This window comes from Myotis myotis, unplaced genomic scaffold (genome assembly GCF_014108235.1).
Source record: "Myotis myotis isolate mMyoMyo1 unplaced genomic scaffold, mMyoMyo1.p scaffold_m19_p_18, whole genome shotgun sequence".
NCBI classification, from domain to species: Eukaryota; Metazoa; Chordata; class Mammalia; order Chiroptera; family Vespertilionidae; genus Myotis; species Myotis myotis.
In genome coordinates this window covers 2,639,921-2,710,122 of record NW_023416322.1, presented here as the reverse complement: position 1 = coordinate 2,710,122, position 70,202 = coordinate 2,639,921, and the positions used below count along the sequence as shown (strand labels likewise).

At 56.2% G+C, this 70,202-nt stretch overlaps 1 protein-coding gene across 2 annotated transcripts; it reads left to right on the top strand.

The window, feature by feature from the left end:
• The first annotated feature begins 16,501 nt into the window (after positions 1–16,501).
• On the top strand, positions 16,502–66,729 carry FAM78B (family with sequence similarity 78 member B). Of its 2 annotated transcripts, XR_004973462.1 has the most exons (3): positions 16,502–16,937; positions 55,567–56,501; positions 65,135–66,729. XR_004973462.1 is itself a non-coding variant. In XM_036344933.1 (2 exons), the coding sequence occupies exons 1-2, from the start codon at positions 16,675–16,677 to the stop codon at positions 56,087–56,089; spliced, it is 786 nt and encodes a 261-aa protein (XP_036200826.1). In that variant the 5' UTR covers positions 16,502–16,674; the 3' UTR covers positions 56,090–56,526. The 2 variants fall into 2 exon arrangements, 1 of the variants encoding a protein (XP_036200826.1); XM_036344933.1 differs by lacking the exon at positions 65,135–66,729 and having other exon boundaries at positions 55,567–56,526.
• Positions 66,730–70,202: the final 3,473 nt, after the last annotated feature.

The window sequence follows — 70,202 nt, the reverse complement described above, 5'->3', positions numbered from 1 at the left end:
CCTGCTTCCGCATAGAGGCACGACCACATGGGACTATTTGACCAGCACAGAAATCTAAGGACTTGCCCAAGTGCTGAGTTGCTGAGTTGCTGCATGGGACAGACTGCTGGGACTCACTAATGTCTGTCTTCTCTCCGTCCGTGGCACACGGGTGGGCCATGTTCCCAGGCCCCTTGCATCTCGGTGGGACCAGGGACTGGTTCTGGCCAATGGAACGAGGGAGGAAATGCTTGTTGCCACGTCCAGGCCTGGCCCTAAGCCCAAGCAGATGCTCCACGCCCCTCTCTCCCTGTCTCCTGGCTGGATGCAGGGGCCCCTGGAGGGCTCGGAGGAGACGCTGGATGGAAAGAGCCTGGGCCCGGCGTCTCCATGGATACATACAAACTCGATCAAGAGCAAGCGTGGCTGCCGGAGGACGGCTGCCACGGAACAGACACGTCGTCCGCTGGGCCACTGTGGAGCATCCAGGCCAGCCCTGCAGGTGAGCACAGGTGGATGAGCCCCAAGTCTGTAAGGTGTAGATGGGCTGTGGCCTGGAAGAGAGGTGCCCTCTGTGTACAGTGCGAAGCCACTGAGACTGGGGTGTGTGCAGTGTGAAGCCACCGAGACTGGGTGTGTGCAGTGTGAAGCCACTGAGACTGGGGTGTGTGCAGTGCGAAGCCACTGAGACTGGGGTGTGTGCAGTGCGAAGCCACTGAGACTGGGGTGTGTGCAGTGCGAAGCCACTGAGACTGGGGTGTGTGCAGTGTGAAGCCACTGAGACTGGGGTGTGTGCAGTGTGAAGCCACTGAGACTGGGGTGTGTGCAGTGTGAAGCCACTGAGACTGGGGTGCTCTTACAGCGCTTGCTCCGCACGGGCACAGTGTCAAGGTGGAAGCCGAGGTCAGCTCGACCACAAAGCCTGTGCTCCCAGAAAATACAGCGCATGATTGGTAAGAGATCCCAGTTCCTGGCCCAGGTAACCCAATGACACCGGCCAGACAGACAACTGTCCCTAGAACCAACACCCATGATCTCACTGATGGTTCTAGACTCGAGGAGAACCCTCGAGGAAACAGCTGCGTTAGCTTTTGCAAACCACTTCAGCACCAAATGGCTTACAGCAGAAAAGGAGGAAGGGAGGGAGAGAGAGAGAGAGAGAGAGAGAGAGAGAGAGAGAGAGAGATGATTTTAGCTCACAAGTTTGAGTGTCTGCCATCTGGGACTCCTGCCGCTGGAAGGCTCCTGCAGCCTGGGCCAGACGGGCACACACAGGCCTGGGGTCAGCAGAGCCGGCTGGCAGCTGGCTCGTCGAAGAGGGCTCAGCTGGGTGGCTGGGCCCTGCTCCCTGTGGTGTCTCCTCCTCCAGGAGGCTCGCCCGAGCTGGATCATTTGGTGACAGCAGCAGAGATTTCAAGGACAAGCCTGATGGACAGACACTTCCAGCTGCTCCCTTTGGCCAAATCAAGACACGTGGCTGTGCTGAAAGTCAGCACGGGGCAGACACAGGAGGTAGGACCTCCTATAGTCATTACTACAATCTCCCCCTGTGTGGGCATCGCAGCCCAGAGCAAGGGGTCCCAGACTTGAAGGCTCCTGAAGTCATTTCTTCCAGCCTCTGACCACGCCTCCAACCCTCCCATCCACGGGGCGACGGCAGAGTTGGCTTGTGGGAGTTTATCGGAAACCACGCTTGGGAGGAAATGGCTGACACATTCCCGTGCTGGCGAGGCAGAGCTGTGGAGGCAGAGAACTGTCTCCATGACAGAAGGGTGGCTCTGCTGGGTGTGAGAAATCTTCCCGCACGAGGTGAGTCATGGTAGGAGCAGAGCGCCAGGCCTCCCTCGTACTCCTCCGGGTGGCGGGTGGCGAGTGCGACCCAGTGCCCGGGAAGGCAGTCCCCTCCCTGAGAGGGGAGGCACGCAAGAGGCAGGAAGAAACCGCCCCTGGGTGCTGCCCAGCCCGCTCTCTGCTCTGGTCCCCTCGGTCTGGATCTCTGTGTCCCAGGTAGTCTCTCTGTGACGTGCTCGTGTTTCTATAAAAACGCCTCCCCCTTGGCAACATCTCAGCCAAGGAAAGCAGAACAGCTAATGAGGAAAAGCACGGCTTGTCTGTCCTTCCGGCGATGGAAGGCCAGGGCAATAGTGAGTTGTTATGAGTGGAATCATGTGCCCTCAAAATTCTGATGTTGAAGTTCTAGCCCTAGGCCCTCAGCATGTGAGCTTGTTGGGGAATAGAGGGTGTTTGCAGCTGTGATTAGTGAAGATGGGGTCATACTGGACACGCACACAGAAAGAGGGCCTCAGGACGGCCAAGGAGAGATGGGCTGTGCCGCAGAAGTGGGGGAACACCAAGCCTTGCATCAAAGCGCCAGAGCCGGGAGGGAGGCAGGAGCTAGCCCCGCACCTGGGCCTCGGACTCCTGGCCTCCAGAGCCGCGAGACAGTGCTTTTCGGTGGTTTAAGCTGCTCCGATTGTGGCCCTTATTGTTACAGCAGCCACAGGAAGCTCATACCTATGTCATGGGCCACCTCACACTCCTTTGCTTTTTCACTCCTGGCCCCTAAGACTGTTGGCCCCCATTCCAGGTAAGGAGACTGAGGCTGAGCCAGCATGGACCCAACCCAGATGAAAGCCAGGCCGCTGCCCCACCCACGCGTTTTCCTTTCCACAGTGCTCCTGGCAGGGCGGCTGCCAGGGTCAGGGCAAGGCTGGAGCAGCAGCTCAATAGGTAGCTGCACCCTCACTGTACAATAGATCCGTTTCTGAGAGAATTAGTTCTTCATTGATTCCTCATCAACCCAATGACATTTCAGCTGCCGCCAATGAGTTTCCTTATTTAAAGGAGCCTCATGGGAGACTGGGTGTAGCAGAGGGTCTTGTGGATTGTGAAAGATCGCCCTCAAAATCTATCTGCTTTCAAGCTTCATTTGTTTTCCCACCAGCGGTTTCTGCAAGGGCAGCGCCTGCCATCCCGCCCGGTGGAGCTCAGGTCCCGTTGTGGTAATGACAGCAATGAGGGACACCCACCGCAGCACTGACCATTAAATACACATGTCTGGGATGGCTTCCCCCATTTCAAGCCATTGAACATCTTAACTTAAAACCATTGCTTGGCCCTAGCTGGTTTGGCTCAGTGGATAGAGCATCGGCCTGCGGACTGAAGGGTCCCAGGTTCGATTCCCAGTCAGGGCATGTGCCTGAGTTGTGGGCTTGATCCTCAGTGGGGGGGGGGGGGAGCATGCCGGAGGCAGCTGATCAATGATTCTCTCTCATCATTGATGTTTTTATCTCTTTCTCCCTCTCCCTTCCTCTCTGGAATCAATAAAAAAAATTTAATAAAAAAAAACATCATTACTTGGATAGAAAAAAAAGAAAAACACCATTTTGTTAAACTCCAATATTTAGCTATGAATTATTCCCTCACTCTTAGTGAGCTTTGTGTTAATTACCACTCCAGACACCTCCTGTGAGTGAATTAGCAGGTGCTTCATTTGCTGTTGAGGGGCTGCCTTTAGGCTGCCCCTTGGGGCATGCAGATGGCCCCCTCAGAGGGAGGGCTGTGGCCGCAGTGGCTGCAATCTTACTACTTTAACAACAGCCTCTATTTGGGAATGCAAGCTGCCAATGTTTTAGGTTAGTTTCAAGGTTCTCTCCCGCATTGCTTTTATTATAACTAGAGGCCGGGTGCATGAAATTCGTGCATGGGGGGTGGGGGGGAGGGGTCCTTCAGCCTGGCCTGCACCCTCTCACAATCCGGGACCCCTTGGGGGGTGTCCAACTGCCAGTTTAGGCCCAACATTCCTCTCACAATCAGGGCCCACTGGCTCCTAACTGCTCACCTGACTGCCTGCCTGATTGCCTCTAACCACTCTGCCTGCCTGCCTCATTGCCCCTAACCACTCTACATGCCTGCCTGATCACCCCTAACTGCCTCTGCCTCAGCCCCGCTGCCACGGCTTCACCTAGAACAGCGGTTCTCAACCTGTGGGTCGCGGCCCCTTTGGGGGTCGAACAATCCTTTCACAGGGGTTGCCTAAGACCATCCTGCATATCAAATATTTACATTATGATTCATAACAGTAGCAACATTACAGTTATGAAGTAGCAACAAAAATAATTTTATGGTTGGGTCACAACATGAGGAACTGTATTTAAAGGGCCAGAAGGTTGAGAACCACTGGTCTAGAAGGACGTCCAAAAGGTTGTTCAGCTGCCAGGTCTAATTAGCATATTATGATTTTATTATTATAGATTAACCAGTTAATTTCACAAGCATCAGCTGAGCATCTACTTGCCCCCCCCCCCGACACTGTCCTTGGTCCTGAAGATGCCGAGCTGAAGAGGATTTTGGTCCTACCCCTCATCCTGGGTCTGGTGGGGAGGCACACGTGGGAGTCAGGGATGACGACACTGTGATAAGTGCTGTGTTAGAACGACAGACAAAGGAACTTTGGAAGCGCAGAATAAGAAGTGTGACAATTTGCTGGAAGTGGCAGAAACCATTTCCCAAAGTTGGTGGCATTCTCACTAAACCTTGAAGGATGAGTAGGAGTGTGCCAAATGCATAATGTGACAAAGGACCTTTCGAGAAGAGAGAGAAGTGAGCACTTAAGATACAGTGATGAGAGCCTGGTGTTTGGAGACTCGTGGGTGGCTAGACACAGGAGATGAGGGAATCGCAGGAAGTGAGCTTCAAACAGATTTCTGGGGCTAGATCAAAGGCAGCTTGGGCATTCGTGTACAAGTACTAGGAAGCACTGAGGGCTTACCCTGGAAGGCAGAGGGCTGATTAAATTTGGTGGCCTGGGCAATGGATGAAGGTTTAAGTGAGGGACGCAGCAGTGTGGTTGGAGAGCAGGCAATGATATGAGTAACAATAACAAGGTTCTAAATGTGTAACTGGGAGCTGAGAGAGAGGCCGAGGATGACTGCACAGCCCTGGCTTATGCATCCAGGTAAACTAACCAAATCTGGTGATGCCGGCAGAAGAGCATTCATTTAGGGTGCAGACATTGCAAGGAAGCCTCCAGAAGTGAGATGAGTGCTCACTCCTTCAAGGGTGGTCTGGGGCCTGCTCACCCATCCGGGTCCAGGACGTCGCCCTCAGTCACAGAGCCAATGGTTTCCCTTTGCAGCCACACGGACGGGAAGCGTTGGCCCTTACCCGCGACAGTGGCCAGGTTTTTCGTCAGGTTTCAGTTACACATAGCGAACCACCTCTGTCTACATTAAGCAGAAAAAGAATTTATTAAAAAACATTGGATAACTCAGAAAATCTCCAGCTAGGCCAAAAGACAGGCAGGGAGGCAACATGACCAGGGACAAACTTGGACCACACTGTGGGTGGCCTCTGCGGAGACCCCACTGCATGGGGTGACAGCTCACACCCCTGAAGCCACAAACTCCACCTTCTCTGCCCCCAGTAGCCAAGTGCCCTGTGGCCTCCCTCATCAGAAAGAGGGGTGTGGCCCCTGCTTCCGACTCTGCCGATTTCCTAATGAAAGTCTCCCAGCAGCATATCCGATAGTCAGACCAGGTCTGTGGATACACCCACCCTTGAGGAAGGCTGGGAATGGGGGTGCCCGGCTCTCCCTTTGGGGAGGGGAGGCTTGTAGTGAAGAAAATGCCTCAAACATGGAAAGGTTTTAGAACATGTGATGAGAAAACAGACAGACATTAGCTTCGGAGGGTTGCTGATGACGGAAGAAGCTAGAGTTATGTGACCGCCCCCTCCTGAGGTTGGTGAACCACTGTTTTGTAGATGTTACAATATCTTACTTTGCACAATGGTTCTTTCCCCCAGACTGGAGAACGCCTGTGGCAGGTGAGGGGAGGTCTCCAGTTTTGTGCCATATAGTTGGTGCCATGGTCCTGGGAGAAGCTGGATGAATGTGTCTGTCTGCAAGCCCACAGCAGCCACAGCCCTCTCTCTCCGTCTATTCACTCAGCGAGCACTGAGTGTGCCTGCTGGGTCCGACCTGCACTGGACATTGCAGCTGATTCAGGAGACGTGCTGGACGCACATGTCTCACACCCTGCAGTCAGCGGGGCCTCCTATGCCAAGTGCCCAGGGACGACGCCTGGGGTTTGTCATCACTGTGATCACCCACTGTCCCTATAGGACTGACCACGCTTTGCCCTGCTCACCATCTGCCCAGGGAGGCGAGAGCTTCCCTTGGTCAGGCCCCCTGGCTGCACCTCTGCAGTGGTGGTGTCCACAGGCTCTGCCTCAATAAAAAGAAACCAGACGGGAAAGGGTGCCTCGTTCCATGGAGATCAGGAAGGGATCTTGTAGGCCATTTTGGCAGACTCTTTGAAGTGAGGATTCTAGGCCTGAGGGGGAGGCTTAACCTCTCTTTCCATCTGTCTCCCCAGAGGGCGGTCATCCAGGATGCATCATTCCCCCGCAGCTCAGGGAGCTGCCTGCTCGTTCCTCATCCCAGCAGAGATCCTGAGACTGCAGGAAAGAAAGTCATTTATCAGCACTGAGCCAAGTCACTCGTCTTGACCCCAGGGGGCAGGCATGAGACCCTAGGTGATGCCTTCAGTTCTCAGGCTGAGTTCCTGTGTTGAGAGGTTAGGAGGCCCCAGGGGCTCAGGCCTGTTTCCCTGGAAACACAGGCAGAAATCATCTTCAAGGAGGCCAGGCAAATCCACTGTGAGTGGGGCCAGCCCAGCCCTGCTGCTGACATCAGTGCCTCTCAGAGGATGGGCCGAGGCTTCCGGAAAGGGAGGGGGAGGCCACTGCCCAGCACCCACGGCCCATGGGCCCATGACTCACTCTGGCAGAGCTTTCGGGAAGGTCTGGGGTGGACGGACGTCTGCTCTGTGGCAGGGTGGAGCGGATCACACAGACTTGGGGCTCATTGAGTCTCTTGTTCCTACCCTGTCCAGGTGTCCTCCCTCGAGGGTTCGGGACCATGGACCACACCATTCTTTTGGATTTGAAGTCTCTTCAAAAGCCAGGTCTTTAAGCAACCTCACCTGAAGTCCTTTTACGTCTATATCCACTTCCAACCAAGATGGGGTAACAGTGGCTGAAGTTTCTCAAAACAGCTGAAAATTGGACAGTGTGTGGGACAGCAGGTTTCAGACCTTGGACAGCAGACAGTAAAGGGAAGAGACAAATGTCATGGGTTACCTTACATGACAAAAGGCACTTTATAGATGTGATTAAACTAAGGATCCTGAGATGCAGCGATTATCTGCCATGAGCCCCTCTCAGTGAGGGAGGGAGGCAGGAGCGTGGGAATGAGAGAGATTGGGGAACCGCACTGGGGGCTGAACATGGAAGGAGGGGCCGTGAGCCAAGGAGCGCAGGCAGCTTCTAGAAGCCGGGAAAGATGGGCAGTCAGCCCTGACGCCACCTGGATGTTAGCTCCGTAAGATTCATTTTGGACTTTTGACCTCAGAGCTGTAAGATAATAAATGTGAGGTATTTTAAGCCACTACATTGGTGTTCACTTTCCAGCAGCAATAGGGAACACGTCCAACTCGCTCTGTGAGGCCCACGCTATCTTGATACCAAAAGCAGACCATGAATATAAACCCTAGAAGATAAAGATCTACAAAGAAGCTAATTCATCATGACAAACGGGGCTTCACTGGAAAACATTACTGTGGTTTAACACGCCATGATTTTCCAGCCTGCCCCCGATTTCTTTAACGGACCTGGGCTCCAGCCACCGATCCTGAGTCATCTTCCATTGTCCCGTTCTGCCTGGACCTCAGGATTTACCTGCACCGGCCTTCTCCCCACTCCCTGCGTGTATGAAGGGCCTCCATGCTCACGCGATTCCTCTGGGAGCCCTCTCACTGGGACCACTCATTCATTCTTCACGTCTCATCTTCTGCCCCAAGCAGTTTACCAAGGTGTTTCCCAAAACTAACCAGGAAGAAATACGGAGATAGCTATGAAGGTAATCTTGTCGAATTACAAGCACAGACAAGGAAACTGAGGCTCAAAGGCTTGTGTGACCTGCCCAAGACTAGGGAGTTGATATCACTTCCCCTCCTGTTAACTAAAGGACAGGAAGTCTTAGAGACATAACTTTCCAGTAAAGCCCCCGGGGCAGGTGTGGGCCTGTTTTAAGATACAATCAATTGTGCTTCGAGCATTTTGGAGATGCAGCCTGGCCTCCCCGACCCAGCTCCGTGGGGGCTTGTGAAATGAAACCGAGACGTGTGGCCTGCCCGATGCTGTCTCGTGGATGCAGGACTGTGGGTGTTGTCTCCTTGCCTCAGGAAGTGTAAACACTAATGCTTCCACTGTGTGTGAGGCTTACTGAGCAATACCCATAAAAGTAGCTGCTCTTCCAGTAAACACAGCAGCCGATCTAAAGCGTCTCCGGCCTTCTCCTTCCCTCTACCATGGGTTTCTTCCGATACCACTCACTCCTGTTATGCAATGTGACTTGGCCTTACATTCTATTCATAAATACTAGTGTCCAGTAGTAATAGAAATCAGTACTTATTCCCATGGTCAGTGATCACGAAGACTTCTGCCCCCGTGCGGTGTTTGCTCAGCCTGGACTGAGGCCCGGGTGGGATTTGGTGCGTGAACACAGCACACATATAGTCCCTCGGACCCCCACAGCTCCTCCAGGCACAGCGTGGACAGCAGCCAGGAGGCGTGGGAGCCGGAGCTCACGTGCAGACCCCAATGCTGGTGCTGAGAGATGCATCTAGTCCAACCGTGGGCAAACTACGGCCCGCGGGCCGGATCCGGCCCGTTTGAAATGAATAAAACTAAAAAAAAAAAAGACCGTACCCTTTTATGTAATGATGCTTACTTTGAATTTATATTAGTTCACACAAACACTCCATCCATGCTTTTGTTCCGGCCTCCGGTCCAGTTTAAGAACCCATTGTGGCCCTCGAGTCAAAAAGTTTGCCCACCCCTGATCTAGTCCCATGGGCACAGCACCGTGTGGGGAAGGCCTGGCCTGGGTGTCAGAGCCTCGGGTGGTGACAATGTGTCCTGGCAGGGGGCAGAGCGGGAGGGCCCAGGAGCAGAGAAAGGCAGGCAGCATCAGGGAAGCCTGTGAGCAGGCAGCAGGGACAGCCACCGCAGCGTCCGGGATCTCTCTCCCACCCAGGGTGCAATAGGGCGTCAGCTCTACGAGGACCGAGACCCTGAGCAGGTTACCAAGACGAGGTCCCCAACTCATCCCACAAGTATTTTGTGAATGACCACCGTGAACGAGGCATTATTGATGGCCGGAGAAACAGCAATGAAAAAGACAAACTAGCTCCTACCCCATGGAGCTTATCATCTAGCGAGGAAGAGGGAGCTCGCACTAATCACAGAAATGAAATGACTGGTTAGTTACTACAATGATGAGTGCTGTGAGGAGGAGGCACCAGGGGCTCGCAGAGCGCCTGCTAGTGAGCCCGCTGGGTCTGGGGTCACAAGCATTGCTGACCGCACAGGCTGAGTTGGCTGATGGAAGACATCGGTGCCTTCAATAGCTGACGACGTGATCGCGTGCCTAGTCTATTCCCGGAATTGAGCTGAGCATCTGGGACATGCAAATGGACAAAAAAGGTTTGTCGACATGAACGTGAAGAGCACACGTGGTAAACACCGGGCAATGCTAAGCACCTCTCCCACACGTGAGTGGGAGGGCCTGGGCGCCAGGCACAGGGTAGGCAGGGTCTAGAGCACAGTGTCTTTTTCATCACACGGAGCACGAGATGACAGGAGCCCATTTTCCTGGATTTGGGAAAGGCAAGGGCAGCATGTTACCTCCTGTTTCCACATGGCAGTGCTCTGCCTGTGAACGAATGAGTGGATGACTGGCTCTTGGCCCGCCTCTGAACAATAAGTGTGTTTGAGGAAGTTGGTTCTCAGCTTGTTTATAAGGAAGAATTGAGACAAGGACACGGAATCGCAGCATCTAGATCAGCGGTGGCCATGGAGGTTTGCGTGTTCCATTATTTACAAATTAGATACGAGGGCCCCACAATGCTGATCTGTTCATTAATAAAACACTCAGACAGAGGGGACCTTTACCAGGAAGAGCTGAAAGTGGAAATTCAATTATTTCCTTCCTCTGCCCCACTGGAGATCATTTTGGTAAGCAGTGCTCTGCCTCGATGTGTTGGATGGGAGTGTGAAGATGGAGGAGACTTCGGCCAAAAACAGGTGGCCAAGAAGAGACACTGGCCTGCAGGAAGGAGGACACTGGCCTGCAGGAAGGAGGGACACTGGCCTGCAGGAAGGAGGGACACTGGCCTGCAGGAAGGAGGGACACTGGCCTGCAGGAAGGAGGGGCACTGGCCTGCAGGAAGGAGGAGGACACTGGCCTGCAGGAAGGAGGAGGACACTGGCCTGCAGGAAGGAGGAGGACACTGGCCTGCAGGAAGGAGGACACTGGCCTGCAGCAAGGAGGAGGACACTGGCCTGCAGGAAGGAGGAGACACTGGCCTGCAGGAAGGAGGAGACACTGGCCTGCAGGAAGGAGGAGACACTGGCCTGCAGGAAGGAGGGACACTGGCCTGCAGGAAGGAGGACACTGGCCTGCAGGAAGGAGGACACTGGCCTGCAGGAAGGAGGACACTGGCCTGCAAGAAGGAGGACACTGGCCTGCAGGAAGGAGGACACTGGCTTGCAGGAAGGAGGGACACTGGCTTGCAGGAAGGAGGGACACTGGCCTGCAGGAAGGAGGGACACTGGCCTGCAGGAAGGAGGACACTGGCCTGCAGGAAGGAGGAGGACACTGGCCTGCAGGAAGGAGGGACACTGGCCTGCAGGAAGGAGGACACTGACCTGCAGGAAGGAGGACACTGGCCTGCAGGAAGGAGGGACACTGGCCTGCAGGAAGGAGGACACTGGCCTGCAGGAAGGAGGACACTGGCTTGCAGGAAGGAGGTGTCCATGCATTGAGATGGGGAGGATGACAGGTATGCAGACGGAAACATCTAGTGGGCAGGTGGACTGCGGGCCTGGAGTTGAGGGAAAATGTTGGGGCTAAAGAGACAAACTTAGAAGCCAGGACAGAAAATAACTGTTAAAACCTCTAACCCAGGTAAATGGCCTGAGGGAGAACAGGTAGGAAGGAGAGGCCCCTGGGAACACTACCGTCGGGGTAGTGTTGCAAAGCCTGCACATAAGGACTGAGAAAAGGATTCAGTGTGTCAGGCTGTCCAGGTGACCTTCCGCCGGCCAGGTGAGGGACCAGAGCGTGCTTCCTCAGTCTGCAGCCTGACACGGCGAGGCTGGTGGGAAAAGCTCAACACAGCCTGGCTGCTGGAAGCGGCTGCCACGTCCTGGGCCGAATGCCTTCTGCAAAGCACACGTCGTTGCCGGGTGCACCACGCTGAGTCGCCTGGCCTGGCCTGGCCTGGCGGAGAAACGGGTAACTCTGACTTGCAGTGGTGGTAGGAAACATTCACAACCAGAAAAGAGTCGTTTCTTTAGCCTGTGCTCTTGGGCCAGAAAGACTCAGTTCACCTCCTGCCTGTCTTCAGACCATCTGAGCCAGATGGAAATCTGTCTCCGTTCTTTACAGCTCTGGAGGCAACGTCTCAACAGCTCTTGTCTGCCCTGCAGTTTCCGAAAACCCTTGCCAAGGTCAACTGGAAAACAGGCCCTTGTGACCCAGAGTTTGTGAATAGCTCACTTGATGAGTAATGAGCTGATCAACAGGAGAAATAAAGTCGGAGATGGCCTGCTTCTGGAAAGACCAAGCGTGGGGTCATGGGAGGCCGAGTGAGGGGCCTGTGAGGGGCGCGCCCAGCCTCCGGGGTGCTCCCGGGCGCTGGCTCGGGAACTGAGGGGCTCTGTCCTGCCGGAGACATCAAACGCAGGAAGCACAAAGGAGCGCCTGTGCTGTGCCCCGAGAATAAACTCGGGCGAAGTTACTCACAAGGAAGGATTGTCATCAAGATCTTGTCATTGAAGCGTTTCCATTTCTCGGTGCCCAGAGCAGATAACCCTTGAGATGGCGCAGCGGACTCCAAGACAAAGGGCATCACTTACCCGCAAGAGGCGCGTTAGGGAGAGAGAGGACGAGGGGGTACTGTGCCGAAAGCACTGGGGTGGAAACAGAGGCTTGCTGTAGGTAAAGAGACGGAGCTCAGAGTGAAGTTGTGGGAAATACCATTTTCTCATATTTTCAAAAAGTAACTGGAGTCATTCAATCATTTTTTTTTTTTTTAATTTTCACCTGAGGATATTTTCCCATTGATTTTTAGAGAGAGCCAAAGGGAGGAGGAGAGACAGAGAGAAACATCGATGTGAGAGAAACACATTGATTGGTTGCCTCCTGCATGTGCCCCAACCAGGGGCTGGGCCGGGGAAGGGCCTGCAACCGAGGTACGTGCCCTTGACCGGAATCAAACCCAGGACCCTTCAATCCTCAGGCCGGCACTCTATCCACTGAGCCAAACTGGCTAGGGCCAAACATTTATTGATCCATTCCCAGGCACCAGGCACTAGGCTGGACAATAGGACCTCAGGACATATATCCTTGGAGAGTGAACTGCCTACGGAGGGGGTCAAGTATGACCCCACCACCGTGGGACAGCATGGAAGGTGCTACAGAGGCAGGTACAGGATGCTACGAGGGGGTGAGGAGACGTCCAGCCAAGAGAGGAAGACAAGCTACAGGGGCGGCACCGAGACATGGCTGCACCTGGGAGTCCTCTCATCTGAGCTGCAGGCGGAGGCCCGCTGGCATTTGCAGATGAAATATTCATGGGTGAAAACAGTCCCCATCGAGTAACCAGAAAGGTCTCTGCCTCGGTTTAATTTGCTAAGACACAAGTCTGAATGGACTGCCAGGAGGCCAGAGTGCACGGCCACGCCCTCCGCCGGGCAGCCCTGTCCCAGCACGGCTCAGCTCTTCCCAGCGACATCCACGGAGTCATTCTCAGGCTGGTTTAACGGTTTTTCTCTGCAGAGTCAGGGAACTACGGAGTTAATAAGGCACAGATGTCATAAGGTGAGGAGTTTATTTTAATAGCAACATTTATTTAAGTAGTTTTAGAAATTTCCTTGGCCCCATAGGCTATAAAACCATTAAAGAGTCCCTTACATTTTTTTCAGTTACACTTTACTGCTTTTTATAGTGGAAATTTTATGTCATAGTGACTTTCATGGTTTTGGAGACTCGTGAAGGTCAGGGGTGAAGCCTTTGAGAATGTCAAGAGTTCAAGTGCATGAATAATGAGTTACATTTCATTGGCGCTCTACTGTCAGAGCCTGGTCTCAATTTAAGTTTGAAAAAAAAAGATTTCTTTGCCTTTACATCAGCGGTTCTCAACCTGTGGGTCGCGACCCCTTTGGAGGTCGAACGACCCTTTCACTGGGGTCGCCTAAGACCATCCTGCATATCAGATATTTACATTATGATTCATAACAGTAGCAACATTACAGTTATGAAGTAGCAATGAAAATAATTTTATGGTTGGGTCACAACATGAGGAACTGTATTTAAAGGGCCAGGAGGTCGAGAACCGCTGCTTTACATGATTTTCCTATAATGTGGGGGAGGGGACCGTGGCTGCACCCTGTTTATGAAAGCTTGGCCTGTGCTACCAGACGACAAAGGATGACACTTATGCACAAAGTTGCGCCCTGACAAGTAACTCAAATCAACAAAGATAACTAAATTCCCCCAATTGAATGCTTTTCTCTTGGGCTATTTCCTGGAATCTAATAACCTCTGAAATGCAAACTCTGGCCCCTGCACAAAACACCCTCCAAGTTCCTCTAACTTAACACAATAGCACACCTCCTCATCTGCTTCCCTCCTGTCTCCTTGTCCTGACCATCAGGATCGCATGAGTTCATCTCCTGAAGCTGGACAATTCAGAGTTGGCCAGACCCTTCCCCCAACATCTCCCATCAGTTACCAAATAAATAGATTTTACCTCTTCCATGCAGCCGGGTCTGTCCAGCCCAGGGCGCTGCCCTTGCTCAGGGCCAGGTCACCTGCCTGTCGTCACAACATCCCGACTCACTGCCTGTAGCTACCGTTGGTCTACTCTCCACATTGACAAAGTAAATGTTCTCAAAATGCAAACCTTGCATCCATTGGCTTCCACAGGTGATCAAGGTGTGGGATCTGATGCCCGTGGCCTACACATCACACCTTGACTGTGACCGTTTTCACACCTCCAGCATTTTGCATTTGCCCAACTCTTGCCCGCACCATCTGGTCACCCTTCTCTTCCTTGCGAGCCTCTATCAGTATCTTGAGGATCTGCTCTGAGGGTCACTACTTCCAGACAGCCTCGTGTGACTCCGAGGCTCCCCTGTCCGGGTCCCACGGGATTGGGCACACATGTCACAATCTGCAGGGACAGCTTGTTAACCGGGGGATCTCCAGCGATCCCTGAGCCGTGGTCACCTTTGCGCCCTGGTGCTCTGCACATGCATGGCTCCCCAGGCAGGCAATGTTTGCTGGATTCATGGACCGTGACTGAGATCTGGGCTACCTCGTAAAGGGAGAGAAGCATGTTATCAAAGAGCCAAACTACTTTTTTTTTTTGTTAATTATAAAGTGCATCAAGGTGCCAGCAAAGTTAAAACAAGGATGAAGAGTGCTTAGATCTCAACCAAGTTCTAAATTACTCACCACAACTCTTCTGGCTACAGACTAACTTTAGGCAGCCTCCTGCGGCCTGTCAGAGTATTTCACACTTGGGCACCAGCAAATGCCCCATAGTTATAGGAAATACTTACAGAAAAGCTATTAGTTTTGAAAATATAAATGTAAAAAGATGCCCAGGAACAGCATCTGCTGAATATTTTTTTTCTGCATATGTGGCCACAATATCAGACACAGGATGTGGTCATACTGAATGCGATGTCCACAGGGGGTTACAGCGAGGCCCTTCTACTTTCTCATTCATTCACACACGCAACTGTGGTCGCCACCATGTGCAGAGACAACGCAGGATCCCTGAGATTCCAGGCTTCCGAGGGGAAGATGGATACAAACCACACAGGGCATCCTGGACAGTTACTGCTAAATCCAGCCCTGTTCCAACAGGCGCTCTTCCCCTTGTCCTCAGCGGGTCACGGGTTACCTGGGGTGACCTCATCCAGCTAGCTGGTCGCGCGGGGCACAGCCTTCGCTAGGACGCAGCTACGCCCGCGTCCACAGTGCGGCGTGTGGGTATGTGCGCTGCGGCTGCTGAAAGAGATGTTCTCAGATGGAAAAGATCCGCGTGAAGGCAGGCGGAAGTAAACGCTGAGCTCCGGCTGCCCCCGAAACTGCTGGGATCTTGGTGACTGGGGCTTAGGTACCCTCCCTCCAGGCCCAGGTGGGAAGAAAACTTCCAGGCAAATGCAGGGAAGACCCCTGTCCGCTGCCCTTAGCACCTCTGCTGGAGCCTCGACCTCAGCTTCGACAAGGAGGGGTACGGGGGAGCCCCATTACAATAAAGGACCCCTCTCAGCTACAGCTGCTCCCCTAGCCCCTCTCTGCCTCCAACGTGCACTGCAGATTCCCTGAATCCTGACAGCGCTGCGCCCCTCGCCGCCCAATCCGGCCGGCCTGTCCCCCACGCCCCCTCCCACTTTGCCTGGGCCGGGTCCCACCTCCACGACCACCACCGCCCACTCCCCGCCAGGCCAAGACCCCAACCTCCCGCGCCCACCCAACCCCCTCCAGCCGGGTCCCCGAACCCCCGCGCCTACCCAACCCCCCTCCAGCTGGGTCCCCAAACCCCCGCGCCCACCCAACCCCCATCCAGCCGGGTCCCCAAACCCCCGCGCCTACCCAACCCCCCTCCAGCCGGGTCCCCAAACCCCCGCGCCCGCCTCAGCCCCCATCCAGCCGGGTCCCCAAACCCCCGCGCCCACCCCACCCCCCTCCAGCCAGGTCCCCAAACCCCCGCGCCCACCTCAGCCCCCTCCAGCCGGGTCCCCACGCCCCGCCCACCCCGGGCACCGCCCACTGCAGCCCCGCCCTGCCAGGCCCGGCCCACGTGTCGGGCCTTGCCGGGCGCCCTAGGCCCTTTAAACACCCCCACCCTACACAGCACCCCCCCACCCGGACGGCAGCCGGAGAGGGACAAAACTAGTGGCGCACAGCCAGTTTCCTCCGCGATCACGTCCCGGCTGCCCGGCCCACCGGCCCTCCGCCCGGGTCACCGCCCCCTGGCGTCCCCAGCCCTGCGGGGAGAGCTGACGCGGCCGCTGCGGGCGGGGCCGGGAGGAGCGCGAGTCCTCCGCCTCCTCCGCCGCCGCCGGCCGCCCGCCGCTGGGTGCGCTGCTCGCGGGGGGCGGCCGCGGTGCAGAGGTTCATGCAGCGGTGGCGGCGGCGGTGGCGGCAGAGGGACCGGGCTCCATGCGGCCGCCGCCGCCTCTCCGGCGAGGGGCGGCGGGCTCCGGCCCAAGGTGGGCGCCCCTCCTCGCAGCACCGCTCCCTTCCCTGCCCTCCGCGCGGGCGCTGGAGCCGGTGGGGGCGCCCATCCCCGCCTAGGAGCGCACGCTCCGCGCGCCCTGCCGGCGAAAGGGGCGGGCGTGGCGGGGGCGGGGGCGGGCCGCCGGGACCCCGCGCGGCGGCTGGAGGAGGGGGCTTCCCCGGAGGATGGCCGGCCGCGGCGCCCTGCTCCTAGGCGCGAGCTGAGCCGCCCTGGGCGCGGGAGGCGCGTCGCCAAGCCGGCGTAACGGGCGCCCCCGGCTGCCCGCGCGGCCCCCGTGCCCCGCGCCGCGCCGCGCAGGCCGGGCGGCAGGATGGGCTGCATCCAGAGCATCACCTGCAAGGCGCGGATCAGGCGCGAGAACATCGTGGTGTACGATGTGTGCGCCACCATCGACCAGTGCCCCACGCGCATCGAGGAGACCTCGCCCATCGTCCTGCGCTACAAGACCCCCTACTTCAAAGCCTCGGCCCGCGTGGTCATGCCCCCCATCCCCCGCCACGAGACCTGGGTGGTGGGCTGGATCCAGGCGTGCAACCAGATGGAGTTCTTCAACACCTACAGCGACCTGGGCATGTAAGCGACCGGCCGCGCGGGACGGGAGCGGGTCTCCCTCCGGCCCCGTCTCTGCTCCCACCCCGACCTCCTCCCAGCTCCTTCTCTCTGCTCTCCCCATCCTCTGTCTAAACCTTCCTCCCGCCTCCTCTTCCACCTCCCCCCTCCCTGCGCTTTTGTTTCAGTGACTGGGCGGGCGTAGGGAGGCTCCTCGCGAAGCAGTTTCTCGTGGTTTGCGTCTGACTCCCCGCGAATGCGAGGAGACGGTGCGGGGCGGAGAGAACGCGGCAAGGAGTGTCCGAGAGATGGGTGGGGGTGGCTGGCCAGTGCCCTGGGAGTTTCGGGGCGTCGTCTGTGGTTTGGGGGGCTTCCCAGGAAGAGTTTAGGGGGACCTGTGGAGAGAGAAGAGGAGTGGAGTGCGGGGGCGCATGGGCTGTGCCGCGCGTCCTTTGGCGAAGCAGGTCCCGGGCGTCCGAGCGGGACTGGGTGGTTCTGCCCATGTTCCTTTGACTGTTGAAATCCAGCCCTTTCCCCCGGGCCAGGACGCCTGGAGGCATTTCCATCTGGAATCGCAAACCCGGCAGAACCGCCCGCCTGGCTGGGCGCCCTCTGGATGAGTTCTGGGCAGCGGGAGCAGAGGCACCCGGTGCGTCAGGCCGAGCAGGGCTGGTGGCCTGTGCGAGCGGCTCCTGCTGGTTCCGCGCGCTGTGCGTTTTGTGCTCCGTGGTCTTAACTTACTCCAGAACTTTCCTAAATGCGGCGCTGGGAGGGCTCCCACCGCCGAATCTGGGAGCTCTCCAACTCCTTTCAGCAGCGCCGCTCGGCGCGTGCCGGGTACGGCACCGGTGGAGACCCAGCCTCTGAGACTCCCTGGCCACCAGGGGCGGAACTGCAGGCTGGTGCGGTGGCGTCTAGGGTTCTCTTATTTACTAAATTTTCATAATTCCCCGCCAGCCTCCTTTCAGAAGCAGACTCTGAGCGGATGGAGCTACAGAGGCTGAAAGGGTTGGGCCTGCGTTCTACCGGCTGTTCCAGGGCAGGTCCAGGGCACCCTAATTAGCTTGCAGCCTATAGGGAACCACTTTTCTGGAAGTCAGCCTCATTTCACTTATTAATCCGAAACCCTAGAATCCCCAGGTTCATCCATGGAGTGTGGATATGGGTCAAGCCACCCTCCCGAAGCCGCTGCAGGCTCCCTGTTGCACTCCTAGCATGGCAGTTCACACTAGTCGGAGGTGCTAAAAGAAACGCTGACAGGTCTTCCGTCCTCCCGAGAGAGTTTGCACTTTTCAAGCACAAAAGCTCAGGGCTAAAGGTGTGTGAGAGCGGGCCCTTCATGCCTCCACACCCCGTGTTCTCCCCAAAGGCGGCTGGATGAGAAATGGGGGACATTATTTTGGGTGAATCACATCATTTAAAAACAGACACACCCTCAAAAGAATGATTACATTTGAATACATGTGTCTCTTAAAGCTGGTTTTTGTTTTACTTTGTTTTTTAGAAACCTGTTCTTTCCAACCAAGTCAGAGAAAGGCCCAGGCAGGGCAAGGGTGCCCTCCCTTCTGCCTCCCGGCCTGGCCCTGAGGGCAGTGTAACCTTGATGGGGGCTGGGGGGCAGTGATCGCAGCCTGGGGCCCCTGTAGAGGAGGCCAGAGGGACTGAACAGAAACAGCCTCAGGTTCCCAAGACCACACAGCCAGGACTCTTAGTCACCTTGGTCTCTTAAGCCAGTGGTCGGCAAACCCATTAGTAAACAGAGCCAAATATCAACAGTACAACGATTGAAATTTCTTTTGAGAGCCAAATTTTTTAAACTTAACCTATATAGGTAGGTACATTGTTATTAACTTAATTAGGGTACTCCTAAGGCTTAGAAAGAGCCACACTCAAGGGGCCAAAGAGCCGCATGTGGCTCGCGAGCCGCAGTTTGCCGACCACGGTCTTAAGGAAATCAAAGGCAAATACATAAAGAATTCTTCCCATAAAAGAAAGTGTATCCGACCTCAAGAGAAGTCCAGGTGAGAAGTAAACAGATGTGGGAGTTGAACTTCCTGGACCCTGTGGGAGGGTGTGTCCACGCTGGAACTGACATTAACAGGCAGGGATTGGTGCCAGCGCTGAGGCTGAGGGGCACGGATTCCCTGACCTTCCTTACGGAGTTCCAACCTTCGGATTGGGGGAAGCTTTTGCCGTTAAACTGCTACTTTCAGCATTTTAAGATTGTTGGTTTTCAAGTTGTTGATGCAGAGGACAGTCTGCAAGGACAGTCCCCAAGAAGTCATAAAGCCTGTCATTATGGATCTGTGTCCAGATTCCGCCCGCCTCTGTGTGGCTGCAGTAATTGCTCTGTTTAAGGCCACTTTGGAGCCCAGCTTTGATTGAACCAATTTCCACAAAATGCTGATGCCTGAAAACTTGGCCAGTGTCAACTTTTTAGTGGGAGCTCATATGACATGAGTCGCTGCAGTCTGCTGGGTTTGATGTCCACTTCAGCCGGCACCTTGAGTGGAAAAACCCCGGCACCTGTGTGCAATCAATGCGCTTGTTATGACACGAAGCATGATAGGATGAGAGGACTGGGTTTAGAAAGCTGCCTTTTCAATATTTGAAAAGTTGAGGAAATCCACAACTCAGAACGGCAAGAAAACCCTATTTATGGCTTAACAGAAAACGTAAACTTTTGTGGTTTAAATTTTCAACATCTCCAAGAATAGGGTCCTGAAATAGTTGCTTATCATGATGGCCGGAGCTTAACTTGAACTTGAAGTCGAGTGATGGGACTTGCGTAGATGATTCTGTAGAGGCAGGATGGGGAGTACTCGTGCGCCCCGTTGTGTCGTGAACCCTGCCGCTGCAGCCGTGGTGATGCGGGTCTCGTCGTTGGTGAGGAAGGGCCCCTGCTTTTCTCCACCCCCACCCACCCCCCCACCCCCCCTCCCCCGTCAATAAACCCGTGTTTCCGAGGGCCTCCGGCGTTCTGGAGTCTGTGGGCAGCTTCCCTGCTCCTCAGTGTGAGAGGTGGGGGGATGCCGGAGAGGCTGGGCACCGGGCAGGGTTCTCAGGAGGTGTAAGGACCAGACTGGACTGGACTGGACAAGATTCCGCTGGGCAAGGAAGACTGATTCTGAAGGGAAAACAGCAAATGCAAGGGAGGGGCGGGGCTGGAGTGGAGCTTCCAAGTGGAGACTGTGGGAGCGGGGTCCTAAGGGGGGCTGGGTGTGTTGGGGAAGTCCTTGGACATTGTGGTCTGGAAAAGACCAGGTCGAGGTGGGAGTATAGGAGGGATCCATGCCTTCAGACCTCTCGGGCACACGGGGCTTTCAGTAGGACATGGACCTTTATGTTGGGAGTTTTGGATCGTAGAGTCCAACCCAAGAGGTTTCTGAACAGAAATGGGTCGTATGTCAAGGATGGAGGAGGGGAAGCTGAGGCTGATGAGGAGCCCATGTGAATCGCCTTCTAGAACTGGAGGGGAACAAACCCTCTGGTCAGCCCAGGCTGATGGAAGGAGGATGCTGGCCTGGGGGGAGCTTTAGGAGTCAGGAGGTCCTCGCTCGCTGCCCTCCTTCAGCTCAGCCTGTCTGTCTAGTCTTCCCTCAGAGCCAGCGTCACTGAAGATCTGACTGTGCCCGCTCCCTCTGTCACCTGCTCCGTTCCACCCAGGCAGGTTTTCATTCATTCCAAACGGCTCTCACTCAGTTCGTCTGTGATGTCCGTGTCGCCAAGTCCAGCAGCCTCTTTAGAGAGACGCTCACCTTCTCAGCAGCGTTCCTGTGGCTGACGGCTTCCTCGTCCCACTCACTGCCTTCGGGAGCTGCCGCGCTGTTTGTCCAGCTTCCCCTCCCTCTCCCTCTCTCACCTGAAGAGGCAGCTCATCAGGCCTCTGCTCGCTCTACGTGCTCCCTGGGAGATTTCTTTTTTAAAATATATATATATATATATCTTTATTGATTTCAGAGAGAAAGGGAGGAGAGATAGAAACATCACTGATGAGAGAATCATTGATCAGCTGCCTCCTGCACACTGCCTACTGGGGATCAAGCCCGCAATCCGAGCATATGCCCTTGACCAGAATCAAACCCAGGACCCTTCAGTCAACAGGCTGACGCTGTATCCACTGAGCCAAACCAGCCAGGGCTACTCCCTGGGAGATTTCATCCATCCCAGTGGCCGCCAATGCTCTCCTGCAGCTTAGGGGTGTGTGTGTGTGTGTGTGTGTGTGTGTCTGTGTGTGTGTGTGTGTGTGTGTCTCTACCCAAAATTTCCCCTTGGCCGTCTGGGTGACATCTCAAGCTTTGCAAATTCAAACCTGAACCCTTGACCTCCACTGCAGCGCCCACCCCGAATCCACATCAGTGTCAGCCTAGGTATTCCCCCACACCTCGGGTCCATGCTCCAGTCCTGCTGGCATCTCCAGGGCAGCTCTGTCTGGCCACACTCCCTATGGCCACCGGGTAGCTCTGTCCGGCCACACTCCCTATGGCCACCGGGTAGCTCTGTCCGGCCACACTCCCTATGGCCACTGGGTAGCTCTGTCCGGCCACACTCCCTATGGACCCCGGGTGGCTCTGTCCGGCCACACTCCCTACAGCCACCCCTTCCATCTTAGGACACATCACCATCACTGTCCTGGCTCCGACAGCGGCTTTCTAACCAAACTCACCACCTCCAGGTCCTCCCCCACAGCAGCCTGAGTGATGTTTTAAAGTTGTAAGCGCTACCACTTTTTGCTTAAGCCCTTTAATGACTTCCATGCACTTGGGTAAGCTTTGAGGATATCTCCCCACTCTCTGAATTTCTGTCCCCAGGCCAGGCCAGCCTTTTCCCATTTCTCCAAAGGGACCAACTTGTTCCCAACCCAGAACTCTCCATGGGCTGCTCTGTCTGAAATGCTCTCCACCCACCCTCTTCTAGCAAATTCCAGCTCCCCCTCCAGGTCTCAGCGGTTAGCTCTGCGGAGAGCCCCTGCCTCCCCATGTAGGGCTGTCCTTTCCTCCACTGTGTGCGGTCCACTTAGTGAGAGAATTGTGCGCTGGTTTCCACCTGCCTCGGCTCCGGCAACATCAGCCCATTTCATTCTCGACGAACGAACAGTGCTGGGCCCGCAGCACAGGTTCAAGAAACATCTGATGAAGATAAATAAATGAGCCATTTGTCTGACCTTCTCCCCCGAACCATGTCTCTCCTTGTGTTAGCTTTTCATACGAAACCTGAGGCCAATCCCACACGCAGTGGAGCGCTGGACACTCCCGCCGCTCAGCACGCGACAGATTCCCTCGCGGTGCTTCGTGCCATTTTGTTCCGCGTTGCCTCCTCGGCGCAGGCTTCTGCCATGGCCTCTGTCCCTGTGGGCCCCTGTGTAGCAGGAGCCAGGAGTAGTGTTCAGCAAACACCGCGGCCACTCTAAGTCCCCAAGGAGACATGACATAGAAAGCCTGCCATTGTCCTGCTCCGCCCGCATAACCCACTTGGACCTGAGCCAGACTGTGGACATGAGACTATGGCCATTGCTGAGATGCCCCCCTGCCCAGCCATCAGTGCCCCAAAGCCAACCTCCCTGTGTTCCCAGCTGCCTGTGCATGCGGTGTGGCCATGGGCAGGCCCTTCGCTGCCCACCCAGATGCCTCCTGCAGGCATTTTGCTCTTGAGGCCCAGCTTGGCCTGTCTGTCCAGGGAGCCTGATGAGTGTCCAGGCCACTTGTGCCCATACCTGTCCCCCCAATCCCACTCCGCTCCCAGCCAGGGGCTCCTGATCAGGAAGTAGCCAGAGCTGCTCCTCACCAGAAACACTAGGGACCCCTGGTCTAGAGCCACAGATAGGGGCACAGGGTCCTGTCCCCAAGGAAGTCCTGAGTGCCCTTGACAACTGGCCTGACCCTGGGCCTGTAATCTCTCCATCTCCCAGGAAGGAGGAGGAGGAGGCAGATCTTATCAGCATTAGCTGGCTGCAGATAAAACACAACTCTGAGTCCCGGGGGGGGGGGGGGGGGGGCAGGGCAAGGAGACAAATGATGGAGAAAGAGTTCAGGGGGAAAACCAAGGGGGAGCTAGAAAGGACACGGATTTGGAGAGCCTGGGATGCTAAGATCGCTGCACAGCGCTGGGTGGGACGTGGGAGCGGGCAGAGGGTGAGGGCTGCAGGGTGTCTGCGACCTTCCCCATGACAGGGAGGTCAGTGCTGTCCAGGCCGATCTGCAAGTGCTTCACGAAGTTCCAGATTAAGAAAGAGGGGCTCCTGCGTGAGGACATGCAGGGCCTGGTGAGGAAGGCAGGGCCCCGCTTTCATGGCCCATCTGGCCCTCCCTGTGGCCCTGGAGCTGGATGCTATTATTCTGCCCCTGTTATCGATGGGAGACTGAGGCTCGGGGAGGTCAGAGGATTGGCCTGAGGCCACACGTCCAGCGAGTGGCTGAGCTGGGATGCCTCCGGCCCCGTGTCCTGCCGGGCCCAGCGGTGGCGGGACAGGTTAGCATTCCTTTCGTGTCAGGACACAGGCCTCCTGGTTAAGGTCCCTGCCATTGCTGGCCCAGCGTTTCCTTGGCGTTTGGGGAGACGCTCAGCTTTGTCCTCAGTACTCGAGTAGGTGATCCTGCCACTCTCGCAACCAGGCACTTAGGTCCCCTGGTGAGAAAAGTTCTAGGGACAACAGAGGGGCACTGTTTCTGCTGTGCGAACACGAACCGCAGGAAGTGGCCGTGAGGAGACCAGAGGGAACCTGAAGTTAGCAGTCACAGAGCAGTGTGGTGGCCCCTCAGAGGCAGGGCCCATGGCTGCCAGGGCCCCTGGGAGGGCTGGAGTCCCCACCCCACGACAGAGAGGCCCACAGTGCGGATGTCCCCCCCAGGGCAGAGCCATGGCTGAGTCCCCTGTCTCTCGCACCCACATCACTGCGGTGCTGGGGTTGTGATGGTTCGTAAAGAGGGGTGTGCGTGTGCGGGTGCAGGGACTGTGTTCAGAGTCTGGGAGGTCCTGCCACGGGAAGGGGAACAAAATGACATTACAGGTGATGTGCGGGGAGCTTCCACCGTGGCCGCAGGGACACCTTCAGTGCGGGGTGGCTCATGGCGAGGTGGGGTGCCTTGGCTCAGGGACCCCCTGTGGCCTCATGTCAGCCCCGAGGGGCGGCCCCGGGCCCAGCAGACAGTCGCCCCGCCCCTCAGGTGCTGCCTTGGGAGTTCATCCCTCCGCTCAGCCGGGAGGAGAAGAGGCCCCCGGGGAGGACCTGGCTCGGGATTCTCGCCCTGTCAGGCCGTGTGGCCGCGGGACCCTGCCGCTCAGGCCCTGGGAACCCAGCCAGCGGGTCGCGCTGACTGTGCCCAGTGAAGACACAGCCGCTGGCTCCCCAGCTCGGGGACGTGAGTCCCAGTGCCCTCGCTGTGACCTTTGCAGGCCCCTGAACAGCTCAGCGTCTCGCGTGCCTGCACGTGAATGGGCAGCAAGGTCTGTGCTGTTTCCTTCAAGAACCTCTGTGGGGGGCTCTCCTGAGGGAGTGCTGTGCACGTGCTGGAGGCGACGGTGCCACCAGGGGGCGACGCTGGGTCAGCCTGGGGGAACCGGAGGGTGTGGTCCGGGCACAGAAGGAGGGGACAGGGACGGCTGTCTTCTGTCTTCCGACTACTCGCGTGGGTGTGGCTCCGCGTCCCAGCAGAATCCACCCTCCAGGTCTGCTCCGAGCCGTGGTCCTGGGCGCAGTGAGAGCAGGAAGCCATGCCGTCTGTGCCAGGAAGTGTGGGGTTGGTTCCCAGCCTGGTGGACAGATGAGACCAGCACCACAAGCAATTTGTGTCCAAAATGCTTTCTGATACATTCTTTATGATGTGTTTTTAATAATACACATATTCACAATTTTGTCCCTTAATAAGGGGACCTCCCCTAATTAACCTCACAATAATCGTGAAACCTATTGAAGGCAACCGGTTTTCCCATTTTAGATGAAATAACATGCTCAAGGTTGCTGGCAGGTACTGATCAAATCAGACCTGGCGTCCAGGCCCCCTGCCTCCTGCCCGAGTGCCCTCCTGTGCCACGGTCATGGTCAGCCAACCAGGACAGGAGCCGTGTACACTGAGCCCCTCTGGGTAGGACAGGGCCCAGAGGCCTCTGAAGATGAGAGAGGGTAGATGAGGACACGTCAACGTGTTCAACAAAAGCAAAGAGAAATTTCAGGCTGTCAGGTTAAAACAGAATAAATCAGGCCTGTGCCACCTCGTGAGGTGACTGGCAGGCTGCCCCGGCTCCCTCTCCCGGGCCCTGACCTTTCCACACTGGCTCGTGGGCTGAGCTGGGCAGCCGCGCAGAGGCTGTCAGGGTCTGACTAACGGGAGGCAGTAAATCAGCCTCGTCAGCATGCTGTGCAGGCCCTGGAGGGGCAGGCAGGCAGAGGAGGGGGGGTGGCGCCTGGGCACGCATGGTGGTGGGGACATGGGGAACCACCAGAAACAGGCAGTGAGGAGTTGCTTTGCCTGGCCTCGAGGGTGCGGAGGTGTCAGGATCCAGGATGTGGGGGGCATGAGGCTTGAAGGACATTCAGATGAGCTCTCCTGAGAGGAGGCTGCCTCCTCTTCTTCCTCCTCCTAAGAGACCAGGCGGAGCCTCCATTAACGTGGCGGCCCCGCCCCGAGCCTTCGGGGCTCCAGACCAGATTCTCTGAGTGACTCAAATATTGGAGAATCTGTTTCAAACTTCCATGAGCAGCCTTGACATTTTAAGGAAGGATGAAGATGTACGTGCCCCAACAGTAAACCCAGACTCCTGTTGAGGACGGCGGCCTGGCCTTCGGAGTCCGGAGCCTCTTTTTCTAGGACCGGAGTCCACCTTAAGGAACGGGCAGAAATTTGCTGACTGTCTCCCCAAGAGGCCATGAGCCCTCGGTGACAATCATGACAATCGCAGCAGCATTTGCTGGGCACCTCCTAGCTCTAAACCAGTGGTTCTCACCCTTCTGGCCCTTTAAATACAGTTCCTCATGCTGTGACCCAACCATAACATTATTTTCGTTGCTACTTCATAACTGTAATGTTGCTACTGTTACGAATCGTCATGTAAATATCTGACATGCAGGATGGTCTTAGGCGACCCCTGTGAAAGGGTCGTTTGACCGCCAAAGGGGTCGCGACCCACAGGTTGAGAACCGCTGCTCTAATCGCTTCCCAGTAGCTGCCTGCGGAGCTGGCGCCCATCCCTTCCCGTCCCGAGTAAAGATGGCGAGACTGAGGCCGACAGGGGAGAAGCTTGCCCACTTTCCCAGCTGGTCAGTGACGGGCCAGGTTGGAAACCAGCATTCCAGGGACTCCCATGAGGTTACCCGCCGCGTGGCAGGGGACTGAGTGCGTGCGAGAGTGGATGTTGCCCGCACGCTGGCTTTGTCCTCGCGAGGAGGCCTGGGAAACGGATTTCAGTCCCCCTCACCTCCCAGCGGGTGTGCTTGGCTGGTCAGGACATGCTGTCACTGAGCAGGGGTCATGGGTCAGACCCAGGGGACCATCCCGGCACCCAGATCAGCACACTGCCCTTCCAGTGACCTCGAAGTGGCTGCTACCAGATCCCAGTCACCCCAGAATCTAGATTAGAGAGCAGCTGGAAATGCACCTGGGGGCCAGCAGACTCACCCCGACTTGGGGGTTTGGGGCGGTGCCAGAAGTCATCCAGCCCATCTGCTCGTTTTATAAATGGGGGTGCTGAAGCCCAGAGAGGGCCGTGACCCACCAGTGAGGAGCAGGACAGGGCTCTGGCCCAGGCCCTCCGACGTCATAGCCGGTGATCTCCAATGCCAGCCGCAGCACTGCACACCCGGCCGGCCGGGAGCCAGCGGCTCACTCCTGGGCCAAGGCCGGGGCCCCTGGGCTGTAGAGCAGTAAGCAGGCATCCCCCACCCTGTCTGGTGAGGGTCCACATCTGTGGGCAGAGGTGGCTGCCTGCACAGGGCGCAGCCTCCAGCACCCCAAGGGATGTCTCCACAGTTGCCGGAGCAACAAGACCAGCCTGTTCCCAGGGCTGGCAGGCCACAGGCCATGGTTTGCAAGTGAAAAAGGAGAGGGTCTCCCCAGAGAGGCCCATCACAGATGGCAGGGAACGGGAGGGCTTAACAGCCGAGGGAGGGGGATGTGAGACAAACTGGGGCTCACTCTGGGCCCGCAGCACCCGGAGTCTCTTCCCTCCCCCCCCCCCCCCCCCCCCCCCCCGCCCCAGCTCAGGGGCTGTGCCGCGTACGTGGCCCCTGGCCCCTGCCCACAGACAGGCCAGGCAGCTCCATGCCCTGGCAGCTCGGGTAGAAACAGGATCCAAGTGTGTTAAAGTGACAGATTGTGAGGGGCCAGGGCCCTCCCGGCAGCAGGCTTAGCGGCGGCCCCGGGGGATGGAACAGACGGGGCTGCTGGGAGGGGCAGCCTAGCAGCCCGAGATTGTTTCTATTGTGGTTTTCAGTTGGGTTCCTCTCGATATTCTTCTTTTATTTTTTGTGAACTTGAGGCGTTTTAGCGGAGAGTGGGACCTGACTGCCACGCTGCTTCCCCTGCAGGAGGGGTGGGGGGCCAGGAGTGCAGGGGGCCGGTGCAGCTTGCTGTGCCCTGGCTGGATTGGGGGGAGGGGGGCCCCCACCAACAGCTAATCAGCAGACCCCTGAGATCTTCAGAGGACTGAGTTTATTTTAAAACAAGTCTGTGTTTGTAACTAACAACTCAATCCGATGAGTTTTGGTTCTTTATGAAAGCCTGTCATTTTCCTGAGAAGCACACCAGAATGGAATGAGTCTCCGGGAGTGACCCGCCCGGCAGGCACGGTGTTGGGGCAGGAGGGTCGGAGCTGCGCTGGCACTGTCGGCTGGGCCTCGGCTCCAGGCAGCCGAGGAGCTGTCCCTCCCTCGGGTCCCATCAGATGTCCGAGCTGCATCTCCCCCACTGGCTGTCAGGTGAGCTCCGGGACGAACGTGAGATGCTTGGCGTTTTACTCAAATCCTATCTCAGTTAAAGCCCATTGACATTTACATGGTCCCTGTTTCACTAAAGAAACAGGCCTTCGAAAGAGCATGTAACTTGCCCAGACTCAGCACTAGGACCAGAGTTAGCACCAGGGTCCCAGGACTCTTGACCTGCGCTTCCAGCCTCCATTGTTGTAGGTCATCGCTTCCCCGGAAAGAGGGAAATTAGCCTCAGGGAAGGCTGAGGTCAGCAAATCACTGGAACATCTGATAAAACCATTGCCAGCGCTCTTGCCAAACTGCAAGTGTCTGAAAGGCATTTCACAATTCATCTGGAAGCCCAGAAAACACACTCTTAAAAAAATATCGGAGATTTGAGTGCGTGGTGTTAGCAGCTTTCAGGACCCCTGACCACTTGCCTTTAGCGATCGTGTGCGTGGAAGGTGTCCACGTGGGTGGGCACGGCTGGAGAGACAGTGTCGTTGCTGCTGTCGTTAAAAATGACCCCCAAACCGGAAGCATCCCACAGGGAGGCCTGGGCTTCACAGCCACCAGTCACCCAGAGCCCATCGCCCTGTGCTCGGTTACAAAGCCTGGCGTCCTCTGTCCTTGGGTTCAAACCCTGCCTCCGCCACGGACTCCCTGTGGCCTCAGGCAGCTTCCCCGTCCCAGGCTGCTGGGCAGATGAGGTGAGCTGACATGTATGAAGCGCTCAGAGCCGTGCCTGGTGCGTGGCAGGTACTTCCTGTTCAGGTTAAATTTTTTTAACAATGGATGAAGAAACAATGGCCAGGTATTCATTGGGTGCCTGGTACACACCTGGAGAGAGGCTGGGAAAACTTTGATGCGTGAAGGAAACCTGGTGGGCCTGTCAGCCCTTTGCACAGCTGACCCACCAGCTGGTGTTTATTCGGCACTTGGGGGCTGGGCATTGTGCTGGGACACCATGGGCTGGGTGGCCAGGGAGGCCCAGCCCGAGGAGGGGAGCAGCTGTCACTCTCCACAAGCCGAGGGCTTTTCTGGTCGCCCTCACCGCACACAGCCCTCCCCGAGCTGGTGTGAGTGCATCTCCCGTCCCCGTGTCCCTGTGGCACCCACTGAGCTGCACTGTGATCCTCCGTGGCTGCCTCTCTGGCGAGGTCCTCTCTGACCAGCTCCTAGATCTGGCCCTGCCTGAACCCAGGCAGCTGAGACCCAGGCCCAGAGCTCAAGCCCTGGAATCCGGTTAGGAGCTCAGAATTTCTAGGAACTCGATGGCTTGTGTGTGCGCTCGGTGGCTGAGGCGAGACCAGTGGAGAGATTGGGGGTCATGGCCACAAAGTGGTAAAGGGAGCTGAGCACCAAGGAGGGCGGAGGACCCAGAGCTCCGAAAGGGAGTCAGGGTATCCCGGCCCCGGCGGCCAGAGGACGCGGAATGCCCAGGCCGAGGGGTGGAGGGAGATGCCCCCGGGACCCCTCACTGTTCGCCCACTTTGCCCTCCAATTGTCCTTCTGGGTTCTGAATTTGAGCATCGGCTTAATAAGCCACCCCCGACCCAACGATCGATCCTTTTAACTCAGAGGCAGAAGCAGCGACTCAGTAGGATCCCAAGTACATATCATCTTTGGGGTCCCGGACACCATCAAACCCTGAATGGGGAAGGTAGAAACTGGCCCGGAGGTCAAAGCCTTTTCAGCAAAATGGCATGAGCAGTTCCAGAGACGTCAGGCGGAGCCCTGTCCTCGGGGCTCTGGGCCTCCTGAGCCGTGTCAGTGGCCGCCGTCCTCTCTGTTCACAGAAGCGGGAGGCACTTTGCTCCTCACCGCAGGTGAGAGCGAGGAGGGGCCGCGCTGCTTCTCTGGCAAAGCAAGAAACCAGACTCGGGAGCCCGTGACGGGTCCAAGGCCAGAGGTGCAGACAGACGGAGTGTGTTCTGACTCTTGTCCACTCTGCCCACTTCCCCAGCCCCTGGCCTCTGGGTCCCGAGTTTGAGCTTCCGTTTCATGTGCAGCCACCGGACAAAGAGCCGCCTTCCTGTGGGAACCTGCAGGGACGGCCCATGGGGGCCGGAGCTGTGTCCGACCTGAGTTTGTCTTTGGCCGGGAACAGACACAGCTGGCCATTCTGCTGACTCTCCCTAAGATAAGGCTTTTGGCCTCTCACGTCAGGGAGCCGCTGGGAGGGTATTGGGGGAATGCCTGACTCAGCCCTCCCCCTCCACACAGCCCAGAGCAGGTGAGCGTCCCCTGCCACAGCCCCCCACACACCCCCGGGGCCCATGGAAAAGCCCTTTCCCTTGGTGAGCGCAGGCAAGGTGCCAACCTGCAGGCGCCAGAGGTGCTTGGACAGGTGGGGAGTGAGGCAGGCAGGAGAATTTCCAAGATGTGCACGCCTGTCTTGGTTCCATGTTTAGAGACCTCTGACTTGGAAAGGCGAACACGAACGAAACAACCTTGATGGAAAATGTAAGATGAGTCAGGAGTGGGGGTTTCTGCGGACCATGCCCTCGCGGGGCTGTGGGTGGCAGACGGGGGCCCGCTCTCTTGTCCCAGGGCCGTTCGTTCAGGTGGCACATCCTTCATTTCCTTTGACGAGAATGGACTCACCCCAGCTTGAGGGCACCCCGCCACCTGTCTTCTCTGGCAGAGTTTGAGAAGCAAGGAGCCCAGGGCTGAAGTGTGCTTTTTAAATGGTATCAAGCATAGGAGGTGGTGTCAGGTCCCCCCAAAGCCCACCCCATCGCTGGCTTTTTCAAAGAAACCCAAATCACTCTTTCACAGGCAGGAGGCTGGACAAGGGCCGCGTCTTTTGTGGAAAGATGAATGAATGGCCCTGGCTGGTTTGGCTCAGTGGGTGGAGTGTTGGCTGGCGGACCAAAAGGTCCTGGGTTCAGTTCCAGTCAAGGGCATGTACCTTGGTTGCAGGCTCCATCATGGCCCAAGCCTAGAGCTCACGCAGGAGACAACCAATCGATGTGTCTCTCTCACATCGATGCTTCTCTCTGTCTTTCCCTCTCTCTTCCACTCTCCCTAAAAATCAGTATCCTCAGGTGAGGATTAACAAAACAAACAACAAAAAAGAAAGATGAATGAACCGAGGGAGAAGGCTGGCCCCGGTCCCCGGTGGGAAGCGGGAGGGCGGCCTCCGCAGGGCACCGTCCACCCGGGCTCTGTAGGGTCGGGAGAAAAGCACCCCCACGCCCTGCCTGTCAAGAGCCAGTGCGGCTGGGGATGAATGGGAGGCCGCTCTCTGCCCCTCTCCGCCTCGTCCGCTCTGGTTCTTCTGCTCCGTCAGGGAGACCGCCAGCTGCTCCTCCGTCCCTGCCTCCCGCCGCCCTCGCCCTCGGAATGGAGCTCATCCTTAGGAAATGCGTAATGTTCACGGGCCTCCCTTCCCTGGAGGCAGCTGAAGGGTGCCTGTGCTCCCGAGTTCAATCTGTCTCTTCCATTTTTTACAAATGCATCGCCATCTGTTGATTTTATTCCTGTGACACCCACATGAAGATCATTCATAAAGAGGATCGCCGCGCCTGCCCCTCCTTCCCACAGCTTTTCCCACACCCGAGTGCCGGAGCGCGCGTGGACCGGGGAAAGAAATCTCAATCAGCCTCTCTCTGTCTCTGTCTTTTCTCTCTCCCTCTCTGTCTCTCTCTCTCTCTCTCTCTCTCTCTCTCTCTCTCTCTCTTTCTCTCTCTCTCTCCCCTCCCACCGCCCGATGCACGTGCATTTATGGGCCTTCGGGCAGTTTTGAGCTCTGGTGTTTGTTTCCTGAATAATTAGAAGTAGGCAGCCCACCCCTTTGTCCTTTGGGAACCCGGTGACTAGACTGACCCACTTCGGGTCAGGATTTCATTGGTGCCTTTGTCAGCTGTTTTGCTGCCTCGTCATCACTCCCTCCCTGATGAACTCTCCTTCCTTTTTAATTCCCATCAAAGATAAGTTAGCCGTCCTGTCTCACGTGCCCTCCCAGGCAGCCGTTTCCTCCCACCTCGCCCACCCACCCTTCGAGGTTTGTAGGTGAGGACTACAGGACGCCCCGTGCCCAAGCCAGGTCTGGCACAGGGCCTGGCAGGTGAGGGAGGGCTCCCTCCATGGTTCTTGTCGGTGCCTTTAGCACATGTGGCCTGTCCTCTTGCCTGCGGCTGTCCTCCTCCAGCTCCTCCTGAGTGCAGCCTCCGCTTCTCACATCTGCACCATCGCCAGGGCCCCCCAACTGGCCTCCCGCCCCCCGAATCCACCCTCCCCTGATGCCTCAGTCAGAGAGGGCATCTCAGAACACAGGTCCGATCACGTCAACCTCCTGCTCAAAAGCCAACGAGGCGCACACTCGTCAGCAAGGAGCCCAACCTCCGGTGCCGAGGCCCGCGCCCCCCTACGTCCCCCCCCCGCCCCCCCCCACCCCCGCCAAGGAGCCAGGGGCATCCCTCACCCGTCTCACCTGCCAGTCCCCTCCATGCCTCAGCCGTGCAGCCCTGGCCGGGGTCACCCTCCCTTCTCCCCAGAGAGCCTCCCGGCGCCTCCTCCATCTGGGCCACATGTCCCAGCCTCTACCACATACAGTACCTAACACTCTGTGAGCCCGAATATTCCATGTCTGAGCGCATTGCGTCCTCACAGCAGCCCTGCGCCAGGCACTTTCCTGTGATGGCCGCTCACAGGTGACGGAATTGAGACAGTGAACCTGTTCCAAGCCCAGCTCTCCAGAGTGGAACCCAAGTGATCTGGCCCAGAGACAACAGGCGGAGCCCCGGGCTCTGTGGCCTCGTGTGCGGTTGCCCGGACCACGGCCCTCCCTGGACGGAGCTCCCTGGGCCACGGCGCCTGATCCTGGGCTGTCACGGCCCTGATCCTTGGCGGGCACAGCGCCTCTCCTGGCCTTTCCATTGGTCCCCGTGCTGGACCTGTGCACTCGGCAGGCCTCAGACTCACTGGCCTGTGCTGATGCCACAGAAGCAGGCCTGGAGCGCTTCTCTGAGCTGGAGCCCAGGGTCAAGGGCGCAAGGCGGGGCTGCAGCCTGGGGAACGTATCCTTCAAGCTTAGACACAACCTAAAGTAATGGCAGGGCTCCTCGAGTCACAAAGCCTTTCTGTGTTTTATGGAGCGTCCTGATGTGAAAAGCCCCCTCTTTTTGCAGCTGGACCCCAGCCCCTTGAAGAGAGGGACCAGGTGCCCCCCACTCAGCGAGGGCCTCCCTGGAGTTCCAGGGTCCACCAGCGGCTCTTGGGTGAGACGCTCAGCCCTCCGTTCCCCACGGTGCAGCCAGGAGGCGCTGGGCGTGGGCAGAAACCCTGCTCCCAAAGGAAGAGGTGGGGGAGAGGGCCACTTTGTCCTTCCCGGAGCCAGCAGCGCCCCTTGTCCCAGCAAGATCCCGACTTGATAAAGAGCCCACGATATCCCCAGGGCTGCCACCAAATTCCCAGCTCTGCTGGTGACCTCAGCCCAGCCCTAGAGGCTGTCCCCGGCCCCCGAGGGCACAGACGGGACAGTGGGCAGCCCTGCAAACTGCCCCGACTTCTTCCGTCCTCGGTCACCGAGGGAAGCCAGCAGATTCCGGGGGCCTGTTTCATCACACCCGGGAGCAGGCGTTGCAGCTCAGGCCGCCGCTTATCTGACAACCTTTGGGCGGCAGCGCCCAGACCAGCTCACATAGCTCCATGGTCGGCAAACCGCGGCTCGCAAACCACATGCGGCTCTTTGGCCCCTTACTGGCTCTTCCACAAAATACCACGTTCAGGCACGCACATACAGTGCGATTGAAACTTCGTGGCCCGTGCGCAGAAGTCAGTATTTTGTGGAAGAGCCAGTATTTTGTGGAAGAGCCACACGCAAGGGGCCAAAGAGCCGCATGTGGCTCGTGAGCGTGGTTTGCCGAGCCACCGTTTGCCAACAACTGACATAGCTGGTGCAGTATGGGTAGGCTTTCCTAGTGGCTCCTTCACAGAAAACACTGGGAGCAAGCGGCTTTGGAACATGGTGCCTTCGTCCCAACACGAGGGGTAGAACAGTTTGGCAACGAGTGCAGAATCATGGGGCGAGGGACACCTCACCTGCCACCTCACCTTATGGTGGGATGAGGGGAAGGGCGGTGCCCTGTGGGAAGGCCACTCCCTTGCACACACCTGTTACATGCAAACATCTCATTTAATCCTCAGTAGTTCCCCCACACAGTGGCCGATACTCCCATTGGACGATGAGGAGCTGCAGCAGGAAGTTCAGTGACGTGGCCACAGTCACACCATCACCTGCAGCGACAGGTATGAGTCCAGGCCGGGTGGGTCGGCTGTGTGTCAGTCCTCACACCGAGTTCGGGGGTGTAATAGTGAGAGCAGGGACACCGTCACCGTCCAGTTATCCGTGCAAACTGCGCAATCCCCGTGTCACACGACAGTAATGACGTCACGTTTAATTGTAGGTTTTGCACGGCTGCTGCGCGCCAGTCCTCATAGCTGGTTGCTCTCACAGTACAGGCATCTGTGAGCAAATGTTAACAATTGGACAGACTTGGACGCAGGCGAGCGGGCGTGGCCTTCCTGGTTCCCGGCCTGGTGGAAGCGGGCGTCTTTCTCAGGTGGCGTCAGAGCGAGAGCGACAACCGTGAGCCTGTGACTGCGGCGTAGGCCCAGGTCCCTGCTGCGGTGACCGCGTCTGCTCAGCCCGGGCGGCGGGCTTTTCCAGGCGGCGTCTCCCGTCCAGACAGCCCTGTGCCGAGGTCAGACCAGGCCCTGCGTGAGCACTGCTCGCAGACTGGTTCCCATCGGACACACAGGCTGTACGATCCATTCGGAGCTCACTCGCCATCGCTAGGTCACCCAGCCGCCCCGGCCCCAGGGAACTCATGCACTTTATTCAGTTGTCCCCGTTCTTCCTCACTGAGCCCAGTCGGTCCGGTGCCCATCTCTCCGTGAGCCACAGGAGCCCCCGGCTGCCCCTCAGGTACTAGAAGTGCCAGGCCCCTCGGGCCCCCTTCCTCGCCTCCGGCTTCCTCAGCCCCACCAGCCAGCCTCTCCGGTGGAGGCTGGGTCTAGGGACAGGCACTCAAATGCTCAAGAAGAAGGGCATCAGTCTGCCAAGCCCCGCCCCTCCTCAGCCCACGGCCCCTCTGCTCTGGGAGTTCAGGGACCGAGGCCTGGTGTGGACTTCCCAGCACGGTGTTCCCGTCAGCGGATAGCGCTCTCCTGGGGCCCCTTCCTGGCCTCAGCACAGCGCTGTGAGCAAGGAGACCGACCTTGACACTGGCTGGTGTCAGCCAAGCCACCGTCCCTCAGGAGGGTTCAGTTACCCACTGCGGGGAGGGGGTGTACAGAAGTGGGGGTTGTTCCTGTCCAGACGCCCTTCCCACCGTGGTGGGCGGGCTGCTTCCCTCCTGCAGCAGTCTGCCCTGCCCCGGGCTCCAGGCATCGCCTCCCACTGTTTCGTTGGGTTTGGAGGGAAAGCACCCTGGCCCAGCAGGGGGTGGTCGTCCTACCTGGACCCACATCCGTGTCACCGCGACATCTGCCGGGTTTCATATAGCACCGCCGGTCAGGTCTGTCTGGGGCTTCTGACCTGCGAGGCGTCAGCTGTGCAGAGGGACACAGGCTGAGAGGAAGAGCACGGGACTCAGGGAACCTGCCATTAAATGGCCACCTGCCTTGTTTGGGACTCAGTTTCTTCATCTGAGTCATGGGTTAATAGTGGCTTTTCATTCATTCGGGGCTTCTCAGCAGCAACACGATTGACATTTTGGCCCAGTTAGTTCTTTGCTGGAAGAGGCGGCGGGGCTGGCCTGGGCATTGCGGCACATTTAGCAGCGTGCCAGGCTCTGCCCACTAGATGCCAGTAACATCTCCCGTGTGACAACCAGGAGTGTCCCAGACATCGCCCAGTGTCTCCTGGGGCAGAATTGTGCTCCCCCCCTTCCCCCCTTACCCTCCCCCCCCCATTGAGAACCACCGCACAACTCGCAGGGTTGTTAAATGACAGTGTGTGTGTGCAAATATCGGACGTCACGGTCGCCCTCACCATCCTGTATAGCCTTTGGTCTTTTCTGATCTGGCTGATTATGTGGAAGCAGAAAAGAAGCAGTGCATTCCATACCTGGCCCAGCAGGTGGCCTGCTGTCTGTGCTTCGCTTCCTGCAAGTCAAGTAAGTTCCCTCTCCTGGCGCGCTTCGCCTGCTGTGCGAAGTGAGAGCCAGAAAGGCGCCTAGCAGAGCCTTTTTTCATGGTGATAAGTTCTGGTAGGGGGGACATTTAAGCACAGAAACTACTGGAATGCAGAGTGTACATGCCCGGACCAGAAAGAGGTGCTCAGGTAGCATCGAGCATGCGCTTCCCGGCAGAGGTGATGGTTGGGATGGGCCCTGAGGGTTGACGAGGGTCTCGGTAGCAGACACTGGACAGCATAGCCTCCAGGTGGTCTAAGCAGAGGGCACAGTGTGATCAGTAGGATTAGAGGAAGAGGTAGCAGGAGGCAACTGAGTATCAGGTTTGTGAGTTGTCCTTACCGTCGACAGCAGTGGGAGCCGTGGAAGGCTGCTGAGCAGGGGGTGCCATGGTCAGGGCTATGTTTAAGGGGCTGTTTGGCAGTAGTTTCTGGAATGAATTGGCGTAAGGCAGGGGTGGGCAACCCCTGGCACGCGTGCCAAACATGGCGCGCCAGTAACTTTTGCTGACATGTGAAACCCTCTCTTGTAATCTTCCATTTACAATTGTGAATCTTTGTTCTCAGTGATGAATTTTGTTAAGTCTCGTAATAGGAGTAGCCTGACGGATGAAAATAGTAGCTCGTGCATATCTCTGAAGGTCACGAAATATAAACCTGATGTAAAACCTCTGTCATCAGTGATGGAGCAGCAAAAGCCCCACTGATAATATCAAACAGAGTCATAAAGGTTTCTGTCGGACTCTCAGTGTACATGTGTACATTAAAAAATAAATGTCTTTTTCATCATCATATACTGTGTTTTTGTCACTCGAATGAATTTTATTATTTCTTCAAGGTTCTTCACATACGTACACCTTAAGAGATATCAAGTAGGCATAACATGTTCTCAAAAAATTAGGGTTGGCACGCAGAAGAATTTGAGTCAGAGATTTTGCTGGTTTTGGTATGCACTCACAAAAAGGTTGCCCACCGCCCTAACTGGTTTGGCTCAGTGGATAGAGCGTCGGTCTGTGGACTGAAAGGTCCCAGGTTCGACTCCGGTCAAGGGCATGTACCTTGGTTTCGGGCACATCCCCAGTAGGAGGTGTGGAGGAGGCAGCTGATCAGTGTTTCTCTCTCATTGATGTTTCTAGCTTTCTATCCCTCTCCCTTCCTCTCTGTAAAAAAAAATCAATAAAATATATTTTAAAAAAATAAAATTTAAAAAAAAAAGAAAAAAAAGGTTGCCCACGCCTGGTGTAAGGAGAGGCCACATACAAGATGACAGGGACCTGAACTGCCGTGACGGGTGTGTGGGTGTATGAGATAGTGCAGGAGAAAGTGCAGAGGGAGGAGCAACAGGACTTGTGGGGGGCCGAGGCAGGAGGACGAAAGTTGTCCATCTGTATCCCCAAGAAAGAGGTTTCCATTAGGAGGGGAAGAGACAAGCCGAAGCCAGGAGCCGGGACTGTGGGCACGGGAGAGGGGCCAGGGAAAGCATCACACTTGGGGCTTTTCCAGATGCTCCCACATCCGTGCCTGCAGCGGTCCCACACGCTTCCTGTGGGAAAAGGCGCTCGATGGTTTGCTGAGTGCATTGTTTGTTCAGCGGAGCTGGCTTGAGCTGGTGATGAGTTAGTTATGTGGCCCTCAGAAATAGCATGCGTTGGAAAACAGAAGGGCCACGCGGCCCGAGGCCTTCATCCGCGCAACGTGCCTCCTCTGAGTTTGGAACTGGCAAAGTTGACAGCAGGAGGAGAATTGCAGAGCTTATGCCGAATGCTGGCTTTCCTGATGGTCTAACAGTACACGGGGCGCTCTAGGTCCATAGACCCAGGAGCGATCCAGGCAGGGACCCTGAGCCCCACTGCTGCAGCTGGGCCTCCCCTGCTCACACTCATATCCCGGGGGCTGGGGGGGGGGGGGGCGGAGCCTGGACTTGCCTGGCTGAGCAGGTGTCCCATGTTCCTGCTCCCACGAAAGCCAGTGCCTCACCAGCCTTCACAGCGTGTCCTTTCCGCAGGTGGCCGGCTTTGGTTTATTTTCCTCCCATGAAACTGCTCCCCGCCCCCCATTACTTCATTCCAGCTCTGTCTGCAGTTCTGATGTTGAGATCTTTAAATGCGTCTAAGAGAGGCCCATCAGTGATGGCTCCCAAGATACCCATCATCCCCCACCCCACAGACTTAGCCATTACTGTTTATCAGCTAAGCAGCCAGAGGACGCTCGCTGCATCTGTGGGTCTGCCACAGGAAGGTGGTCCTGCCTCGGCCACTGCCCCTCAGCCCCTCAGCCCTGAGCCGGTTTCCTCTCAGGGCAGTGGGTGGACAGTCCCAGGGACCAGGCCTCCTGGCTCACATGCTGGTGGTAGGATTCAGCTGAGACGCTCCCCTCTGACCTCCCACTGTTACCGACAGAGATTCACGTGTGTAGCTTTTCACAATTGAGCAAGCGTTTTCCTTACATCAGTCCCGTGAGCTGTCGCGATGGACCGGAGCACAAGTGCTGACCCCCTGCTTATCCACACTGGGTGCAGAGAGGTGTGGCTGCGTCCAAGGCCGCACAGCTCCTGGGTGCCCGTGCAGGACCAACCCCGCTGTCTGATGGTCGTCCAGGCTCCAGCCCCTGGCGACTCTGTCACGACCCTTTGCTTCCTTCCTCTGCTCCAGTCCTCGCTCCTGGAGTGAAGGAGAAGGGAGGGAGGAGCACAGTAAGAGAAGGAAGCGCGGATAAAGTAATGAGGACAGATGAGTGACGGATCAATAACTGAAAGGGAGGACTGGAGAGAGTTGAAATGCGGAGAAGAAAAGCTTGGCTCCTGTTAGCAGGTATAATTAGGGTGACAAAATGAGGCACACCTGTGACTCAGTGCCCAAATGTCCTTCAGTTTCTGTGTACAAGGCTTTTATTTTCTACTAATGCCCCAGTGCACAGATTCGTGCACATTAAAAGGACATTAATTAGAAGGTGGCCGGCAGGGTGGGACTGGGTGAGATGGGCCGGACATGCCCTGGAGCCAACCTCCCACTGTCCCTCCCCAGCCAGCTGCATCTGGGGCGGCGCCACAGCTCGAAGGCCATCTCCGGCAGGTGGAGTCCCTCGGCTTGGCTTTTGGGGATCAGGCTGAAACCAGCTCTCTGACATCCCCCAAGGGATCCCAGATTGCGAAAGGACGGTTCTCAAGTGATGTACGCCAGAATCAGGCTCCGTCCTCTCTGGTTCCGGGGTGTGTCACCCAAGAACCACCACTGCCAAGTCACCACAACTCAGCAGCTCCTGTGTTTAGCATCTGCCCCCTGGTGGTCAGTGCAAATCATAGCTACCAGCCGGTGGGACGGTTGGATGGTTGCTTAGCCTTTTATATATACTAGAGGCCCGGTGCACAAAAATTTGTGCACTCGGCGGGGAGGGGGGTCCCTCAGCCTGGCCTGTGCCCTCTCGCAGTCTGGGATCCCTCGGGAGATAACAACCTACTGGCTTAGGCCTGCTCCCGGGTGGCAGAGGGCAGGCCCAATCCCTAGGTGCAGCCCCTGGTCGGGCTCAGAGCAGGGCCGATTGGGGAGTTGGGGCGCCGCCCCCTGTCATGCACAGAGCAGGGCGATCGGGAGGTTGTGATGCCACCCTCAGTCACACTCAGGGTAGGGCCGATTGGGGGGTTGGGGCACCGTCCCCTGTCACACTCAAGGCAGGGTCGATGGGGAGGTTGCGGCTCCACCCCCTGTCACACACAGAGCAGGGCCAATCAGGGGGGTTGGGGTGCCGCCCTCTATCACCCACAGAGCAGGGCCGATCAGGGGGTTGGGGCGCTGCACCCTGTCACACACAGAGCAGGGCCGATCAGGGGGTTAGGGCGCTGCACCCTGTCACACACAGAGCCGCAGGGCGATCAGGGGGTTTGGGTGCTGCCCCCTGTCACGCTGATCCTGGTGCCGGGAGGCATATTACCCTTTTACTATATAGAATAGAGGCCTGGTGCACGGTGGGGGCTGGCTGGTTTGCCCTGAAGGGTGTCCTGGATCAGGGTGGGAGTCCCCACTGGGGTGCCTGGCCAGTCTGGCTGAGGGGCTGAGGGCCGTTTTCAGGCTGACGGGTGACTGAAGCTCCCAACCGCTCCTTTTTTTCTTTTTGTTTTTTTTATTCTGGGCCAGCTTTAGCTCTGAGGCCTCGGCTGCTGAAAACAGGTTTCTGGCCTTTGTTTACCGTCTGTATTTGATACAATGTTGCTGTCCGGCTGGCTGAAGCCTCGCTGAGTAAAGCAGGTTTCTGGGGGTTTTTTAGCTTCTATATTTGCAACATAGTTGCTTAGAGTTGCAGCTGAGAGGCTGGCAAGTCAGGCGGGGAACGTTGGAGTCCTCCGTCACGGAAGCAAGCAAGCCTCCCTGTTCGCATCAGCTGCATGGCTGCCGGCCGCTATCTTGGCTGGCAGTTAATTTGCATATCTCCCTGATTAGCCAATGGGAAGCGTAGCAGTCGTACGCTAATTACCATCTTTCTCTTTTATTAGATAGGATAGATGCATTTCTAGTCCTTGATTGCTAAAGCTTCCGCTAGCAAAGCCAGTTCCACAGGTGGTTTTTATCAAATGGCAGGATGCCGGCGTGTTGGCTCCACACAGTGGCCTCTAGTCTGCGACAACCACAGGCGTGTGCTGCCAGCTGGCTGCCTCCCTCTCCTGCTGCTCTGCTCGCAAGGTGGGGCTTGAGCACCTACTCACAGGGATGTTGTGGAGATGAAACGAGGGTGTGGCTGCTGGCTGCCTCAGTTTCCCCCATGCGGTAGTCTCTGGACTGCTAGGAGCTGAGCAGAAGGCATAGTTTGAAGGAGGTAAAAACTCACTTTTCTACCTTTGACACCTCCCTCTGTGTCCTGAGGAGACCACAGCAATGACATAGACCCCGGGACCTTCTGGCTTCAACATCCAGTCTTTTCCAAAAGGTGGCAGTTGCTATAGTCTTCGTTTTTAATTGGAAAACTTTTTCTTTTACCTCTCATCTCTCTAACTTAAGCCAATTTAGCAGTGCATTTAAGTGTGTTTTCTAAGAATACAGTCTTTAGAGGCTAATGCCTGGGCCTCATATCTCAGCTCTGGCATTTACTAGTAATATGACTTTGGGCCAATTATATAACCTCTCTGGGACTCAGTTTCCACATCTGTAAAATGGGGATTACTGTAGTATGTACTTCCTGGGATGGCTTTGAAGGTGAAATGAGGGGACCTTAGAGGGGTTGGTCTGGGGCCTGGCATGTGGGGAGCACTCAGGGAATCGAGGGTGGTCAAGCCCCTGGTACCCGGCCGTCCAGGTTTGAGAGCCTGGACAGCACCTGCCTCCTGGGGTAACAGAGCACCCAGTGTCTCCTGGCCACTCCTTGGACTGTGGGGCATCTACATGTGAGGCTGGATGGGGAGCAAGTGTGTATTCTGTGCTTCACCAGTGAAACCCCAAAGCACACATTCCCTCCAGGCCTTCGCTCGATGCCTGTCTCATCGGAGCTGGTCCAGAAGCGTTGGAGGGCGGCTCTCAGGGAAGGCGGCTCCCAGGCTCCAGAGCAAGCACGTCAAACTCGCGGCCTGCGGGCCACATGCCTCGTTTATTTGGTCCGTGTTAGCCTTTGAGTTTGACATGCTCGCTGCAGAGGGTTCTCTCCTGGGCTTTGTCAGACTGTTGGCCTAAAAGCCTGATTTTAGGAGTTTAGTGCTTGTTTATCATTTGGAGAAAGAGGTGAGGATCAGAAGAGAAGGGCTGGGCTGGGCTCGTAGAGCCCTGCTTTGGCCTTGCACCGGCATTCATTACTCTCGGCCTCTCTGATGTGTGTCTGGGCTTGTGAGAACGAACGGAACAGAAAAGTGAAAAGTGAATCAAAGTGAATCCCCATAAATCCAGGCGGAAGCTGGGGCCGACCAGGCCGAGGGGAAGGGCAGGCCGTGGCGAGCTGCCCCAGGAACTGACACAGAAGCAGCAGCACCTACGAGACCCGACTGCTTCCGGAGACGAGTCTGCAGGACAGCCGGGCAGCCGCGCTGAGTCATGGATCCTGGCATTGATCGGGGCTCTGAGAACCCGGATTGTGCAACCTGCTGAACGCAATTTATATTCTCTTGGGCGAAATCACAGTGACCTGGAGGACATTTAGCCGGAGGGCAACAGAGATGGGAACACGGGGAATGAATAGCCTTCAGAAGACACCCCTGGTGCTTAACTTTAAATATTGCAGGAAATGAGACAACGCTGCGCCTGGCCGAGGCCTCTTCTGCACCAGGAACTGGGCTGTAAACGTCGATGTCGCCTTCACCGCGCCCCTCGAAAGTCTCGGGTAGAGGCATCCTGGGTCAGGAACTTCTCCCCCGCTTCAGTTGGCCAAAGAGGAGCGGTACTCCCGTTACCTGTAACCAAAGCGAGAGACGTGTTACATGTCCGGGCAGACCGTGGGTGTAGCAGCGGTGTCCGCCAGGGTGTCCTTGCTGGTGGTAGCTGCCCGCCCCTGACAGGCAGCCTTGGGCATGTCTGAGACGCTAGCTTTCGCTCTACGTTGGGGACACTCTTCAAATCAAGCGTCTTGACCTGACCAGACAGCCAGGCCCTGAAAGTGGAGGCTCGTTAGTTGGGGTGCAGAGTACAAACGCGAGACCCGGGGTGTCCCACCCTTCCTATTCCTGCCCATGGGTTTGGAGAGCGTCCCTATTTCTAGCCAAGCCCCTAAATCCAGGGTCTCCCGGTTACAGAAAACAGCAGAGGCACAGCCAGGCACAGCCCTGGGGCAGAGCCGGACACCTGGATCTCACCGTGGCTTGATCCGGGGGACTTGTGACAGAGAAGGGTCAAGCCTGAGCCAGCGTTTCTGGGGTCAGGGCACCCTATCTGCCTGTCCCGAACCCCGCGGTCCCATTCCAGCTTCTGCCTCAGTCCTCACAGGCCCAATGTGCTCTGCCACCGCAGCTCTGCCACACGAGGGACCCCAGCCTAGGGTCTAGGTGGGGCCACCTGCTCCAACCCCCCAAACTGGGGACCCCACAGCTTTCTCTGTGAGGCTTGGTTCCAAGCCTCATGGCGTCCGAAGTGACCGATTCAGCCGAGTCCCCAGCCAGTGTGCATGGCGATGGGCTCACCGCATCGGTGACGGAAAGCAGGCAGGGAGGTCCCTGGGAGCCGGGCCCTAGGCCCGGTGCGGGGAGAAGCCGGTGACCGCTCACCACATGTGTCAGCTCAGCCACAGGGAGAAAGATAATGCCTACTGCCCGAAGGCAGAGTGAGAGAGACCACGTCCCTGACTGCCGGACTCAGGGCACCCGCTGTACGGAGCGGGCTGCGCAGCCAGGACTTCATGCCCTGCGTCAGGACCAGTGACCAGCCCCTCTGAGGACAGCTCTTCAGCTTCTCCTGGTCTCCCTGGCAACCAGGCTGGCTTCCTGAGGCACAGTCAGAGTGCGGAGGGGTGCAGACAGGCCTATCACAGTGGGTGTTCCGGAGGAAGGCCACCTGGGTGAGGAGAGGCGGGTGAGATGTCGGGGCCAGCCTCCAATGACGTCAGGACATGGGGCGTTCTTGTCCTTCGTCCCATTTTGGGTGAGGAAACTGAGGCACAGCATGGCTAGGGCGCCCTAGGTCACGTGTCTGGCTCATGGAGGGACCAGGAAGGGCCACGATGGGGCGAGTTTCCTTCAAGTCGTCTCCGTGGGGGGAGAGGTAGGCAGGGATCTCCGAGGGCTGCCAGACTGGCACCGCCCACCCCAGCAGTGGCTCTCGGGTAATGGCAGCTCAGAGGCCCCCCGGGGAGCCGGAGACCCCAACTTGGGTTTCCCACACGTCGTCATAGTCCCGGGGATGAAACCTCGCTGGCAGTTTGGGTTTCTCAGAGACAGACAATATGTTCGTACCAGATGTCATTTTAAGTGGGAAACCTATGGTTATGTTGTTTAGACGCTCACCCACATTTGCACTAACCCACAATCCAGGGGCAGCTCCAGAGGGACCGTGGGCCGGAGACGCCTGTGGAGACGCGGCTCAGGGCCCAGGGCCGGCTCCTCCCAGCGGGATCGCAGCGAGGTCTGCAGCCGCTGCCTTTGCTGTCCGTCACCTCTGTGCCTCCTGTCACTGGGCCTCGGGACTCTGCACCTGACCCTGCTCTGCCTGCCGGTGGAGCATCACCCCCAAAATGGTTCCTGGTCTGCTTACCTCCAGCCCCAGGGTCAAAGAGAGGGATGCTGCCTCGTGCCCGCTGTCCCCACTGCTCCCAGAGCTCCCTTCGCTGGGGCCACTGGGATCCACACAGGCCACCCTGTCCCGCACCGAGGACACTCCTGCATGCCTACCTCTAAGTCAAGCACAGATGATACATCTGAGTCCACAGCTCACGTCAGCCTGGTGCAGAGTGGCCCGGGGCAGTGCGGGTCCTACTGGGAGTGCCCCTGCAGCCCTCTGCCGGTGGTATGGCCACGGGCTGTGAAGACAGGTTCCGGTAGGGACCACAGGACACCTTCCTCTGGGCATGTGGTGGCCTTCTGCTTCTGTCCCATTGCCCCGCGCCCCAGACCCACTTGACTTACTGGCCCCACCTCTGTCCCTGCTTTTTATTTGCCCCACTTTCCTCTTGGCTGTGGGCACGGGCGCTGTGGGCACCGGTGATGTCCTAGGCACAGTCTTCCTTTGATGGCTTCTGCTTGGGTCACATTCAGTGCTTCCCACCTCCCGCTTCGCAGACCACTGGCTCCATGCAGTATGGACACAACACATGCAGGTGCACACACACGCGCACACGCATGCAGACATACACACACGCGCGCACACATGCAGACATACACACACACATGCACACGCACTCCTTCACACTCCCCATGTGCCCTGTCCCCCACACCCCTGTGCACAGCACTGGCCCCGGGACTAGGCTGTTCCCCCAGAAGCAGCTCTATGAGGCACCTCAGCCCATTAGGACGCCGGCCTTGCCTCCAGGGCCCAGTCCACATCTGCCCGTTTTGTTGTTTCTTTAAAAAAACAAAAAATAAGGAGCACTTTGCACGTGGCCTGCCCGCCTGCCTTCAGTTCGGGCCCAGAGAAGCCTCCGCTGCTCAGGCTCTTCCGTTCTGCAAGGAATCGCCTGGACACACCCTCCTCTGCGAGCTTGTCCTCCGTAAAGGGGCACAGGTTCGGTCTCTAAGCGCCTTTCCCCGTGGATGACTGCCTGTGGAGAAGGGAGCCGCCGCTTTAACGGGGGTCTGTGAGCTCTGGGTCGTACAGGGCTGGCAGCTTAGGGCACTGATGTTTCCGTCTCAGGGGAAAGGTACTAACAGGAGACAATGCCCCGTCAGCCCCTGTTCTGGTGGGGAGAGTAGTGGGCAGGGAGCGACTTGGAATACCTGCCTGGAAACCAGAATCTACGGTCCTGGGCATTTCTCCCAGTGCCCGTGACCGCCATGCACCTGGGGCGGGGGGCGGGGGGGCTGCCTTGGCGTGTCTTCCTGCCGCTGTCTGCCAGTGCCTGCTCTGGGCCATTTCTCACAAGCTGACTTGTCCCCCATTAAGAAGCTGGATATACATTTTAAAGAAACTTACAAAACAGGAAAAACTAATGGTGCTTATTTACATGTTACATGAAGACTTCCTGTTCCGCGGCTCCTTCAGGGAGTAGCTGCCCCTCCCATGCATGTAATCGATGTAATTGTTTCTTCGCATCCTTCACTCCCAGAGTCACGGTGGGTCTGAAAGCGCGGCGCCCGGGCTCCCATACGCCGTTTCCTTCTAGCCTGGCCAGTGGCGAGTCAGGTCTCTGCGGTCCAGCGTGCGTCTGTAAAATGGGCGTTGTTGGAGAGTTCAAGTTTCTCACGCCTTCATTCATCAAAACTTGTTTCGGGATGGCATTCCTGAGGCCTCTTTCCCTGTCACTATATCACCCACCCTGATTAGACGGCCCCACATTTCAGGGACTGTGTTTGGAGCACTTGGACTTAAAGTAAGAGCTGGGTTCATGCCCAGAATTCATTGGGGGGTCCTGAGGGTCAGGACGGGATTTCTGGGGCAGCAGGGGGAGGGGGTGCGGGGGGCAAGGCTGGGAAGAGAGCAGAGCAGGGGAGAACCTAGGTCTGCCTCGGAGGCAAGAACAGCTCGAGGAAGCCGATGCCCAGCAGGCAGAGTGAGGCGAGAACCAGGACTGAGTCCCAGGTGAGAGGTCCCGGGAGAGAGGAGGCCCCAGGACTCACTCGGCTCGGCAGGGGGAGGCGGAGGGAGGGAGAGCACCGACCACCTGGAGGGGTCCCTTTAAACTGCACCCCGGCAGCCTGCCTGGCTCCCTGCGGGGTGGGGGAGCAGGCTGGGCCCTGCCACCGGAGGGACACTCCCCAGCTTTTATTCTCCACCTCCATGGGTGCCCCGTTGGCAGGGATAATCACACTGATGGTAACTCATTAGCTAACTATTTCTGGCTCGTGTTTACCGAGTCAGTCACAGGCAGTCTGGATAGATCATTTCCCCAGAGAGCCAAGTTCTGGAAAATTCTTGAGAAAAAGAGACTCTGGATACAGAAAAATGCTAGCTCAGCTGTGTTAACCACTGAGTCTCCTCGCTCCTCCGCCATCCTGCTCACAGGGTCGGGAGCATGTGGTGGGAAACAAACAGGATGTGGAGGGAGGTTCCTGCCAGACCAGGTTCCATCACGTCCTAACTTCGGGCCTTGAGAAGCTCACTCAGGCCTGGCTGAGCATCGGCCGCCTTGTCTAAAAGAAAGAGCCCGGCATTTTCTCCATCGATGACAGCGAGGACGAAGAGGGCATTTAGAAGAGGGCACTTGGTGAAATGTGAAGACTGAGCCGGAATTTGGCCGGGGCTTTTTTCCCGTCCATTGTCACCGCTTGGTGAGTATCTCCATGGCAACGGGAGGAGCCGGGACCCATGAAGGATTACACCTGAGACCCCACCTCCTGCACCAACCCAGCCACACAGCCAGGGGGATTCGCTGAGGCCACCACCCCGCCTTCTGCCTCCTCACCCCTGGATCTTGGCCCGACTTCACGTCCAGGTGATTCAAGACGCTTCCTCTTCCTTTGTGCCCACACCACACCTGGCGCCGTCAGCCATGCGGCTTCCTCCTCACTCCTCACTCTTCGCCCAGGATTCTGCTCAGGAGCCCGTGGCCTGTGATCAGATCCCACAAAACCCTCCTCTCTTATTCCCTCCCCAGACCTTGGCTCCTTCCACTTAAGCTGAGGACAGCGCTAGTTCCCACCTCACCGGTGCTTGTGAGGGTTCCTGAGTGAATATGCGTGAAGATGCCAGGCAACGTCGCTGTGGTCACCACCCTCCTCCCTCGAGCTGGCCAGGCGCTTCGCCTGCTGGCCCACGATGACGTGTATCTGTCCCCAAATCGACGTCAGGTTGAAGTGATCCGCCCCCCAGTCTGTGCTCCCGAATCATGTCACCATTTCCCACGGGCAAGGACCTTAGCTTATGAGCCTGGTGTCCCCTGCACCCGGGACAGTGCCAGGCACATGGCTCGACAAACCACGGAACTGATAGTGAATGAGCCATGTCCCCGAGGTGGCTTTTCTTCACTGTTGATTCTGCTGGGACTGCATAGCCTTCGGTGGGCAAGTCCTAGCCATGAAAGGACAAGCTTAACTGTGGCCTTGGGTGGTCTCAGCCCATTGTCCTCAGGGAAGTGGCCTCCTCCTTGGGCTCATAGCACCTCCTGCCCCACGACTTGGCCTTTTTCAGCCCTGTCTTCCTGTGGAGTACGGGGTCGGGGTCCGGGCTGGCGTTGGTCTGCCTGTCCAGGGTGGGCGGGTTCATGTGTGGATGGGTGGGCAGGTGGGTGGGGTCCTGCCTTAGAAAGTGGCGTCTTCCCGTGGGCGTGAGCTCGGGGCCCTGGACAGTGGCGCCTGCGGAGAGGGCTTTCTGGTTCCCAGTTTCCATGTGGATGTCATTCAACCCACACAGAGCACTGGGTCAGAAAGGGGACACTGGGAGGAAGGTTGTAGGGCCTGGGAGGGCAGGAGGGGGCGCTACTTCTGCAGGAGGCTGTCATGGCCAGTTTCCGGCTGGCTTTCCGCCAGCCTCTCCGGTTGAACCTGGTGGGGACAGAGTGCTGAGAGCACAGGGGAGTGTGGTGTGGGGTGAAGCTGGGGGAATCAGAGGCCAGAGGAGGACGCGCCAGAAGCAAGTTAGGGGTTTGGGTTTTATTCTGCTGATGATGGGAAGTGAGCTGGCAAGGCCACCAACCCCGCAAAACCCAACCCAGATTAATCCGGGCCTGCCTCCTCTACCCCCACGCCCGTGGATGGGCCCCGTGGGAAAGCCCCACAGCCGTGCAGGTCAGCGGCAGGAATGGCCAGGCGCCCTTCACCGAGGGTCCCGGGCTGGAGAGCGCTTGGCCACTGCTGAAGCCTGGGAATCGCAATGGGCCTATCACCTGATGTTGCACGTGCTTCTCGGGAGCCTGCACAGCACTCCACGGGGCCTCCACCTCACAGCCGGGCACAGCGTGCCGCTGCCTGGCGCCCACCACCTGGACCTGGGGCCTCCGCCCAGTGCCCTCTGCCCCGCCCAGTGGGCTCAGCGCCAGTGGCGGGCGTGCGGGTGCGCTGCTGATGCTCCTCTGAATCCACATCAGTGCCACGCAGCTTCGACAGCTCGGGCAGTGGGAGAGTCCTAGCGCCTGATTCAACCCAACATCTAAAGAGCAGGAGGTTCCAGAGGCCTCTGCTGCAGGCCAGCTCCCCTGCAGCTGGCGCTCAGGCCAACGCCAGAGTCCCCTGAGCAGAGGCGACCCATCCAGGGGCCAGAGCCAGTCCCCGAGCATTTGATGGAGTCGACTGACAGCGGCCGCGGAATCCACTCAAAGCGCCCCCGCCCGACTGCTCGCTGCGGGCTGACTCCTGACACAGGGCTCTCGAGGAGACGGGAGCCACCATCAAAAACACAAAACACGGGGGAGCAAGTGCCTCCGCCGCCCTAATGTCTGGAGCTTCCTCAGGCCGAGGACCGCTCCTCACCTCTCCTGCCTCAGTCATGACCCCGTCACGCAGCTGTGTCCCCTCAGCCTCAGTGCCTCGGACCCAGGACTTCAGGAATTATGTTTTAAAGGAATTAATCAAGTGTCCGGAGTGCAGATGATGAAACTCTACAATGGAAAACACCACACGCCCTGGGGGAGGCACCCAGTTTAGGGGAAGGTCGTGGGTTTCTCCTGGGCTGATTCCCACCCTCCCACTTACCCGCCGGTGGTACAGGCAAGCGACTTCACCCCTCTCAGCCTAGCGGCTGCGCCTGTCATCACTGCGCAGGCCCTTCACCAGGACAGTGTGAGCCACGGGGTGACCCCTAAGTGCCGAGTGCTTACCTGGGCGACCGCAAGGGGCATCCCCCAACCAGTGTCCCGGAGGCTCCCCCGTCTGCTGCCTGGTTTGGCTGCACCAGGCGACCGCCTCTGTGCTTCCCTCTGTGCGCGCCTCCACCCCTGCAGGCGGCACCCCGCTGTGTGCTGAGCTGGACGGCCCCCAGGACGTACACACACCGAGCTGCCCAGCTCAGCTGCTGCTCCTCCGTGCAGGGGTCTGTGGCCTGTGAGCACACACTGGGAGGTTAGCGAAAACGGTGAACTCTGAGTGCACACGCGTCTGTGCACTGGGCCACGCCAGTCCCGCCTCAGCCTCCCGGTGCCCGCGTCTGCCCCGCCTCAGCCTCCCGGTGCCCGCGTCTGCCCCTCTGCCTGGCGTCTTGGACCTGACCCTCCCCACCCTTTGCCCTCCCTCCCAGGCGTTATTTGGTGGAAACCGCGAGCTCCTGGAAGAGGAGGCAGAAGCGCTGGCAGCTGGGAGCAGGGCCTGGCGCGTCCACGTTCACTTCGTCGTCGCTGTGGGAACATTGGATCCAGCCCCCGAAAAGCAGCTGTGTCTTGGTCAACAGCTGAGCCGCAAGGATCTGTGCAGCGCAGGCGGGCACTGGAGAGGGAGGACCCGATGTCCCGCAGGGACCCACCACAGGTGCGAGGCGCTGGTCCTGCTCCAGGACGAGAAGGTCGGGGTGCACCCTGGTTTGAAAGTGCTCAGAGGCCAGCGTGGGGGTCCCGGAGAGATGCCTCGTGATCTGATTTACGTTCTTAAAGGTTACTTTCGTGGCTTGTGGGGCCCGGCTGGGCAGCGTGGACGGAGGCCCCGCAAGACCATTCGGTGGCCTGGAGAGGAGGCGTGCCTGGGGCCAGGGCAGCCACGTGGATGGAGAAGACAAAGGCTGGAGTCCGACCCCTCGGAGGCCCTCTGACCCGGCACCTCAGGGAGGCTGTGGACTCGAGGGGTGCCCAGCACAGGCGCCTGTGATTGGCACAGCGGCCACAGGCCTGTGTGAGGACGTGTTGGGGCTCCCGGCCCGCAGCTCTGTGGGGGGAGCCACTTTGTTCCAGGAAGCTCAGACATCACCCACTCGAGACCTCAGGGCTGTCCGTGGGAGCCAGCCAGCGGGGCCTCTGACAGCCCACCGGGACAGAGTGCAAGAGGACCTAAGCTCTGAACCCTGAAGGTGTCGCCAGGGACCAGTCGAAGCAGAACAGGAGGACCTGACGAGGGAGGCCCAGCCTGGGCCCTCCACACACGGAGGCTCTTTAAAACCCTGAAAAGGGCCTTTCTGCTGTGGGGAAATGTCTCGCACGCAGTCAGGAAAGGATGTGGTCGGAAGGGAGGGTGCGGAGGGGGGGTGGGAGGTGGTAGTCACAGGCTTCCGAATCTGACATACACAGTGCAGCAGGAGGAAAACCTAATTTTAAACTTACTCTGTAATTTTGGTGCAAACCATCTGAGAATCAGGACCCGGGCCAGTGCCGGGGCTGGGATTGGCATCCGTGTGGGTGGACAGGCCACCCAGAGGCTGTGGCTTCGTGACTCGTCAGGTGACACGCCCCTGCTGCCCCCACCTCCCAGCACAGCCCTCTCCCCGCACCTGCCCTTGAGGGGGTCTCCATCCGCTCCCCTCTCTTACCTTCCACCCGGGCTTATTTCCAGCTCCTTCCTGGAGGGGCTTGGGGAACAGAACAGTGTGGGGCGCTGGGTGTGCCATGTCAAGTGGCACTGGCTGGCACATGGGCACACTGCTCTCCTCAGCCTGGTGCTCAGTGTGGTGTTCCCATAACCTAACTTTCCACATCTCCAAGTGGGGACTCTGTCACTGTGAGCTTGGGGCCACTTGGGTGGGAATACTGAGGCCTCAGGTCCCCAGAGTGTGGTCTGGAAGGAGGGGCTCTCATCCTCTTAGCCCCAGGTCCTCTCAGTGTGGAGGGGCACAGCCAGAAGTGACCCAAGGGGGTGTCCCAGCCCCTCTGCATGAGGGACTAGGCAGGGACTCCTGTCACCTGGGCCGGGGGAGCTCCATCACGAATCTCCAAGCCTCCCTGGGAGGGCTGTGGGCACCCTCCGTGTGTGATCCCCCACTCCCATCCCACACCAGCCCGGGCCCTGCCTTCTAGAACACCAGCTCCCATCTCCTCAGTGACCACAGGGCTTCAGGGAGCCAAGTGGGCTCTTCAGAGAGTGGCTGTGCCCGGTGGGCCCTGGAGACCTGGCCGGTCTGGTGGCACCTGGACCTTCACCCAGGGCCCACTTATTTGAGTGAAATGCTTCACACGAGCTTGTTTGAGATTTGCCTCTTTCTTTTATAAAAGAGACGCAGGAAGCGTGAAGGTTGCAGTAATCGATGTTTTCATTATTAGCTCCATTGGCGAGTCCATTAGCTGTGAGTGCTGGGTCAATGGCTGATTGTCTAAAACGCAAACACTGTGCTTATCACAGCGGAGAAGAGGTTGTGGTTCTCGAGAAGGAGGGACGAGATAATAACTCACATTGGCCCGGCGTGTTAGCGCTTCCGAGCACCTGCACACCCCGCTTCGCTGGCCCCTGTCATCGCTCGGAGACGTAGGAGGCCCCAGCTGCTTCTCAGCCCGTTTCACTCAGAGGAGCCTTTGCTTGTGTGAACAGCGTACGCTGGTCCCTGCCTCCGACAGGTGCTGCCGGTGCTGCACGGAGAAGGCCCAGGGCTCCCCCCCCCCCCCTTAAGCACACATAACCTTCAGCGTTAGGCATGGAGCTGTTCTAATAGTAGACCCTAAGTGAACAGTAGATGCTAGTGTGCTGTTGTTTTTTAAGGTGAGTGAACATATAAAGTGTAAACCTGTGGTAACGTGCTTTGTTGTATACAAGTTCTACCAAGCTACAGGCATAGAGGCATGAAAATGATTCCAGTCAAATATTTACTTATTCCTTTGGTGGAGATTTATTAAGATCTATTATTATCAGCAATGTGCTAGACACCAGTGATTCAAAAATAAGTCACAGTCCCAAGCCTGAAGGCAATCATAACCTAAAGGGAAAGATAGGCACAAAAACAGATCATTCTAATCAGGGCCTGTGAAGGTCTGAATACATCCCTAGGAGCACGGAAGAGAGGGCTTCCTGGCGGAGGTGATACATTCAGTGATTCTCAGAGGAAGAGTAGTTAGGTACAATGAGACTAGGAGGGAGAAAATGGTGTGGGCAGAGGGCGGGGCATGAGCAAAGGGGAAGAGGTGAGAAACAGAATAGTGTGTGGGGATGAGGAGGCCAGACCTTGAGAGCCACTTTGTCCTATTAATGAACTTGAATTTTATGCTGTGGGTGAAGCCATTGGGGCCCAGGTAGAGGAGCCTTTGGGGGGGTTTAGACGTAGAAAGGGCACAATCATATCTGCGTCTCTGAGAGACCAGTTAGAGACCGTTACCATAGACCAGGTCAGAGATGCTGAGGGCAGTGAGAGTTGGATGCAGAAAAGGAGATAAATTCAAGCATCATTTATGGAGCAAGATTCACAGGATGTGGTGGTGCAGTAGGTGTGGCAGTCCAGGAGAGGGTATAGGAGAAGCCAAAGATGACCTCACCTCTGACCTGGAAGACAGTTAGCACTGGGCCACCCCTGCAGCAGCAATGGGGAAAGGGCCCACTTTACCGTGAACAAGGCGAGTTTGGTTTGGCCCATCTAGAATTTGAAGTGCCTCCATCCTCTTACATGTAAATGAAAATAAAAATTCATTTATCTTGCAGTATATTTTGAGCATTGACTAAGAAAACATATAGCACTTAGCACAGTGGTTGGAATAGAGCAAGTGCTCAAAAAGTGCCAGCTATGATGATGGTGGTGATGATGGTGATGATCGCAATGGTGATGCTGCTGCTGATGACAGTAATGATGGTGATCATGATGGTGATGGTGGTAATGGTGATTATAATAATGGTGTTGATACAACAAGGTTTAACTATAAGACTGCGAACAAAGACCACTAGGGGGTGCACCAAGGAAGCATAACAAAATGCGGAGACAAAGAAACAGGACAAAATTGTCAATGGAAGATATAGAGTTCAGAACCACACTTTTAAGGTCTCTCAAGAACTGTTTAGAAGCCGCCGATAAACTTAATGAGATCTACAAGAAAACTAATGAGACCCTCGATGTTATATTGGGGAACCAACTAGAAATTAAGCATACACGGACTGAAATAACGAATATTATACAGACACCTGACAGCAGACCAGAGGAGCGCAAGAATCAAGTCAATGATTTGAAATGCGAGGAAGCAAAAAACACCCAACCGGAAAAGCAAAATGAAAAAAGAATCCAAAAATGCGAGAATAGTGTAAGGAGCCTCTGGGACAGCTTCAAGCGTACCAACATCAGAATTATAGGGGTGCCAGAAGATGAGAGAGAGCAAGATATTGGAAACCTATTTGAAGAAATAATGACAGAAAACTTCCCCCACCTGGTGAAAGAAATGGACTTACAGGTCCAAGAAGCGTGGAGAACCCCAAACAAAAGGAATCCAAAGAGGACCACACCAAGACACATCATAATTAAAATGCCAAGAGCAAAAGATAAAGAGAGACTCTTAAAAACAGCAAGAGAAAGAAACTCAGTTACCTACAAGGGAATACCCATACGACTGTCAGCTGATTTCTCAACAGAAACTTTGCAGGCCAGAAGGGAGTGGCAAGAAATATTCAAAGTGATGAATAGCAAGAACCTACAACCAAGATTACTTTATCAAGCAAAGCTATCATTCAGAATTGAAGGTCAGATAAAGAGCTTCACAGATAAGGAAAAGCTAAAGGAGTTCATCACCACCAAACCAGGATTATATGAAATGCTGAAAGGTATCCTTTAAGAAGAGGAAGAGGAAGAAAAAGGTAAAGATACAAATTATGAAATCTATCATACAAATATGCATCTATCAACAAGTGAATCTAAGAATCAAGTGAATAAATAATCTGATGAACAGAATGAACTGGTGATTATAATAGAATCAGGGACATAGAAAGGGAATGGACTGACTATTCTTGGGGGGGAAAGGGGTGTGGGAGATGCGGGAAGAGACTGGACAAAAATCGTGCACCTATGGATGAGGACAGTGGGTGGGGAGTGAGGGCAGAGGGTGGGGCGGGAACTGGGAGGAGGGGAGTTATGGGGGGGAAAAAAGAGGAACAAATGTAATAATCTGAACAATAAAGATTTAATTAAAATTAAAAAAAAAATAAAAAAAGGAGAAAAAAAAAAAAGTGCCAGCTATGATGATGGTGGTGATGATGGTGATGATCGCAATGGTGATGCTGCTGCTGATGACAGTAATGATGGTGATCATGATGGTGATGGTGGTAATGGTGATTATAATAATGGTGTTGATAATGGTGATAATGGTGGTGGTGGTGGTGATGATGATGGTAATAATGGTGATGGTGACAGTGGTGATGGTGGGGGTGGTGGTGGTAGTGATGATGATGATGATGGTAATGATGGTGTTGATAATGAGTCCATGGCAGGGGAGAGAGACATGGGCTAAGAGTTGGGCACATGTCCTCTTTCTTCCTTCTGCACAAGGTTGGGGACAGCCAGGAAGAGTAGCAAAATGCCCAAATGGCAAATTTGCTAAACGAAGCAATTAGACTTCCAGACTGGACTTGAAGCCAATGAGAGAATCGCTGTGAGAGACTTTGTCTGCCAGCCTTCGCAAGCGTTCACTTCGAGGTGGTTCCAGAGGTGACACTTATCTCCTTGTGTCACCAGGTTCTATGTCTATATTTTCTAAGTTAGGTTGACTAGTGACTGGGGTTTAAACAACCTTCTTTGTTGAGTAGAAATTCTACTACAGGGATTTCCTAAGAATTGATGTAACCTTTCACTTTGCCTCCTTTTGCCCTCGTACAACCTAATAGTTCCTTCCAAGTAGATCAAACCTTAACCAGCACCTCTTCCCAACAAGCAAACCTCACACACACTCATAATTCCCAAGAAAGTGGGTTTTGCAATGAATGCCTTACACACTTGGTTATAATTCCACCATCCCAAATAGTCGATGCCTCCTTGTGGGTCTCACAAATGCCTATTTGAGTTTTCTACTTCCAGTTGGACCAGCTATGGTTTTATTTAACTTGTTTTGGTATTGCTTTTTAATTTTTGTTTGTTTTCATTTGTTCCCATTTAATCATGAAACAGCACAGCATGGAACTTTTTGATCTGAATTCCCCTCTGAACTTCCCATTTTGCCCAAGTTGGCTGTGTTAGGAAGTGGTAGGCACCTCTCCAGCTTTTGAAAAATTCATTCAGCCTCTTCCTTTCTGTGCATCTCTTCTGCTTTGCCAGGTCGAGCTGGGAGCTGCCTGACTTGAGGGAAGGGAGAGTAAAAGCCATCAGTGACTCAGATGGGGTGAGCTACCCTTGGTACGGGAACACCACAGAAACTGTGACCCTGGTCGGCCCCACCAACAAGATGTCCAGGTTCTCCGTCAGCATGAACGACAACTTCTACCCCAGTGTGACATGGGCAGTGCCCGTGAGCGACAGCAACGTGCCACTGCTCACCAGGATCAAGAGGGACCAAAGTTTCACCACCTGGCTGGTGGCCATGAACACAACCACCAAGGAGAAGATCATCCTGCAGACCATTAAGTGGAGGATGAGGGTGGACATTGAGGTGGACCCTCTTCAGCTCTTGGGGCAACGGGCCCGGCTGGTGGGCAGGACTCAGCAGGAGCAGCCCCGGATCCTGAGCCGGATGGAACCCATCCCCCCCAATGCACTAGTGAAGCCCAACGCCAATGATGCCCAGGTCCTCATGTGGCGGCCCAAGCGGGGGCCACCTCTGGTTGTGATCCCTCCTAAGTAGAAGCCGACTGGCCTGGAAGTATGTGGAGCACCCGTGGCGGAGACACGCAGTGGGGTTGCCAGGGATGGCAGGAGCCAAACTGAATTTCTGAGCCAAAGCAGACCTCCCGGTTTGCCCGCCTTTGCAGCCACCTGTGAAGAGCAGAGCTGCTCCTTGGGTGGTAGAACCATAACCCTTAGGGAAAGCCTCTTCCTCTTAGGAATAAAGAAATCACTGCTTCAACAGACTTGCTGTGAACACCATGCAAGGAGCCATATCTTATTTGGAGCTGACCAGGATGATTCTTTTATCCAAACTATTGACCATTTTCCTGTGAGATGCAGGGAATGGAAACGACACTAAACAGTGCCTGTGGCAAATGCTGCTTCCCAACCAGTTAGAAGTGGAAGTGACACATCCACACCAGGCGTTTGTAAGACAGACAGTCCGCTGTCGGATGGGAGAGGGTTGGGGGAGGGCGGAGTGGAGGGGAGTGGGGAGGAGAATGGGCGGTGGGGAGAGGAAGGAATAAGTTATTATTACAGATGAATCCTTGTGCATTTATTAGTTGGTTATCTGATCATCCAGAGACTCACTGGAATGAAAGGAACACTTAGAAACTGCAGGTATATTGACATTTGCTCTAGTCTGAGAGGGAGTCCTGGGAGCTGTCCAAGGTGCTGATGTGAACTAACCGATGGTGACTCTCAATGGTTCCATCTACCTACCTCCTTCCAAAAAGCGATTACTCGGAGCACCCTTAATCACAGCGTTTGGATAGGTCATTTCTGTGCTCTGCAGTCACTATGATATTCGGGGCCTTCGCCATGTTCTCAGTGAAACCTGAATTGTGATTTTTGTTTACAGCTGCTTGTTCTGTTCCCGTTACTAGTCCTAACTTTACAAAATGATAATGTGTAAAAGCCAAGAATCCATGGAGGGCTTCAAGAACATTTCAGCAAATAAGAATAGCATTTTCACTTTTTGTTTGTTTGTTGTTTTAGTTTCTGAATGATTTGGACCTTGTGTGCCAGGGTCCGGAAGTTCCTGACGTGTGCATGGAGCACAAAGCAAGCACTGTGCTTATATATTCGATTCTTTCCACTCGATTTCACAGAAGCTCAACTTTAACTGCTGGGCCTTTGTGAGATGTACTTCCTAAGCCTTAACTTCGAGCTCTTTAATGAAAATCTGAGCTACTCACATGAAGCAATAAATATGAGAAACCGTATTTCCTTTGGTCAGGCCAATATCAAACTTTTTAAAGAGTTTCTAATTTTTTAATAAGGATTTTTCCAGCTCTTCTAGCTTATATCACCCCCCCCCCAAAAGAGCTTTTCCCTTTATTCCCACTCATGAACTATGATATATAAATATGGTGCCTTTTTCAAGCCCCTCCCCCATGCAGGATGATTCTAAAAGTCCCACAATGCCGCTGTGGGCTTGATGGATGGACATGTGGGCCTGGTGAGAGTTGAGGTTCAAAGCAGTTATGACAGCCCTGTGGTTGGCTCCAGGGATGTGTCTTCGGCCAGAGTTTGAGGATGGAGCAGGAAAGCCAAGAGGGCCTTTTTATGACTTTTATTAAAAGTGCAATTTAGCTGAACTTCTTTCAGGTTCTGGTCCCAGGGATGGTGCTCACTTGCAGGAGAGGGTTAACAGATCCATTTTGAATGACCCTGTGAACTCCACACCTCGGCCCCGAGCTGCCCCCTAGATTTGTTACTGATGGCACGCTGAGCCATTTATAACACACCGGCGACTCGCAGAAAACCAGAGACAGTTCCCTTAGAAGTAGTTCCGCTGTTCCATTTGGATTCCTCCGACCCTTTCCATGCTTCCTGGGTATGCTCTGTTTTGTTTAGGGGAGGAAGCCCCAAAGAGCTCCGTGGCTGAAATATAAAGCTGCTGGTAGTCCACACTGAGAATCGGAAACAGCAGTGTGTCCCTCTGGTTGAATTAGATGCCACCCATATGGGATTCTGGAGAGTGGACACTGATCCTGGATCCTAATCCATGTCATCTTACTTTAAGAAAACCTGATCTTTAAAAATTGAAGAAAAAAAACAAAACACAAAAAAGAGAGAGAAGAAGAAGAAAGGATTATGTATATTACACAATCTTATAGGAGATTTCTGTTTTCAAATACCCATTGCCCACTCAAATACGATGTGACTTACACAGTTATATTCAGATATAACTTTTCCAAGGGTGCACTGTCTTTATAAAGCGAGGCACCACACACTTAGCAAGACTGGTTCCTGCTGAAAATGCACACTTTTCAGAATTTCAAAAGAATTGACTCCAGGCCAGTTTTCTCGAAAATTATGTGATGACAAAATGAGAGAAATAGATAGGAAAGTACTTATACAAGATAAAGCCCTGGACAATAACCAAATATACACTGTGATCATTGTCAGTGATACTGTGAACTCTGCAGTGGGGCCTCTCAATTCTGAAATCTCCTGACGATGTGCTAGGGCCCTGCAGCCAATTATTTTAAAGTGATCGCCGTTTTACAGGAAAACACCCTTTTCTGTCTGTGAGGCTCGATCATGCCCCTCAGCACAGTCAGGATATTGCGAAGTGAAGGGCTCTCCAGAGGGAGTCACCTCCAGGTCCCCTCCCTGCTCCCATCAGGCGTGTCCCCAAGAGCCCCCAGGTCTGGCGGCAGAGGCCATCAGGTTAAAGGGACTCATTCAGTGCCTTGATTAGTTGGCTGGTCTTAGGATTACATTTGGATTCTACACACACACACACACACACACACACACTCTGGAAAACAGCATTTCATTGAGACATAGGTTCTTCACTGTAGTCACCTTTGAGAGCTTTTATTCCACGATCCCAAGGGAATTGAGGTCCAGTTAAATTAGCTCATCTCAGGGCCACATCCCTACTTACCAGCAGAGCCCAGAGGAGGGCCTGGGCCTCCCACACCTCGGATCACAGCACAGTCACACTTACCTGAGCCCCACCGTCCGCTCTGGGCTCCACCCTGAACCATCACCCTCTTAGCACTGGAGACGATTGGATCCACCCTTTAAAGAACGGGAGAGGTCCTTGTTACAATTATGTTAGAAAATGAACGTTCCAGGTTCCCTTTGATCGGTTTGATCTGTGGCCTCTGTTTTGAAATTGAGCTCTTAATCGGGCCCTTTGCAGCGCACATTTTACCTCCTGGGTCATGGCTTTGGTCCACAGCATGGGGGAGGTTGGAGGCTCGTCCCCTCTCCAGTCCCATCCGAGGTCGTTTCATGACGCCCTCCGTCCAGGTGCTAGGCGTGTTATCTCACAGGTCAAGTCATGTTCTGAGCAGCAAAATAAAAGAACTGTGATTTATATTTTACAAAAGGCTTCCATATGCATTTTCTCACCCCTAGACCATCTTGGAGGCGTGCAATATCATTATTATCATCCCCACCTTACAAACACTGCCTTGAGATACACAGACGTTAAGTGACGTATTCATTGACACAAACAGAAAATGTCAGGAGCAGGTTCAAGCTGGGCCGTCTGCTCCAAATCCCCTGCTCGCCCAGGCCCTGAGCTGCCCCCCTGGTGCTCCCTGCCAGGAGGGCACAAAAGAGAGGGAAGCGAAGGAGAAAGCCAGTCATTTGCTCCTACGCAGCCACGCAGCCTCGCCCGATCTACTAAGTGAATGTATTAAAAATAAGCGAACACTGATTTCTATGCCGAGAACCGTGTAACCCAGGGAGACTGGCCGGAGATGCCCACTGGGCACAGCGTGGGGGCGCTGCCTGGCAGCTCTCAGCAGCACTGGCGATTAGCGAGGAGCAGTCTGTTCTCGGGGTCTCGGGATCCCTGAGGCGCCATAAGCGCAGGAGGAGGGAGCAAGCAACGCAGCTGAGGCCCCAGCTGCGCGAGGCCCTGCCCTGCCACCCCTCATCCCGGCAGGAGGAGCCCGCGGGGCGGGGGCAGCGTGAACAATGGCCTCGCCAGCTCTGCTTGGCACATCGAACAGCCGCGGACACAATTAAACACCGCCAGAGCCAGCTCCCAACTGAGTTGCAAAGAAAGATGTAAACACGCACGCACGCACGCACGCGCACGCAGACCCACTACACTCACCCTCTTCAAGCTGAAAAGAAAATTAATCAAAAGCCCAATGAGCACTGAGCTCTATAATTAAGCCCAAACGATCCTTAGATGAAAGGCGCTGAGCGAGCGAGCTCCGCGCGCAGATATTTTTACCCCTGTCATTGCCATTCATTTCTTTGGGATCCGAGGAGCTGGTTCCCGTTTCCCTGCCCAGGCAGCTGCCGTGGGGGCCCTGCAGGAGCGTCGCCGCTCAGCGGCCAGAGGACAGGCAAGGTCACTGGCCGTTCTCACACGCTGGACAGGAACGCATCTGCGGGGACGGTGCTCGCCCCGCCCAGTGATGGACCCGTCACTCCCGTCGGGCCTCCTAACAATTCCCTTGCTGTGGACAGTAGCTCACAGTTTACAAAGGGTTTTGCTTCTCAAGTAGAGAAGCAAACGTCCCTGTTCAAGATGGAAATCTTGTGTGGCCCCCTCTCTCTGTCCCCATTACTAATGGCAGAGACGCCCCTTGGCTCATGTGCCACAGTGTGCGTAGCACAGGCACAAACATTTCTCATGTTCTTCTCACCCGCCTAGATTCTAGGCCCTAGAAGACTCCTCTGTAGCCCCGTTTTACAGGCGAGGGATCTGCGGAGTCAGGTGCAGTGACCTGGCCGAGGTCACACCAATATTAGTGGTGCTCCGAGGACTCGAGCTTCCGCCTCCTGTATCCACACCGTTACCCACTTTCACGGGGCCTCCTCCCCTAGTTCGATGCAAGGGCCCTTCTGTGCTTGTCCTCAGGCAGGGCTGACCGGCCGGGACAAGGACAAGGTGGCCTTTGTGGGGTCTGCCCTAATGGGTCCCTGGTGTGGCTGGACAGACAGATGCAGCTCTCTGCAGTCCCCAGGCTCTGTGCCGTCAGCTTTCTCTCCTGACCCACATCGGAAGAGAGGCCCATTGAGGTGCCCTGTGGTCAGAGGCCAGAGTCTTGGGGTTACCTGGACCAGCTGGTGAACTAGACCTTGAATGAGTCACTTTATTCTTCGGGGCCTCGGCTCCTCTGTTAACGTAGCCGCTAATACAGCCCAGCCCGTGCCACAGTCAGGGAGACACAGTGCGATGATGTCTAGAAACAACCCCAATATCTACGTGTTGCCTGCTGTGCGGTGTGGTCGCCCCGTGGACTCCCAGGTGCAGGGCGAGTGGCAGGCCCTCCAGCCCCATCTCCTGGAAGCCCAGAGCCACCTCAGGGAAACCCACTCTCCCTGCCAGTGACCCTGGCCTCGTGCGGGAGGGGTCTCCTCAGGCACCAGGCTGGGGAGGCCTGGACCCTGGCAGTCAGGAAGGAAGGGACTGCTGCTTGGCCCTATAGCAATCTGCTCGGGACTGCATTGGCCGCTGCAACTCTGGGAGGTCTTTTGAAAAGGAAAGGAGGCCAGACGCGAGACCTGGCCCAGACCTGAAGTCCCAGCCCCACTCGCCTAGTTTAAGGCGACTAAAGAAGCAGCCGGGGACAGCTCACCTGCCATGGGCTCGGGCAAGAGAAACAGAGGGGAAAGTAAGATAGATAGATGATAGATGGATGGATAGGTAGGTAGATAGATGGATAGATGATAGATACATAGATGATGGATGGATGGATAGATATAGATTAGATAGATAGATAGATAGATAGATAGATAGATAGATAGATAGATAGATAATAGATACTAGAAGATGATAGATGAATAGATGATACATACATACATACAACTAGTACATACACCTATCTACCTACCTACCTTTCTGTGGCTCTCCCCTGGCATGCCTGTCCCTACAGGGTCCCCGATGCCACAGGCCTTGGCTGGGACACCTCAGTCCGGAGGGAGCATTGCCGACTTGGCTGTGCAGTGCACACACCTGCGCTGCCCCCCCCCCCCCAGGCTGGAGCCACATTGGTGTGGCCCCTCTCTCTGCCACCTGCCTGCTGTGGCTCCACTGGACCCGCCACACAGCCACAGCCTTGCCTCCAGGCTGCTTCCCAAGCCCCTCCCAGTTCCCACAGCCCAACCAGTCCTCTCCCTGAGATGGGCCACCCCCTCACCCCCCCCCCCCCCCGCGGCTCTCTGAGGGGACAGGTATTTTTTCCAACTGGGGAGTGGTCGCGAAGAGACCCTCCCAGCTCTTCTCGCCAGAACCAACTTGACCAAGGCCTCAGGCGGCAGGCCCCACGCAGGAGCCTCGCCTCTGCCCCCGGCGCCCACTCTCCTCGCCAACCCAAAAGCGTGGCGTGACCCTCAAAACAGCTGTGTGCTGGGTCAGGACGCCTAGAGCGGGAAGCAGACCTCGGAATGGGAGCACTTGGCCCTGGGGCATCGGAGGGTTCAGACAGCGCAGGCAAAGCACTGCTGACCGTGGGCTGGTCTCAGCTGGCCGACGCCATCCCTGGAGGAGATGGGAACCAGGGCGATGCGTGCTCCAGGCCGGGCCCCAGGGTGCACAGCTTAAGGGAGCACCCACTCAGTTTGTGCAGACACCCACCCTGCACTTGCTGAGTGAGCCCCTAGGGTCCGTCCTGGACCCCAGACTCGTCTCACCTGTCCCTGCCTACTTCCTGCCAACTTCTACCCTGTTTTCTTCTCAAGGAGAATGGATGAGATCCCTCCGCATCCCATCCTCTCAAACAGTGTTCACACAGTGTCTGCCATGCGTCAGGCCACACGATGTTCACAGGCCACAATGCCCACAGGCCACAGTGCCCACAGGCCACGATGTTCACAGACCACGGTGCCCACAGGCCACGGTGCCCACAGGCCACGATGCTCACAGACCATGATGCCCACAGGCCACGGTGCCCACAGGCCACGATGCTCACAGGCCACGATGCTCACAGGCCACGGTGCCCGCAGGCCACGATACTCACAGGCCATGATGCCCACAGGAAGCTTTGCAAGCGCACAGCACAGGAACCTGCCCCCAGGCATGTGCTCCCGGAGCCCTCTCTGTCCAGAGTATCAGCATCTGCCAGTGAGGAGACTCAGGGAGGGAGGGGTCAGTGACAGGAAGCACTGTCAAGGGCTGAGCTCCTCTGAGGAAAGGCACCGGGAAAACCTGTAGCCACATCCACACACAGGCACTGGGGTCACCTCCCCTCAGCTCTCGTCCCATCACCCCAGCCTCCAATCCAGTTAGAGTCCCACACAGACGCTCCCTGGGAAAACAACAGGAAAGGTGACCATGCACCTCCCGTTGAGAACTGTCCCATCAAACGGGGCTTTGAAAGCAAGAGGCCAATTAGTACCCAGCCCACGCCCTCCCGTGCCAGCAATGAGGAAGCCATCACTTCTAATTAATTAGGGCGGAAAGAAGGGCCTGCATATGCATTTATAATGAGGGGCTGAGGCTCTACCCCACCCCTAGTGCGTAGTGTACATGCTCACACTCACACACACACACATATGCTCACATGCACACACACGAACATTCACACGCAATGCACACCTGCACATACGCACAAGAACACACGCGCACTGTGCACACACACACACACACTCACACACAGGTGCATGCACCAGGGAGTACAGACCCCGGCAACTGAATGACCTGAAGCATTTCTTCTGGCCCTGCCATCAAACACCTGCTCCTGGAAACCACTCACGAAATCAAAGGCAAAGGCCTTCGCTGGCGCCTTCCTCAGAACAGAAAGCAGCCTTTGTTGTGAGAGAACAAGCAGCTGTAAACGCCTCTGATTCGAAAACATCTGCAGCCAAACACGACCTGTTCACGCAGGTGCCCTCCCCGCTCCCACCTGTCGGTTGGGAAGGAGGCCCGTTCTCGGTGCCCTCACCACCCCTTCAAGGTTACGGCTTTGCCTCGCCTTGGGGGAAACTGCAACTAAAGGAGTTTCTGTGCAAAGATTAGGCTAAGCCAAGGCACCCTACTGCGTTGTAAATCTATTACATAATAAAACAGGGGTGACATGGCACCGAAGGTAACGGTCAGGCGAACCCTCGTGATGAGGCTGCAATTCTGCACATGGACATCTCTCCTGGCCCATGAGCAGCAGGCAGACTCTGAGGTCATCGCAGGCCTCGGCACACCTGTGCCACTTCGCACCTGTCACCCAGCATTCTGCCATTCTGGGCCAGGCAAGATCCCACTGGCTGGCAGACCAGGCGCTGAGGGAGGAGGGGAAACTGGCATTCGCCGACACGGAGCGTGGCAGCCATTCCTCTGCAGTTTCCGGATCGGCTTCTAGGCTCCTAAGTCCCTATTGGCATGGTAATGGGTGGTCTGCAAACTGCCAACAATTGCAACAAGTTTAGTGGCCACCTACCTAAGAACCCGGGCACGTTCTGCCTAGAGCTGAAACCATCATGAAATCTGAAAGCGCAGCAGTGTTCACTTGTAACCCTGGGCCCCGTTGTGCCGGCAGCACCCCTGTAAGCAGCCCCAGGTATCAGAAGCCCAAAGATACAAACACAAAAACCGATCAAACTTCAGTTCGCCCACTGCTTCGGGACCACAGCTGTTACACAAAGCCATGCGGACAAGTGCCCACAAGAAAGACAGTGGAAACAAGTTTTCTTTTTAAAGACAACCTGATTGACAGCTTCAGGCTGAATAGTGCAGACTCCGTCAAGCAGCCAGCCTGAGGCACGTGCAGAAATCCCCACTGAGCCCTGGTCCTCCGAATCCAGCGATTCCTGCAAATCTCGACACTGAGAACGGGCCAGGGGTCTGAAATGCCCACCGTTTCTGTCGGTCCTTTGCACCTGGCCGCTGGGCTGTGCCTACAGACGACCTGCAATCCCTTGATACCACTTTAGTGTTCCATCATTTTTTAAAGAACCATGTAAATGCTACAGACCATCTTTCCTAATGGGTGTGTAAATAATTACCCATAATTTTGCATAAAATGTCAGGGTCATTGTCCCTTTGAAATCTATTCACGGTGCTCAGATCTGCTTTTAAGGAATGGCATTCTTTAGTCGCTGTCTTAACGCCGTTCTGTTCACATGTTTCCATGTCCACGTGCAGGTCACCTCGGAGGACAAGGCACACCCGGCCAGCAGAACCGTGTGGCAGACTGAGGAGGGAATGAGCGTGGCTGGTGGCTCCCAACCTGAGGCCCTGGACAACTGGTTTCCCATAAACCACATGCCATCCTGCTTGTCTCCTCGCCACCCGCCCATCCAGTGACCTGCCCCCTCCCACCCACCACGTGCCGGGCACCTCCCCACCGGCAGGGCTGCGGGTTGGCTCCTGGGGAGGTGTGTTGAGGGGGTTGTGCCTGCTGTATGTTTCTGTGTGTAAAGGTTGGGTCCATCCAGGTCTCCAGTCCATGCCCAACCCTCTTATGAAGCTGCCCAGGGTGAGGGCTGCTCATCCGGCCTTCAGTTACCTGAGGTGGCCCAGCCCTGGTCCCCAAGCCCTGCCTTCCCTCCTACCCTCCCTGGTGGGAAACAGGGAAGGTGCGTCTCCCCTCTTTCTCCCTCTCAGTGTGGGTGGCCAATGTCAATACTCTGGAGATGTCTCTGACCTTGGAGAGCTGGGGTCAAAGCGTCCTGCTTCCCCGTGCAGCCAGGCTGGATGGCTGCAGTAGCCAAGGGTATGGTGTTTGCCGCCAGGGGCAAGGGGCAAGGGGCAAGGGGAGGACCACCCTAAGGGGGCACAGGAGGTGTGCATTGTCTTGCTCACTGGTGTCTTCACTGGCTTGCTCGCTGCTTTATTTATGGAATATGTATTCATTACACAGCGGAAAACCCAGTCCCATCTCTGAAGTATCCAGGCCCAGAACTTGTCTTCTTGGCCCCATAGAGCACAGTGAGTTATTCCACTTTGAAGCCACAGACATGGGGGGAAACTCCCTCCCTGAGTCCAAACACCCACCCCCAACCAGACTTTCAACCAGAAGTGGGTTAGAAGCCACCAGCTGGAGAGGCTGTGAAGCCACGCCCATCAGCGGAGCTTGACTGTCTAAACAGCAGCCCCAGGACTGCCCCCACCCGGCACCAGGCCTCCCCTCTCCTCTCCACGTGCCCGGGGGCTGGCACTCAGCTGCCCTCCGCCCAACTCAGAACTGAGCTGCCCCTGCTCCAGTGTCGCCCTCTAACGCCACCTGCACATCAGAGACCCGCGAGCTCGGTGACCTCCCGCACCGTGGTCTCGGCATGGAGCCCGGCACCCGTGTTTTAAGGAGACCCTAATGGTTCTGCAGGGGGCTGGGCTGAGAGGCCTCTGGCGTCTGCTCTCCCACCTCGCCTCCCACATCCTTCATTCCCCAGCTTTCTCGGCTCCAAGAGTGGGAGAGGCCACTGAGAAATGGCAGTGGTCTCCTCCTGTTCCTCAGCCTCCCCCCGCCGCAACCCCTTTCCCCCTCCCCCACCACAGGTCAGCCACCCTGAGCGGGTCCCTGAGGAGTGGCAGGTCCCACCACTGTCCCCTGAGCCTGGTGCTTGTGCCTGTGCCCAGCCTGGGACGGCTCTCGGACAAAGGCCACCAGCCTTGCTGGGAGCAGAGGCCTGCCTTTTGCCAGGTCCTCTCTCCACTCGCACCTCCCTCGGCTCCCAAAGGCCAAGGGTTCAAGGTCACTTCGGTGACATTCATGTCACCAAATCCTAATCCTGGTGAGAAGGCCCCTCCAGTGTTTTATTTATTTATTCATTCATTCATTCATTCATTCATTCATTATTTATTATTGATTTCAGAGAGGAAGGGAGAGGGAGAGAGAAATAGAAACAACAATGATGAGAGAGAATCATTGATCGGCCCTTCTGCAAACCCCCCTCTGGAGACTGAGCCCACAACCTGGGCTTGTGCCCTGACCGGGAATGGAACCATGACTGCCTAGTTCATAGGTGGATGCTCAACCACTGAGCCACGCTGGCTGGGCCCGTCCAGCCTGTACAACCCCAGCCTTGCCCACTTCTGCAGAGTCACCTGAACTGAAGGAGGGTCTCCTGGTGACAGAGGAAGGAGTCACACTGCCCCAAGCCAGTCCTTCCCAACAATTGGGCAGCATCCAAACCCCAGATGGCCGAGAAGAGATCTCCCACTTCACACAAGATCTCCCTGCTGAGTGTGAGTAAGTGTGTGTGTGATGTGTGTGAACGTGTGTGTGCACATGCAGATGCCATGTTCAAACCATCACCATCACAGAGGTGTGCAAGCGGGTTCCATATTAGATGTATACACAGAACGTTGTGATCTATTCACACTGTCACACACACACACACACACACACACACACACACACACACACGCCCTAGGGAACTGTGATGTGGGACAAGTTGTTCCGCTACCCGACCTCCCCATCTGATAACTCCAGGCCAGTAAGTACTATTTCCCACCCACGGTCAGCCACCCCCGTCCCCCTGTGGTCCATACTCCAAGCCTCCTTCCCCAGGGAGAGAATGCCCTGCCCTGTGTCCATCGCTCAGGGTCCTACTCTGACGGGTGATGGACAGTTCAGTCCGTGCGTGGGAAGAGTTGAGTGTTCCCCCCAGGTGACATTTGTGTTTTGATAGTGACCACAGACAATGCCTTCCCCAGAGGAGTGGCTCTAAGGGTGGGGTTTCGGGCACTGTTGTGGGCCAGGAAGGGGGCCCTTTTTTTATCAGGGGCCTTTGAGAGCTCCCAAGCCATGCCTGTCTCTGCGACCAGCCGGTGCGTGAACACAGCTAGCCACCTGTCCACACACTTCCCCTCGGGGCGAGACACAGCCTGATATGAGCCCTATGTTTCAAAATGAAGAAAGAGCAAAGGAACCAGCTGATATGGAAACCTCCTCGCCGGCCAGCGGGTCCACACCCTTTCCATCCCTCCTGCTCCCTCTCTCGGCTGCCACCGCGTGTGAATTTACTCCTGTGTCCTCTCTGTGGTCTCCCCCACCCCCCCCACGCCCACATGTACTGCCTTCCTCTCTGTCTTCCAATGGGAACTGGGCTGGTTTTCGGGTTGGGACAATGAGCAGGGGCGAAGCAGGCACCGGTGTGTGGCCTGGCAGAGCGGAACGGGGCTGCTCCAGTTTGGAGAACGGCCGCGGAGGAGGAGGAGACGGGCTGGCCCTGCGAGTGCCTTAAAATGACTTTCATTCGGAAACTCTGAGTCGTCAGTCTTCGGATGTACATCAACTCAAACAGATGTTGCATTTCAGTTCTCTGGGATTATAAAAAGTTAAATACAGTGTGTATTCAACAACAAAGCATCTTTCCTGTTTACTTTGGTCCTTAAAGTCGCAGTGCCTGGTTTCCTAAGAAGCCGTGGGGACGCCGGGGCAGAAGCAGGGACCCTGCCTGGCCAGCGGCCCTCGCCAGCCTCCTCTGTGCCTTAGCCTGTGGTCTAGGGGAAGGAGAACGTTCTAGAGAGGCAGAGGGTAAACTCCGCCCTTCCACCCTCCCGCCACGCCCCGCACACCAGCTGGCGGCTCTCCTCCCAGCTGGCGGCTCTCCTCCCCGTGTGAGTGGCGTTCCTCTGCTTCACACTGGCCACGTGACCACAATGAGCTGTCTGGGGGGGTCTGAGCTCCCGAGGCAGTTAAGGGTTCTGGGGTGCTGCCCTCTCTCCCTCAGAGCTGCATTTGTTGTTGTTGTTCCTCTTCACCTGCGGATATTTTCCCATTGATGTTTAGGGAGAGTGGAAGAGAGAGAAATATCACTGTGACAGAAACACATCTATTGGTGGCCTCCTGCACGCCCCCGACCAGGGCTGGGCTGGGGAGGAGCCTGCAACCGAGGTACATGCCCTCGACTGGAATCGAACCCGGGACCCTTGGGTCCGCAGGCCGAGGTCAGAGCTGCATTTTTAAATGGCGAGGATGGGAGTGGAGTTGGGGTGGACTTGGTTCGGAAGCTGAGCTCCTGGGAAGGAGCTGACGACTTGGCCCCGTGGCGCCAGGGCCCCGGCCGGCAGAGCCCTGCCCGCCCCGTCCTCGCCCTCGCCCTCCCACTGGCCCACGCCCGCCTGGGGAGCGTCTGTGCCGCCTGGGTAGCCGGTGTTCTCTCTCCCGGGCTTTTATTCAAATCTGTCTCGGCTATTTTCACAAGAGGGGTGACCCTTGGGTGGGGTCAGTTTTTAGAGGGCTGAGGGTCACTAATTCATATTCTCTCTCTCGAATCAATAAAGAAATAAACATTTTAAAAAACAACCTGTACATTTCACGTTATGGAATAACTGGCATGGTTTGGAAAAGGAAACAAGGTGTGATTCATTGGCAAAAGCAAGCTGTCCTATATGTAGGTGTTTCTGTTGTATATCTGCATTGCACCTAAAGAAGAAATTTGGGGAAACAAAGAATGTTCACACAAACACGATATACTGTTGCTACCTGTGTGAAGAAATGGTCCGACCTGCGGTCAGCGTGGGGGTCACACATGGTCGCTCTTTTCCAGCATTCTGGTTGGATCCTGTTCGCAGAGTTCAGCGAGCCTTTCTGGAGCCCCTCAGCCCACCCCCGATTCCCAGGAGCCCTGGGTCCTGAACCCAGTCCAGAGAGTCACAGCGCCCAGTATAAAGGACAGGGTCACAGCGACCCGTCCTGCCTCCCCTCCCCCGCTGGGAGGAAGACTCCAGGTCACAGCTGTCCCGCCCCGGGCCCCACGCGTGGCCCAGTCACTGTTCTCAGGAAGAGGGCGGCCCTGCAGGCCCTTCCAGAACCCGTCCACATCGTGGAAACGCCCTCCTCCCACGTCGCTAAGCCTCTGCCTTCCACCCGGGTCCGTGACCGAGAGCCCGGCTTCTCATGCCAGGCCGTCATCGAAAGCCCACATTCACATCAGACAGGCCGTCCCTGGGGGAGCTGCAGAGCAAAGATTGATCTTTTCTTTAATGTTTCATTTTTCTATTTCATTGTTTTTACTGATGTTTTCAAAATATCCCATGGTTTGTCCCACTCTTGTTTCGTTATGGAACTGAAGGCGTTTGGTCGCGCAGTGCTAGCAGGGCCCAGCCCCAGGCCCTGCAAAGGGTGTGCCTATCTTGTCAGGAATGGTGCCCCCAGGAGAATGGGCGCTCATGCTTAAATCCCAAACCCCTGATGGAACACGGCTGCAGAGTATAGAGGGCAAAGCCACACGACGCCGTGAGTTCTGGGTTCAGAGTCCCGATG

Excerpts from the sequence above, each read along its gene's own strand:
- FAM78B (XM_036344933.1), top strand. The coding sequence starts at position 16,675 with ATGGGCTGCATCCAGAGCATCACCTGCAAGGCGCGGATCAGGCGCGAG. Across the intron at positions 16,938-55,566 it reads ACCTACAGCGACCTGGGCAT|GTCGAGCTGGGAGCTGCCTG; the intron begins GTAAGCGACCGG and ends CTGCTTTGCCAG.